General features: G+C 44.4%; 1 protein-coding gene across 8 annotated transcripts; it reads left to right on the top strand.

Moving 5' to 3' along the window:
* Positions 1 to 12,020: 12,020 nt before the first annotated feature.
* LOC147632436 (FAD-binding protein) lies at positions 12,021 to 59,413 on the top strand. Of its 8 annotated transcripts, none has more exons than XM_086807263.1 (9): positions 12,021 to 12,089; positions 12,632 to 12,793; positions 26,767 to 26,827; positions 26,915 to 26,982; positions 50,971 to 51,111; positions 51,267 to 51,308; positions 51,396 to 51,532; positions 58,830 to 58,934; positions 59,073 to 59,413. In XM_086807263.1, the coding sequence occupies exons 2-9, from the start codon at positions 12,682 to 12,684 to the stop codon at positions 59,202 to 59,204; spliced, it is 798 nt and encodes a 265-aa protein (XP_086663389.1). In that variant the 5' UTR covers positions 12,021 to 12,089; positions 12,632 to 12,681; the 3' UTR covers positions 59,205 to 59,413. The 8 variants fall into 8 exon arrangements, with proteins under 8 accessions (XP_086663389.1, XP_086663392.1, XP_086663391.1 ...); XM_086807266.1 differs by lacking the exons at positions 12,021 to 12,089; positions 59,073 to 59,413 and adding exons at positions 12,124 to 12,405; positions 58,622 to 58,677 and having other exon boundaries at positions 58,830 to 58,939; XM_086807259.1 differs by lacking the exon at positions 12,021 to 12,089 and adding an exon at positions 12,144 to 12,405.
* Positions 59,414 to 72,089: the final 12,676 nt, after the last annotated feature.

The following is a 72,089-nucleotide window of genomic DNA, read 5'->3' as shown; positions in this document are numbered from 1 at the left end:
CAGGCGCAGCAAACTTGCAAAATTCAGATGACCAAAACGTGCATGCCACAGTTTTGCATTTGAAATAGCCTGCGTATCCATAATAGCACATGCTGAATCCTCTACACATTTGCCATCCATATTGAACTTATACAGCCCTCGACATAGTGAGCCAGATGCTACAATGATGTCACCACAAGAGAGATCATGAACAGTACATCTGTCATCCACAAATTTTACAACCAAACCTGTTTTGGCAAATGCGGAGACTGACAGCAGATTCTTTTTGATCCCTGGCACATACAATGCATCAAAAAGTGTAAAGGTGTTGCAATTTGCAACATTCAGCACAATCTGTCCAACTCCTTTAACGGGATAAGAGGAGTTATTGGCACAAGTGACAGTATTCCCTGTGGGAGCAGACTCAAGGAAAGTGAATAAACTGCGCTGCGAGGTGATATGCTTAGTGGCACCACTGTCAAAGTACCATACATCTGAATCTACTGCAGACATACATGTGTCATGCAAAGATGGGTCATAACTGCACTGCGCATTGAATGCCCATTCTGTATCTTGAACAACATTAGCAGATTCATTGTTAGAAGGAGAGGCATCTGCAACAGCCATACCAGCCTCTTTCTTCTTAGCCTCTTTCGCAGCCAGCTTAGGACACGCTTTGATGACATGATCATTTCCCTTACAGTACTTGCAAAATGTCTTCTGTTTGTCACCCTTCTTCTCATCTTTGTCTTCCTTCTTTGGTTGCGCAGTATTTGCAGATTTCTGCTTACTAGAAGAAAAGCCAGCTTTACCTTTCCCGCTTCTCTGACTAGCAACGAAAGCTTGATCTGCGACACGCATAATATTCCTGTTTTGCCTTGACTGGTCTTCTTGCAGCAAAACAGAAACTAACTCCTCAAATGATAAGGCATTGGGATTGCCTTTCATCATCAAGCGAAGAGTGGAAGCAAAACCCTGATAAGAATCTGGTAGACCATTCAAAACAGTCTGCACAAGTGAACTGTCTGACAGGATTTCATCTGCAGAAATGAGCTGCTCTTTGAAATCCTTGATCTTTGTCAAAAAGCTATCCATAGAATCACCTTCGTTCATATGCTCACTCTCCAACTGTTTTCGGAGGTAAGCAACACGAGCCTCATTTCTTGCCTGATACAATGTGGCAAGTACATCCCAAGCATCCTTAGAAGTCCTGCAGGAGCGAATATGTGGGATAATGGTACGTTTGACAGACAGCGCAATCAAGGCATGAGCCTGCGCATCTCTACCATCCCAACGAATCTGCTCTGCTGAAAGTGGTGGTTCTCGAACAGCTGCTACAGCACTTGTGCCTGCACCATCATCAACAGTACCTGTTTCTGATGTGTTTGCAGCATTCCCAGCCACAATAGGACGTGCATCAATACCCTGCACAATGTTCCATAACCCCTTTGCTACCAATACATGTCGCATCATATATGCCCACAATGGATAGTTGGTGCCATCCAACTTATCCTCAGCAGCCAACATGCGGAATACATCATTGTTGTCAGCCATGGCCACTGACTGTACTACTAGATGTAAATGCTGTCTGTAAGAGGTAAACCTGTATAAAATCGACCTGTGCTATGTAGCACAGCCCAAAACAGACGAATGGGCACCTGTCCTGCAGATTTTAATCTTGACAGAAAATCTGCACAGTAGGACGATTTTGCCTGCGCAGTACTTGGAATGCAAAAACGGAGGGCGAAATGACTTCAGATCAAAATTCTGAAACGAACAAGCCCTACGGGCTCTCCCACGGCATATACTAACCTGCAGACGCTCGTGAAACCTCGTCGCAATCGGAGGAGATGAAGCGGCAGGTGCCGGTGATGCTGCCCGGGAGGAGGAAGCTTGCTCTGATACCAATTGTTGGAATTAGGGTTGCAGGAATGCACACACAACTTCAAGAAGATGAGGAAGCTTGAGCACAACACCGTAGTGTATTATGAGTGCCAAAAATGAAAGATAACAAGCCCTAGAAGATAATGGGCGTATATGCAATGCACGGGGGAAAAAACCTCCTAGTGAGGGAAAAAGTGCCCCGGCGGTCCTAAGTGTGTTCACACACATCACTACTATAATATGGTAACAGGCTCCTCTGTCCCCTCGTGTCCCAATATAATCAGAGATCTCATCAATGTATAGTCCAAATAGAGTCGGAGAGAGCAGGCAGCCTTGTTTTACCCCTATACTAGAGTGTACTGGCTGGGAGAGACCCTTTGAAGTCCGCACTTGCCCAACTACTGTCTCATAAAGTGCCATAATACCCCAAATGAGCTCACATGGAACCCCCAAGTCTTGCAACCTACGCATCAGTCTAGCTCTGGGCACTATGTCAAAGGCCTTGCGGAAATCCACAAAGCCACAGTAGATCCTCCTCCCATGTGCTCTGCCCTCCTCAACGATAGCCCTGAGGGTAAAGATATGATCCAAAGTAGAGAATCTCCTCCTGAAACTGGCATGTCCCGCTTAGACCCCTTGTCTCTCTACCCATCTGCTCAACTCCTGCTCTAGAATAGAGGCATATAGCTTGGCCAGCGAGTGACCAATCATAATGGTGTGGTAGTTAGTCGGCAGGCTTGGATCTCCAGACTTGAGTACTGGCACAATCATGGAAGTACTCCAAGTCCCAGGAAACCCCTCACACATGGCTCTATTAAACATGAGAGCTAGCAAATCTGCAATCATATCTCTAGCATGTATGAAATGCTCGGCTACAATGCCCTCATGATCCTGTGCCCTCCCTGTATGCAATCTGTTGATGGCCCTCCTCACCATCTCTGCTGTGAAGAAGATAGAAGTGGGTGGACAGGTTTCTGGAGGGTTCAATAGTGGTGGGTGCTATGGTACTGTGTAGAGGGAGGCTGCATACTCGCCCCATGTATCTGGAGAGGTAATGGCCGGAGGTGGGGGGTGCTCTCTAAGCAATCTCCACGCCTCCCCAGAATCCTGACTCAAAAAATAGCTGATACATGTCTCTCTCCAGCCGAGCTAAGAATGCTCTCTTCTTTTGCCGAATGAGGCATCAAAACATGATGCGTGACTGTCTATATGTAGTAACACCTGTGGCCACCTCTCTCTGTAGCCAGGCTCTGAGCTCCCTATAGTCATCATCATACCAACTATTCTGGGGCATGCTCCCAAGACGTGATCATATTGTGGGCTATGTGTGTGGGAAGGCCATTACTGCAGCTGTATGTAAAGCCTCTGTCAGGATCTGTGTGAGCTCTGCTAATGGCCTCTGTGGATCCTTTGCACTCAACAAGCTGTAGATCTCTGTAGTGTATACTCCATCAGTCTCTAGTGTACTGCCCAACCTGGTGGGGGTACTGCAGTGGAAATCCACCATAAATGGGAGAGAAGTACATGATCCACCATAACTCCGGGCCTGGTGCCAATCGCAAAATCCTGGATACTCTCGGGATGAAGGCTGGCGAGGCTAAAACATAATCCACTGTGCTGGCCCCATGTCTGTGTGGAAAGCAAGTAAAGCCAGTGGATACCTCTCTAGGCCATTTAAAATGGCCAGCCCATGTGCAGTCCCCATCTCCAAGAGGTATCTCCCATACTCAGTACACTCCACCTCATCCTGTGATCTCCGGGTCAAACACATCTCCTCCACATCTCTCTCTCTCTCAACATCTCCAAAGTGTCAAAGAAGGAGGTCTGGTAGTACTGAGCCGTTCAAGCATTAAAGTCCCCAAGTACGATAACATCTCCCTCCTTGGAGAACTCCCATATGTCCTCATCTAGAATCATTATGGAGATTGCCCCTTGGGTGCTGCATAATGAGATGTGCTAGGTGGAAATTAACATATAGCAATGTATAGGGGTCTACCCTCATCTGCCCTCACTCTGACCCACATGTACCTCGCGCTCTCATCACGGTGCATAACATGGATGAGTGGCTGAAGCTCCTCTCTAAAAAGAACTGCAACTCCTCCAGATCCGCGACCACCATGCTTCGAACGCGGGCCTCCTGTCTATATGCTGTCTCCCATCTATATCCCACCACTCTCAGTAATGTGCTGCCTAGGGCCGAGTAGAAGATAATGTCCTTGTCTCTGAAGCTATCCTCAAAGGCCCCCACATCCAATCTCAATGCTCCGTTACAGTTCCATACTGCAAGTCTCAGACTGCTCCCATAGGTCTCGCACTGTCAAGTGGTGCGTCTCTCTAGTATCACCACTTTGCCCCCTCCCGCACCCCCAAGTGGAAAGCTTGCCAATTAGGGGCTGGGAGGGCTTGCCATTTAGGGGTGCGGGAGGAGAATTCTCTCTCTCTCTCTATCGCCTCGCCCCACCCTGCCGCCCTGACTCTCTCTCTCTCTCTCTCTCTCTCTCTCTCCCCTCCCCTCCCCTCCACCTCCACCTCCCCTCCCCTCCACCTCTCTCTCTCTCTCTCTCTCTCTCTCTCTCTCTCTCTCTCTTTGTTTTTCATAATAGAAGATATATTACCAAAAATTACTTTACAAATGGCCACATGGCTACCATGTGATGTACTAGCTTTCCCACAATAATTACTTCGAACCACATGTGTAGCTCAGAGTACCCTCATCCAATATATAGATGTGTCATTCTCCACCAAATGAGCTGATCGTCTCGCAAACGAAGAGACTTACCACAATAGTAGCCCTTTTATACAACCTATGTGAGCTGTAATAGTCTTCTTGCATTCCAGTGCTTAATATCAAATTGTAGAGCATGCAATCAACACTAAATGTTGGCCTCTGTTGTTCACTTTCTTAATGAGAGAGAGAGAGAGAGAGAGAGAGAGAGAGAGAGAGAGAGAGAGAGAGAGAGAGAGAGAGAGAGAGAGAGATAAGGATATGTATGCACTATGGCTTCTTAGGTTGTTCAGGTGTATGACAAGAAACTAGAGCCAATTTACCTCATTGACACAAAGATGAAAGGTATCTTAGATATCCCTCCCCGAAGGGAAAGAGTTATTGTCTCACTGAAGAGACAAAGGTCAATCATTCGCACGACACACGGCTCAACACAGAAAGGACCAATAATGAAGCCATAAATTGGGAGAGTATTGAAAGGGTGAGGAAAGAAGTTCTATGTCTAGAATTGCATAATGCTAATGTTGAATCTTTGAGGTATTTGCCCCCCTCCTTTGTGTGAGGCTTCCGATGCAAAACACTCCTCAGTACTTCCCTTTCGACGTGGAGGAGATTGATGTCTTATCCAGGATGCACAAGGAGGTTAACATAGTGTCTCTCTTCCTTCGTGTCATCATCAAGGAGGGTAGAGCACAAGATTACAGAATTTATTGCTACTTTATGGATTTTTGCAAAGCTTTTGATAATGTACCCTAAGCCCTCCTCCTACACCATCTATAAGAGATAGAAGTCCCATCTAAAATGGTTTGGAGCTTCATCGCCCTCTACGAGTTTGTTTCACTGGACAAGTGAGAGCGCCAGGAGGTACATCACATGAGATTTCCAGCACTTGCCCTCTCTAATCACCCTCTGGTCCCACACTGGAAGGCATATTAATCCCCATACTACTTTATGTAGATGACATCGTCCTCCTCTCAGATTCAACGGGCTTTAAAGACAGTTGGATGCCTTACAAGACTTATACACTTAGCAAAACCTCTCTGTTAACCTTGGTAAATTCAAGGTAATGGTCTTCAATACTTCTTGCCCCTTCACATCCAGATTGAGCTTCACAGGATCCTGTGGAGATTGTCTCATCCTATGTCTACCTTGGTATCACTTTCAATGGCCCACACTTCACCATGCTTCCCACATCACATGTGCCAGAGTAACACGGGGATATGTAGCCTTGAGCTTACTTGAGTAGCACTGCTTCCATGCACATTTTGAGGAGGCTAGGATGAAGGGTTAGCTTGGCCCTCAATTGCTAGTTGTCTTCTAGGTTAAGGATTCAAGTACCTATGAGGATCTATGTGAATGATGCGATGGAGGTATGTGGCTATCTGGAAGAGTGCATCCACTACCATCGGGTTGCATCAAGCTCTGCCTAGATAATCTAGTATGAGACAGATGGTCTACTACAGATCGTATGTGAGAACATCATGACTTGGGGCCTCTCAACTCACTACCAATCCTCATTGGATAAATCTGACCCCAGAAGGCTACTCCATTCACCAAGGCTAGTGTGATGAGGGTGTCAAAAAGCCGACCTTTCATCATGGGCTCCTAGAAATGTCCCTGGAAGCACTGTCGCTCAAGGCTGCATATCCCCGTGTCACTCTGGCATGTGCTATGGGAAGCATGGTGAAGCATGGGCCACTGAAAGCTACACCAAGGTAGACATAAGATGAGATAATCTCCACAAGATCCCCTCTGTAAGTGAAGCTCAATCTGGATGTGAAGTGGCGGGAAGTATTGAAGACCATTACCTTGGTTTTACCAAGGTTAGCAAAGAGGTCCTACTGAGTGCAGAAGTCATGTAAGGCATCCAACTGTCTCTAAATCCCCTTGTCATAAGCATAAAGTAGTATGGGGATCAATATGGTTGCCACTGTGGGACCAGCCCTACCTAATCCGTTAATGAAGCTCGAGATCTCATCAATGTAGAGGCCAAAAAGAGTGGGTGATAGAGGGCAACCCTGTTTCAACCCAATAGTGTTGGAAATCTCCTACGATGTACCTCCTAGGGCTCTCACTCATCCGGTTACCTTGGTTTTACCAAGGTTAGCAAAGAGGTCCTACTGAGTGTAGAAGTCATGCAAGGCATCCAACTGTCTCTAAATCCCCTTGGTTGGAGGACGATGTCATAAGCATAAAGTAGTATGGGGATTAATATGCTTGCCACTGTGGGACCAGCCCTACCTAATCCGTTAATGAAGCTCGAGATCTCATCAATGTAGAAGCCAAAAAGAGTGGGTGATAGAGGGCAACCCTGTTTCAACCCAATAGTGTTGGAAATCTCCTACGATGTACCTCCTAGGGATCTCACTCATCCGATGATGGAATCATAGAGGGCGATGATGCTCCAAACCATGTTAGATGGGACTCCTATCTTCTGTTGACGGTGTAGGAGGTGGGCTCGGGGTACAATATCAAAAGCGTTGCAAAAATCCATAAAGTAGTAGTAAATCCTTTGATGTCATGCTCTACTGTCCTCAATGACGACATGGAGGGTGAAGATGTGGTCAAGGGTAGAATAGCTCCTCTTAAAGCCTGCTTGTGGTGAGGCTCTGCATCCATATCTTTCTACAAATGAATTGAGCTCCACCTCTAGCACCAATCCATAGAGTTTGGCCAATGTATGGCTCATCATGATCATCTTGTAATTATTTGGATCAAGTCGATCTCTGGCTTTGAGGATGGGGGTGATGGTGTTGGTAGACCAAGAGGGTGGAAATCCTTCACAGAACGCTCTGTTGAACATGTAGGCTAATAGGAGTGCCTGGGTATCATTGGCATGCAAGATGTACTCGATAGTGAGTCCCTCATGATCCTAGCCTTGCCTATTACGTAGTCTACAAATGGCCTTGAGAAGACCATGCCCTTTGTAAAGAAGGTGGTGTGGTGGGGTAGGGATTTGGTGGTGGGGGTAGGGGTGGCTGATTGGGGATACGATAGAGGAAGCATGCATAGGAGTGCCATGTGTTCGAGAGCAGGTGATAGGTGTGGGGGGCCAATGTTCTCAGAGTTCCCTCCAAGCCTCTTTGCAGTTCGGCCCTAGGAAAAGTCAATATAGCTCATCCTCTTTCCAAGCGTAGAACCCCCATTTCTTGCATTGGGTGAGCTATTGAGAAATTCTTTGCGCATGATGGCACTTCGTGATTTGCCCAATCCGTACCTCATGCTTAAGACAGGAGTGTGTGGCTCGGCAATCATCATACCAACAAGGTGGCTTGGTGGTAGAGCGTCGCGTGCATATGAAAGAAGTGGTGGTGGATGTGTGGAGTATGGTGGTGAGTTGTGATGTGAGGGTGGGTAGGGGGACAATAGGTTCCACATCCTAGAGTTGGGGGTGGTAGATGTGATTGGAATAAACAAGGTCAAGCTCATGATCAAAATGGATCTGGGTGTAGTGTGAGATGGGGGGTGGTGGGGGCAGAGGGACGGGTGGTGTGTAGGTAAGAGTGAAAGAGAGGTAGGCATGGTCAGCTTCAAAGGGGAGTGGCAGGAGTAGAAGTCAGGGAGAAGGTGTGCCAAAGCCAGAGATCCCATAAGGTAGTCCATGGTGCTAGTACCTCATGGAAGGAAGTGAGGGCATCGAAGGAGGGACATCGGGCCATCCCATTATAGATAACAAGACCATGAGTAGCTCCCAAGTCTAAGAAATATCTCCTGCGTGAGGGAAGGAGGTGAGGGCGTCAGAGGAGGGCCATTGGGACATCGTATGGATAACAAGACCATGTGTAGCTCCCAGCTCTTAAAGAAATATCTCCCATACACGGAGACCTCCTCATGGTCCTATGATGATCTTTGCAACCCCATGTTAGTGATGTCCAACTTGTGTTGTCTAATAGGGTCATACGAATCGAGTAGTGGGACTTGTTGACTCCCTATCCTAGCTTGGAGTCCCTGAGTAGGAGGACTTCCCCTAGTTGTGAGAGCTCCATAATATCCCCATATAATGGTAAGTACAGTGATTGGTCCATGTTGTGCAGCGTAAGGGAAGTGGTGCGGCGTAAGGGAAGTGGTGCGGTGCAAAATAACGTGCAGCGATGTGGATGACTCTGTCACTGCTAAGTTGTAGCCACACCCAAAGATATTGTGCATCCTCATCCTTCCCTACCTATGAGAATCTCACTCAAACCTCTTGGATTCGACCACAAGGTGCCATTGCAATTCCATACTGCTAACCTCAAGTGTTCTCATAGACCCCGTGTCCTTATTTGGGATGACACACTTAGTAATAATGACCCTACCATCTCTGTAGATAGCCCACTTACGTGCTCTATGGGCCTCATGAACTGTCACCATCGCCTCACGTCGATGTGCCACCTGTGCTAGGGTGAGATCATCTCCCATGTACACTTGTGTACCCTTGAGGGTAGGCTATTTGTGTAAGAAGGCTTGTCTACTAGTGGCATCAGGGAATCTAATAACGAGGGGACACTCTCGTGTCATATCCTTGCTTGCCCTCCATGTATCTACAAAGGGGGGGGATCCCATTCACTCTTATCATCTGGCAAAGCGTCATGACACTATGGAATTTTCTAAGAGGATATATAAAGTCCACAATACACTATGGACGTTTCTATGAGGCTGGAGTATATGTACAGGTATATGGATATACAGATGCGAATTGGGCTATTAGGTATATGGATTTACAGATGTAGATTGGGCTGGTAGTATCTGAGTTAAAAGATTTACTATTGGCTTTATGTTTTCTTTTAGGAGTGTTACTGTTGGTTGAAATAGTAAGAAGCAACCAACGGTTTACTTTATCGAGTATAGAGGTTGAGTATTTATTGTGACAACATGAGCATTATATACAGTTAGCTAGTAACCTAGTGTATCCTTGTGCTAGGACAAAGCACATTGAGATGTATTATCACCTTATAAGGGAGAAAGCTATAGTAGGTGATGCAGATATGGTGTATATCAACATAAAGGATCAGATAGTTAACATTTTCACAAAGGCATTGGGCACATAGAAGGTCCACATGTTCAAGAGCTTACTTGGAGTGTAGTGTTTGGAGTTGAGCTCGAGGAGGAGTGCTGAGATATCAAGCTTAATTAGTGTGAATATGGGACACTAGGATGATAGCTCCACAATTATGTCACTAGCATCCACACGGTTGGTGAGATTATGGGTGATACACCCAATGGTTTATAAGCTATGTGATAAACCACCTTCTTATATTAAAGTTAAGGCATAGTTATAGTGCCATCTTATGTAGTTAGGTTTACACTATGGATTGACCATTTGTATGTTAGTAGGAGAGTACTTTCCCATATAGTATGTACTCTTATCTTTATGTTATGCGGAGAAGAGAAGAGAATAGAAGAAAATTCAGCCATCCATCTCTCTTGTGTGATTATTTACTCTTATATGTGTGTATGTGCGCTTGCAACAAGGAAGAAAATCCATCTCTCTTGTGTGATTATCTACTCTTGTGTGTATGTGCTATAGTAGGAGAGTACTTTCCCATATAGTATATACTCTGATCTTTATGTTATGTAGACAAGAGAAGAGAAAAGAGAAAAATTTAGCCTTCCATCTCTCTTGTGTGATTGTCTGCTCTTGTGCGTCAAGCTCACCTTGTCCCCTGTATTCTTCCCAGGTTGCACATATAATGTGTATGCTTTTTGCATTACACCATGTCGTTGGTTGATCTTCTACTTTTGATTTAGTTTGCTTGCTTTTATTATTGTTAGCCTTTTATCCTTCAAAGAGAGAACATAAACTTTGTTTAGAGAGAAAACCCACAAACTTCCTCCCACTCACAAAGTATCATAGAGGTAGTTAGCCCCTTTTTAATTGAGGTAGTTAGTCCCTTTTTAATTGATGTATTCAAGCACTATTTTACTCTTTAAACTCATACAAGTAGCACTAGTAGGTTGGGGTATGGGAGTTGGGAGACTTGCAAATTTCGAGGTTCTCGTGGACCCATGTGTTATTTTTAGGCTAGAAGGGTGGCTCTTCATATCTTTGTAATATTTGGCTTCCTAACTAGATCTCGCTCCTAGCTCCCCCTCCTTGTTTCCATTTCCATTTGCCTTCCTTGTCTTTGTTGGGGATGTGACCTCCCCCTCCATGAATTCATTTGCCAACTCTTGCCTATGATTAAGTTAATTTTATTGCTATTTAATTTCATTTTATTATATGTTTATAGCTAACTTAATAATTTATGAAAGAAGGATTTTATGGCCTTAATCACAATGTAGGCACCTAAGATAGCAAAATATTGGAATCCAAGTTGGTTAGGTTTGAACACAGCTAGGGAGGGGGTTGGGATGTCATTTTGGTAAGCTAGATAGATGGTCGAGAAACTAGTTAGGGAGCCTATGGGATGGTAGAAAAATAACATCCAAGCTGCCCAAGCTTGAACACAGCTAGTGAGCGGGTTGGGTAGGGCAATAGACAAGCCAAGTAGGGATAGTGCAATAGACAAGCCAAGGAGGGGTAGTGGGTTCGTAGTGTAGGAGGTCATCGATTGTTGGTGTAGTAAACTTGGCCGTGGGCTTGTCGATCCTTTTACAATAATTGATCATCAAAAGGGGCCCCATAAATAGAACCCCATGTCCCCTAGTTCATTCACGAAGGTATCTACGTCCCAATGCCCCCAATGACTCTTTAGCAATTAGGGCTATAAGCAAATGGAAGAGCAAATCTAGCAATCAACGTTTGTATTAAGACAACAAAGATAATTGTAACTTGGGCTTAGAGCTAGCAAAGATTGATCACTCTTGTACTTTGAACAAACATTTGAATATATGTTTATATATAATACAAGGATACAACTAGGATTTCTCTATTAGAATGTCCCAAATTGCACATCTCTCTCATCAGTACTCTCACATCACTTCTAGTCTTATATGGGAAGCCTCTCATTCTGATAGATCACTTCTAGTCTTATATGGGAAGCCTCTCATTCTGATAGATCACTCTTGTACTTTGAACAAACATTTGAATATATGTTTATATATAATACAAGGATACAACTAGGATTGCTCTATTAGAATGTCCCAAATTGCACATCTCTCATCAGTACTCTCACATCACTACTAGTCTTATATGGGAAGCCTCTCATTCTGATAGAAAGAGTAGTAAAGATTGGTGATTAGATGTTTTTTATGCATAAGAGTTTCATGTGTTATATGGCCAAAATATTGATTGAGTCTTTTCTAATAATATGATATGTTTCCACTAAAAATATTGATTGAGTCTTTTCTAATAATATGATATGTTTCCACTAAAAATATGAAGCATTTTATATTAATATATGGCATTCCATTTGAATGATATGATTTCCAAAATTTATGTTTAAAAAAATGCATGTCACTTAGGAGCTTGTCACATTTTGGGTCTGGCATGTTGTAATTTCAACACCCTCCTTAAAAAAGGACCTTTAATAAAGGTGACCCGCCTGTTGTTGCTGGGGCAAGGCCAAGCGTGAACCCAAGTGTAAAAAATTATACCTTCATTTCAAATTTCAGAAATCCAAAAATCCTCGTTTCTTCCTCTGTTTTTCTCCCTCTTAGAGAGAGAATAAGTTGTGTTTAATAAAGAGTAGATAAAGTGTGTTTTAAAGAGTATAGATAGAGACATGATAGATAGATAGATGGATGCATGTCAAACATCTAATCATGTAATCGAAATGTTCTACTCGACGGCGCGCGTGAGCTACACAAAAACTCTTGCATGAATCTTCTGCACAAATTTTTGCCCAACGAATCTTCTTTCGCACCATGCCAAAACCCTAATCTCTGTAAAATTTTAGGTTTTCTTTATGCTACTCCCATAAATTTATAATGGTGAGATTAGACTATTATTGTGAGATTTATTGCTAAATCTAGTTTGCCCTAATGGACATTCTTATGCTCTTATTGTGTGGTTTTCTGTGAGGATTTGTGGCATAATCTCTAGGCTTAGAATCTGCATGAAGCATATCATATATTCAAGTGCAATTTGATGTACAATTGACATTATGCTTTGGTCTTTTGCAGCAGCGGAGGCTGCCATTGATTACACTGAGGGTAACCAAGAAGAGCAAATTATGGTTGGTTCTCAACAAGAGGCGGATGAAGTTGGGCCCTTTGATGATGATGAGCCGGTGGCAATGATCGAGGAATCACCCCACCCAACTGCAATGCTCTCGAGTCCAGCTGGTACTTACACATGCTGATTTATGTTGCCAATAATGAATATTTGATAAATTGTATTTAGTTGAGCCTTTTGTGGTTCTTCCATATGTCGTTCCCTTGTGTCCCATTTTTAAAATTTTTTTTTTTGGAACCAGCTAGGCCATTGTGAGAATAGCACTTTGACTATTTGTGAGAATAGATACGGCTTCCAACAATCTCCTCAACCATATGTATTCTATCGTGTCTATGAAAACTGCTCTATACTTGGCTTCACATGAGGATGTAGAGAGAGAGAGAGAGAGAGAGAGAGAGAGAGAGAGAGAGAGAGAGAGAGAGAGATGTTAGCATAATCTCCTGTCTCTACCATATTACTCAGTAGGGAGTGAGGGCTTCTGTTGTGGGTGTGCCCGCCCGAGTTAGAGGAGTAGTCTCCATTTTTCGTCATTTTTCCATTGTTTTCCCAGTTTTTGCTAGTCGTGGGGGTAATTCCTGTGCTGGCCGACTACTGTGATGCTGGCTGACTTGATCATGATCTGGCCAACTGCTTTTTCTGCTGGCTGACTTGATCATGATCTGGCCGACTGCTTTTTCTGCTGGCTGACTGATGATTTCCAGGCGTGGACATCTCTGTAGCCTGTCGGCTGTTTTTGGGCTGGCCTACTAGAGCAGCATCCTTGCCCCCACCTGTATTTTGTACCGGATCTTGTTGTATATAGCAGAGTTTATACAACTTCTCTCTCTCTCTATACTTCTGCATTTTCTTTCTCACATCAGTTGTCTCATTTTCCGTTGTGCATTCCGACATGGTATGAGAGCCCCAGGTGGCTTGAAGCTTGGAGACAGTGAGAGCTTGAGGGATTGCTGTTTTTTGGTGCTGATTGGAGATTTCTTGGGCCGTTCGGGACTTGGAGAATGGGTAGAAGGCGGCCATCACTATTGGATAGCCACCTTGCATAGTGTTTGCAGCCTCTTCTTCATTTTTTTTCCCACCCACCCTCCCTTTACAAGACTTTGTGAACTCTTGAGATGGCAGATTTGCTTGAGATGGCTGAGAAGCATGTGAAGATCCCCACTCTCCCCACATTCCCGGTGGATCGACAGTTGGAACTATGGTGGAAACAAACAAGTGCTAGGTGGTTGAGTAAACTAGCAATGAATGTAAGCCTTAAATAAAGCGGTTCCAATGTGTGTGAACAACCTCTAGTTTGTATAAGTCTCTTGTGTAGGAGCAACATCTTAAAAGGCATATGTGGTGGCATCATACTTAGAATATTTGGTGGAATCATATTTAGCATATGTGGTGGCATCAAATCAAGCATATGCTTAGAATATGTAATGAGGTCTCTCCTATAAAACGGACCTACTTGTATAATGAACTCATGCTTTCCACTACGTCTTGTACTCCCATGATCCCTTTAGTGTTGATTTGATCATCTTGTTAATTTTCATCTCTCCTTCTCTCCAGTTTTGTGTGGCTGCTCTCTTGACATTAGTCATCATTTGGTATTAGAGCTAGGTTCTAATGTAGCCAGACGAGCTCCACGCGCGATTTCCGCCGTCGTCTCAGAGCAAGCGCTGCCCATCTTTGCCGCCCTAGAGCCAGCTACCACCCATCGCCGCTGCCCCATAGCCGACTGCCACCGTTCAGAGCCGTGCGCCTCCGGTTCAAAGCTTGTCGCTGTCGGCCAAACTGGCGACGCTAGTGCCTAGCCACCTCCGCCGGCCACCTGGACTGAGCGACTGCAGCCAACCCCACCTCCGCTTGCTATTGCCACCTCGGCTAGCTCCCTCCGCCACCGCCCTAGCTGGTGGTGCGCCTAGTCCTGCCGCCTCTCCCGCCGTCGCCTCCTTGTTTGCCAATTGTGCGCGCCGCCTTGCTTAGCTCTGCGACTTGCCTAGCCCACTGTTCGACACACTTCCTCGCCCCCATTTCTCCAGCTTCGTGGGTGTCTAAGAAAGGGAAAGAGGGGAGAAGCAACTCAACTCACTAGCATCTTCTTTGAAGAGGTATAAGCCTCTTTTGGGGCTTTCATTTTCATACATAAATCCAAGGCCTCTCTGTTGCATATTTAGGGATTCTTGTTGATAAGGGGAAATTTCCTAAGGTGGAAGCATCCATAGGCACTCTTGTTCTTGTGCACTACTCTCGGAGTCTTGTGTTAGCTCATTCAAGTATACACCCTGTTCTTGGTATACTTTTGCGATCGCACCTTCAATCTTGTCATATCCTGGTGCCTTGTCTGCACACTCTTGTACCTCTCTTTTTCTCGTATTTTTCCAAGAGGTCACATCAAGGGGGGGCTTCCTGTTCCTAGTTCTCTCTCGAGCTTTGGAAAATCTCGTATTACTGTGAGGATGTCGCAAAGAGCCACTTCCAATGAGCTTTCTGGATTCGGTGCCTTCATGACAACCGAAGATCGACTTGATGGTCCCAACTACTCGTTATGGAGTTTCATGCTCAAGAATCTCTTAATTGCCAAGGGGCTATGGGAGATTGTCATGAGGCAAGAGCCTCGTCCTGGTGTACCAAACAACTCTTGGTGTCTCGACATCAAGGGCGAGGCATTACAGCACTGCCCCCTGGACCCAGTGAAGACAAAAGATGGTGGGATGCTTGTGATGCTCAAGCAATGGCCATGATCGCTCTCAATCAAGCGCTCGATTGTGCTTCACATCCTATCCTGCAGCTCTGCAAGGGTTGCTTGGGTGGTCCTCGAGACCATGTTCCAGTCCCATAATTAAGCACGAGTCATGTACTTGATGCGGGAATTGGATGACCTGACCATGGACGAAGGTGATTCCATTTTCGCCCAAGCAAACGTTTGTAAACGTATGTTAAATATAAGTATGTTATACATGAAACATACGTGACCTTTTTTGGGGGAGATGGCCGAGAGGCATGTGAAGATCCCGACACTCCCCACGTTCTCGGTGGACCGTCAGTTGGACGGGAACAACTACGGCATATGGAAGGTTATGATGGAATCTGTTCTGGAGTCTTACGACCTCGTTGATTTCGTCGTTGTTGGGGTTCCACGGCGGAAGTAGAGGAAGGGGAGTTACCGTCGATCCGAAAGGACCGGGAGGCTCAGACATAGATGTGGGATCATGTCAACGCCAGGGTCCGTTCGTTTATCTTTCTCAACTGCACACCGCAGGTAATCAATCATGTAAAGCATATGGCACTGGCCAGAGGTATATGGCAGCATTTGGCCTCTCTTTACAACAGGGTATCGTCCATGAAGAGGATTTCCTTGGAAGTACAGATGCGGTTTATGAGCCCTGCAAAGTCGTCGACGATGCGGGAGCATATTAACAAGCTGCAGGTTCTTCAGCAAGAAGTTCTTCAGGCTGGGAAGGAGATATCGTCAGAGGACATGGCCATAACGTTGCTGTCGCACTTGCCCTCTCAGTACTCAGCATTTTACTCGTCTTTGATTACCAGTGGTGGCAGGCTCAGCACCATCACGTGGGAGGAGCTTGTGCTCATGGTCCTGGACCAGGAGGAACGATTCACGAACCCTCCTCAGGGTGGAGGTTTGGAGGCCTTAACTGGCCAACGGTCGAAAGGCCGTAACATGGGCAAAGGGAAGGCTTCGTCGGAGAAGTCTTCTGAGAAGAAGTCCGTTACTGACCGCGAGAAACTAAAGGCAGAGAGGACCTGTAATGATTGTGGTGAGAAAGGCCACTATTGGAGGCAGTGTCCCAAGCGGAAGACCGAGAAGGGTGAAGATTCCTCAGCAGCAATCATGAAGACTCCGGCTTTTGTGCACCTGGAGGTGGTGGACACCGATGTTTGCTTTTCTTCAGGCAGGGAGGAGATTGAAGGACTCTCCGCAACGGATACTTGGGAGTGGATTCTAGATAGTGGTGCTTCCAGGCACATGACTCCTTCCCGTTCCGGTTTACAGGATCTCTGCAGGCTTTCTGGTCACATACTTACTGGGGATACATCCACTATCCCAGTTCACAGTGAGGGCAGGATGGAGATAGTTCCCGATGGCAGAGGGGGGAAGAATATCTCCCAGGTGTTGTATGTTGCGTCACTTGGTTGTCATCTCTTGTCAGTGCATCAGGTTTGCAAGACTGGCATACGGGTGGAGTTTGATGAGCATTTTGTTGCTCTCCGGGACAAAGCAACAGGCCAGGTGGTTTGGGAAGGCGGAGTGGAGAATGGAGTTTACAAGCTTTCAGCACTCTCTCTCCTAGGTCCTCAGGTTTGTGATGAGTGGCAGTCTGGTAATGGCCACTTAAGTGTGGATACGCTGCAGGTACAGGCTTCCGCGACCAGATGGTGGATAGCTTGCTAGTAGATGGCAGCAGTTGGCAGGAACTCTCCAGTACTGATGTTGGTAGTTGTTGTGTTCGTCAGTCAGATGAAACTGAACAGGTAACTTATGCTCTGATGTCTCGTAGTATTCGGGACAAAGAACCTCCAGTAGGTGAGGATGTTCTTTCCACGGGGACCTTTCGGAAAGCCAGGCAGGTGGCAGTTGATTACTTGCAGAAGGAGGTGCATACTCCAGGCTTTGTGGTTCCGGATTCAGAGGGGGTGGTTGACAAGTTTCAGAAGGCCTTGCGTGCTCTTCATCAGGTTTCCGAGACTTGGTTTTGCATCGTAACAGGTGTTGATCCTTGTGAGCAGTGTGATGCCTCTTTGACTCAGAATGGTTCATTGATCTGGTTGATGGACACCAGATTGGACGGGAGCTTCCTGATGAGGCAGTTGAGCTCATGGTTGCAGATGACTCTTTGGGAGGCAATTTGTGTGTGTGTGTGTAAAAAGCTATGTTCTATTGCTTCACTGTACAAAGAAAGAAATCCTCAAAAAAGAGGGAAACTTCTTAAAGAGCAGTCACATAAGTTAAAAGCAATGAAAAAACAAAGCCAACTGGCCATCATCAATCTGATCCAGGTGTTTCTCTCTCTCTCTCTCTCTCTGACACACACACACACATTCTATTTGAAGACTTGAATTGCAGACAACTCCACCAAACCACGACCTTGTGACCTTTTGTTGCCTGTGACCAATGCATGACTTCTTCTCATGGAGGGCATAAAAGCAACAATGCTCATGCTAAGTCAGCTCTCTCTTTTCTCAAACTTCCAAACAAAGTTCTCTCTCTCTCTCTCTCTCTCTCTCTCTCTCTCTCTCTCTCTCTCTCTAACGGGATGCTACAGTGGCCGGGATCAGGAGGGCTGACATGCTTCCCACATGGGGGTCATACATGGACTGGAGGCACGGTGGTAGACTACATTATGGGGTCTTTGGAGGCATCACAGCTTGTCACCTCATTCTCCTTTCCACCTCGTCCTATTGGGGCAGATCATACATACTTGGCATTTTCACTAGCCGGATCACCAGTATCACCAGTCCCCCACATACCGACGCCACACACTACCATCTACTTCACACATGACATGGCAGATATATACACTGGCAGAGTAGAGGATGGGCTCCTACTCATGGATCCCCTGGCACCTATGGATACCATTACAGCCCAGCTGGCATCACTCCTACACACGGCTGCATTACAGAGCTTCCCACATCGTGTACACTCAGGAGAGCCTGCGAGACCTGGGACTATGCCCCAGAACAGATGGTATGATGACGAGTGCAGAGCCCTATACTCACGGCTCCGCATACAGAGAGCCTTGGGAGCCATCACAGAGCAGGAGTCGAGGAGAGAGATGAGGAGACTTACTCGCCGCAAAAGGCGGGCCTTCGCAGAGATACAGGAGCTAGAGATCTTTCATTTCTTCATGAGTAGAGATAGCCCTGTCTCATGGCGGCACTTCAGAGAGCCCCGGACCCCGACACCTATTGCAGACCCACAGACATGGCACACATATGCAGAGGGCCTATACCATGCCCCACAGCAGCCACCTATACCTCAGCCACCACAGGAGCCTCGACCTACCACAGCTAGCTTCTTTACCCACTCGATGGTACAGGAAGCTATCCACCGCCTACAGCATGGACGGGCTGCCGACCATATGGGCCTGCAGGGTGAGCATCTCATATATACAGTAGATTCTTTAGCTCCTTTTCTTGCACACCTGTTTAACAGGGCACTAGCAGAGGGTTTGCCTGCGGAGTGGACGATGCACACCATTGTGCCGATTCACAAAACAGGGGATATGCTCGATCCGAGCAACTACAGGACGGTTATGGTTGGCCACATGCTGGCCAAACTCTATGGTGCAGTGCTGGAGCAAGAGCTTAGCTTATATGCTGAGCGAGCAGGTTTACGCTCATCAGGGCAGGCAGGCTTCAGGAGAGCTTTCTCTACCACTGACCATGTATTCACTTTGAGATGTATGATTGATCAGGCCAGAGTGAGGAAGAGAAAGCTCTATTGCTGCTTTGTGGATTTCCGCAAGGCATTTGACACAGTACCACGAGAGAGGCTCTTTCAGCGCCTGCAGTCTCTTGGCATACCAGCAGATATGACATGGGGCATCTATGCATTATATGAGCAGTTTTTTGGGCGAGTCAGATGTCCAGGAGGTATGTCCGAGACTATTGCTAGCACCATTGGTGTGAAGCAGGGATGCCCACTTTCCCCCACGCTATTTGGGTTATACATTGATGAGGTGGCTGACTTCATTACACGGGGAGGCGGAGATGGAGTTGATTTAGCAGGTACCTCAGTACATATTATGCTCTATGCTGATGATATTGTATTAGTGTCTGAGTCCCCAGGTGGTCTACAGCAGCATCTACATGCACTCGATGATTTCTGCACACAGAGGGGTCTTACTGTGAACCTTGGGAAAACCAAGGTTATGGTCTTTCATACATCGAGACAGGGCAGGAGTCAGCTGACATTCACTCTCGCAGGATGCCAGGTGGAGGTGGTGACATCATACGTGTACCTAGGGGTTACCTTCTCTGCAGCAGCCACACGCTTCACCATGGGTTCAGCAGCCAGAGCTAGATTGACACGGGGATATGCAGCATTGGCTATGCTAGAGAGACAGTGCCACCAGGCGCATTTTCAGGAGCCCCGGACGAAGGGGTGGCTATTTGACACATTAGTCACACCGGCATTGATGTATGGAGCAGCGGTATGGGCGCCAGGCCTTGCTACCCATTGGTGGACACAGATAGAGAGACCACAGGCCCTCATGATGGCACGCATGGTACGCAGCAAACCGTCAGTACCTCATGACATTATCCGAGCAGAGTTTGCTGCGCCTCCTATGATGGTAGAGGCCATATTTCAGACTATATGCCTGACAGACAGATTCAGAGAGATGCCACAGGACAGATTGTCATACAGAGCTTTTGAGGCATCTAGACAGCTGGTTGAGGCAGGAGACAGAGGATCATGGTATGCACAGGTCACACATTGGTTCTCACAACATGGCCTAGACATGGATCATCTACCACCATTCCAGTATGACAGGGATGCACCACATATCCGTCTCTCTCATAGTGAGAGGAACAGAGTATTGAGACAGGATCTATGGCAGCTCTATACACGAGAGACATGGATATCGCCTACACAGCCTCTTCCACCAAAGATGCTATACTACAGAGATCACTTCATGAGGATCATTGATGATGGATTTATAGAGAGGCCTAGATACATGGAGGGCTTTTTACCACACGGCTCCCGAGTGGCTATTGGTCAACTCAGAGTTCATCACACCGATTGGAGATTGAGACTGGCAGAGCAGCACGGATCCCCCGAGAGGAGAGGGTATGCATTTTGTGCAGAGAGGAGGTGGAGAGTGAGGAGCATTATGTATGCAGATGCAGAGCATATACAGCCATCAGAGAGAGATATCCCATTCTATTCAGAGAGCCACGTTCCCTACGCCAGATCTTTGAGGTAGCAGACCAGCGCATACTGGGGAGACATTCTAGACATACAGCGACACAGAGAGACATTATTACAGGCTCAGACAGCTCCAGAGGGGGGGCGACAGACACAGATTACTGCATTTTTTCAGAGATCCATCCCCCTCCCAGCCCCTACACGGCAGGGAATTACTATCCAGAGAGCAGAGACACTTAGAGCCCGCAGGAGACAGAGGACACCTGGCTTTCGGACACCACGACTATACCAGAGAGAGATGACAGAGATCAGAGCTCAGTTTCACAGAGAGGGTGCGGAGCGACTGGCTCGCTTCAGAGCACACCCAGGCATGTTCTTTAGGGAGCTGTGGACACCCCCTTCACTGATGTATACCATTTTATACCCCCAGTATGGTACAGGATGGAGCTAGCTAGGTTGCATATCATGATTGTATACTCCATGCATATAGCTTTGCATTTCTCCTAGTAGTAGAGCTCCATCCCCTGCACACCCAGATTCAGTTTTTTTTTTTTTGTTCAATACTTTTTCATTTTGTTGGGATGACAGAGGATACCCCATACAGGTACTCCGATTTGTCTCATAGGCCGAGTTCGGTCTTTCGGAAGACGTTAGTAAAATCTTTCTTTCTTTCTTTCTTTCTCTCTCTCTCTCTCATGAAGATGCTAATGGAAACACTCATGTTCAAGGTTTCTTTTCCGTCATCTTATCACACTCACTCTCTTTTCCATCATCTCACGAAGATGCTAATGGAAACACTCATGTTCAAGCTTTCTTTTCCGTCATCTTATCACACTCACTTTCTTCAACTCGAAGTACTATGTCTACATAAGCCTCCTGCATAACCACCTAGGCCCGACATGTCCTCACGTAGACAAGACGACGATGTGCCCACACAATTTCTGTCACGTGCACACCAGTCAGGTGTACAGTGACATGGCATCATCATTAGCATCATCAGGAGTCATCAGGTATTTTATTGGCATTTATGCAATTTTATAGGCATTTTACAGGCATTTATGGGGCAGCCGACAGCAGTTGTGGACATGGCATCTGGCCGATAGCACTTATGCTGGCCGACCAGCAGCATTCATGCATATATATACAGGCGCCTCTCCATTCAGCAATTCAAGCTCATCATAGCAGCATTCAGCCCAGTGTGCTCCAACGCATCTCCTCCAGGAAGCTTTGGGAGCAGCATATCCAGCCAACGTATCAGCATTCAGTAAACGCATCATCAACAGCATCATCTTCAGCAAACCTATCAAGCATTCAGTTCAGTTCAGCCCATCAGATCTGCAAACGCATGGAGCATCCACCTTCCCGTGTTGGAGAGCATCTGCGTTTCATCATCAGGTCAGCATAGCATCTGTTCCAAAGCATCCCTTCAGCGTTTCCTTCCCAGGAGACAAGGGAAAGATAGTGGACAGCAGTTCATTCAGCATATTCAGCATATTCAGCATATAGGCAGCATATTCAGCAGTATAGATCCATTTGGATCTCATTGTAACCGCATTCATCATCTAATATAGCTGCATTGCAGTGACACATATTTGTCTATCTCTTAAACATCATTAAGTGCAGTTTAGTTAGACTAAGGTTGTGATTACTACGGTCTTAACCTCGCTGCATATCACATTGGTATCAGTGCGTTACAGGGTAACCAGCCTTAGAACATGTTCAGTTCATCAGTCATTCAGTCAGACATCATTTTTATCGCTTCCGCACAGTTAAACCCAGTTCTCAAAATCTTGCAGGCCACCCTTAGGGATTTTCCCTTAGGTATGCATTAGTAACCCATCCATCTGCATTCTTGCACAGCATATAGGGTTGCACATGGCTTGCATAATAGTCATCTTAGCAGTCTTGCATACATGTTGCCCATGAACTCTCAGGGAAGAATGACATCCATCATCAAAGGAGGACATAAGTTTTGGGCTTCAAATGGCAGTAGCAAGGGGTTTCTCTTCCACAGAAGACGGAAGTTTGCTCCAACATCGCCTCAGGAGGTTCAGAGCTTCAGGAACGACGGAGATGGCGATGTGCCCACACAATTTCATAAGGGCTCATAATAGTCGTTGCTGCCTCCACGTAGGGTTGACCACGACATTACCCTCCTTTGCCTAGCCAAAAATAAAAAAACATAATTTTTGTGTTTTTAAATATATTTTTTTGTTTAACCTTAATACCTACAATGTTGGGTGTTGGACTCACACACTCACACACACAAACCTGCACATTAGGGTTAGGTGCAGGGTAGAGAAGCTCACACACAGAAATGAGAGAGAGAGAGAGAGAGCCAAAAGTGTGGTATCCACAAAATGCAAGTCAACTCTTGCATGTGTGCCACATCCATATAATATAGAAGTACAAAATATTATATGTTAGAGTGTCCTTTCACACTTGATGTCCAAGGGGAAAAACCACATGGGAAAAGTGCCCTTGGTTAAGCCCTGTTCACACATAGCACTACCATAAGTGAGCATATGCCTACAAATCCCCCCTGTAGTGGAAGTGTGAACCTGTACAAGGTAGCAGATCACTCTCTGCATGAGAGTAAGCCCAAAGCTTTGCGGAAAGCTTCAAACTTTTCTCGAGGTAAAGCCTTTGTGAATAGATCTGCAACATTATCCTGTGTAGGGTAGTAAGATAAACTAATCTCCCCTGCATGTAGCCTCTCTCTGACATAGTGATAATGAATCTCTATGTGCTTGGTACGTGCATGAAATACTGGATTTCGTGCCACGGCCATAGCACTCTGGCTATCAGTGAGAATGGTGGTGGGTGTCTGCTGACACTCACGAAGATCAGCCAATAGTCCCCTCAACCATACACAATCTACTGTAGTTGTAAAGACTGCCCTGTACTCAGCCTCACAAGTAGATGTAGCAACAGTGGGTTGCTTTTTACTCAACCAAGATATGCATGAACTACCAAGAAAAAAACAATTCCCACTGGTTGATTGCCTGGTATCATAATCACTAGCCCAATCTGAATCACTGTATGCATAAAGCTGCAAGCTGCCCCCCCTGGGATAGAACAAACCAAGATCCAGGGTACCCTTAAGATAACGAAAAATGCGTTTGACTGCTTGCCAATGCTTTGTGCCTGGGCTGTGCATGAATTTGCTCAACAAAGACACTCCAAAAGATATGTCTGGCCTCGTGTTACACAAGTAAATGAGGCATCCCACTGCCTGGCTGTAAATGCCGGCCTCAAAAAGCTCTCCAATATCATGCATAGTAAGCCGTACACCTGGTTCTACCAGAGTAGAAATGGGCTTACATTCATCCATGTGAAACCTTTTTAGCAAACTTTTTATGTACTTAGTTTGCTGCATAACAATGCCATCATCTGTATGCATAAACTGTATGCCGAGATAGTAGTGTAAAGGCCCCAAATCTGACATATCAAATTCAGCTTTCAAATCAGCTTTGAAATCTGAAATTTGTGCTTTGCTTGTACCTGTAATGAGCATGTCATCTACATACAAGATGACTGAGAATATCGGCATCGGTTTTCTTCACATACAATGTGCTTTCAGCTGGACTATTCTCATAACCTTGGCTGGTTAGATGAGCATGTATCTTATCATACCAAGCTCTTGGAGCTTGCTTTAACCCATACAATGCTTTGTGCAACCTGCATACTTTATGTTCCTCACCAGGAACTACAAAACCAATGGGCTGATTTACATATACTTCCTCCTGTAAATCCCCATTTAAGAATGCAGTTTTGATGTCCAATTGATGCACTTTCCATCCTTTATGGGCAGCCAATGCAATCACTGATCTTATTGTGGCCATTCTCGAAGTAGGAGCAAAAGTCTCTTCATAATCTATTCCCTTTTTCTGGGAGTAGCCTTTAGCCACAAGTCTTGCTTTGTACCTGTCAATAGTACCATCAGACTTTCTTTTGACTTTGTACACCCACTTTGTTCCAATTACATGCTTGCCTTTAGGCAATTCCACAAGATCCCATGTATTGTTCTTCATGATAGAAGAAATTTCAGCTTGCATAGCTTGCAACCAATGCTCATTCTCATGTGCTTCTTCATAAGAAGAAGGTTCTTCTGAATCAAAGAGACCACCCATTGCGAATGCAGACTCCCCACTATGTACATTCAAAGCATGGCTGGAACTAGCCCTTGTTCTACCTGTGAGTGGAGCTGCAAGTTTGCTTTCTTGCAAAGTTTTCAGCAACCATCTTGGCACTGACTTGGCTGTGTCTATGGCTGTTTGCTCTTCCCTGACAAGATCTTCCACTTCTTCCATAGAAGGGGGCTGAATGGCTGGCTGTTCCACATGTTCTACATGAGGATTTTCTTGTGTAGGGGCTGGCTGATCTGAATCCCCCCTAATTGCAATGGGTAAAAGTCCATCAACCATGTCCTGTATGCCTGTATCATTGCTTTTATACAAGCTGTACATGGGATGTTCTGAATTTTCAGCAAATACCACATCTCTATTGACAAAAATCCTTCGTGTAGTTGGATTATAAAGACGGTATCCTTTGCTCTCATTGCTGTAGCCCACAAAAATGCATTTAATTGCTTTGTCATCTAGCTTTGTTCGGAGTTGTTCTGGCACATGTGCATATGCCAAACACCCAAATGTACGCATATAATCCACTGTTGGCTTTCGGCTATACCAAGCCTCAAATGGTGTTATGGTTTTCAAAGCTTTTGTTGGACACCTGTTCAACACATGAGTTGCACACATTATAGCTTCCATCCAAAATTTGTGAGGCAACTTTTGTGCTTTCACCATGCATCTTGCCATCTCCATGAGAGATCTATTTTTCCTTTCAGCTACACCATTCTGCTGCGGTGTATAAGGCACAGTACATTGGTGTTTGATGCCCTTATGAAGCATATAATCATTGAATGCATTTGACATGTATTCTCCACCTCTATCTGAGCGGAGTGTTTGGACTTTCTCCACAGGCACTACTCCAGGGCCAGCTCCCAGCTCTGATACCAAATGTTGGGTGTTGGACTCACACACTTACACACACAAACCTGCACATTAGGGTTAGGTGCAGGGTAGAGAAGCTCACACAGAAATGAGAGAGAGAGAGAGCCAAAAGTGTGGTATCCACAAAATGCAAGTCAACTCTTGCATGTGTGTCACATCCATATAATATAGAAGTACAAAATATTATATGTTAGAGTGTCCTTTCACACTTGATGTCCAAGGGGAAAAACCACATGGGAAAAAGTGCCCTTGGTTAAGCCCTGTTCACACATAGCACTACCATAAGTGAGCATATGCCTACATACAATATTAGCACCCTCCCCTTAGCCCCCCTTCACACACAATCAACACACAAACAAACCCACCCACATAATTGAATAATGCACACGACACATATAACCATCACACAAACACAAGAGAAAAAACACCCACCCACATAAATTTGTGTGTGTGTGTGTGTGTGTTACACTTATATATACATCTATATATAAATAAATAAATTTATATACATATATATGCATATATATGTATACATACATATATGTATGCATATATATACATATATATTTGATAAAGTAAGTAGCATTAGCCGATAAGAGCTTCAGTCTCCAACTCCCGCCTGCCGCCTGCGCCTCCAGCTCGCTTCCGCCTGGCCGCTTCCACCCCCGGTTGCACCGCCCCCACCGTTTGGCCCTGCAACTACCGCCGCGTGCTCGCCCATTAGCCACAACCCGTCGCTGTCCCCCCATGCCTCCTTTCCTTGGCGACCTTTCTTGGCTTCTTGTTTGAAGTACAGCGTATCACGGGTGAGTAATTTTGTAGGAAAGAATTTTAATTATAATATGAATCGAGACCGGCTAATTACTGCACAATTTTTTTAAGAATAAGAGAGAATTGAACTCCAGATTGTTTATATATAAGTTATATAAGCTTTGTTTTTGTTCAGAGTGTATGAGGGTCACACAAAAACCTATTTAACACCAGCTTACCAGTTCTTTGTGATCACTTTCAGCTTGAGTTTTTCAGCTTGTATTGTAGGATGAATACATACTCCTGGTCATTCAATACATTCTTTAAAATAAAAATAAAAAATCAATAATGGTGTTTCCTGGCATAGCCTTACAGCATGTATGAGTGCTTATATATGACAAGTTTTAATGTGCTAATAGAGACGAGGCATGGTCTTTCTATGCAGTACCTCATGACATGCTGAATGTCAAAGAAGCTGCTTGCTTATTTGAGGTCTTCATTAACAGGTTTTAATACGCTTGTCCTCTTCTTTTTAGATCTTTGATTTATTTTCCACGAGAAGAATCGTGATTTTATTTTGCTTTTCTCTCCAGAGTTTTGCACTTAGAAAAGATGCATAGTTCGACTTCTAAGCTACTGTCAGGATATCAACAAGAACTGGGTAGGTGCTGAAATTGAAGAATATGAATGCTAAATCGAAGGAAAACAAGCGATAAATGTGCATGCTTGTGTATCCAAGTGCACACACAATATTGGTGGGCACGAAGAATGTACTGCAAAAAATATGGGTGTTGGCATGGAGAGAGAGAGAGAGAGAGAGAGAGAGAGAGAGAGAGTTTGTATTAATGTTTTAAAAGACCCCAAGGGTCTATGAGACCAAAAAATAGCATACTGAGTCCATGAGAATACTGAATCACGGAAAAAAACTGAAACTAGCAACAGTTCTTTGAGAGCGAGATGGCTGATACAATATGTCACACTGTGGGATGAACGGGAGATTGTGTAGCAAGACTAAGCTAATGATGCCATCCTCCTCCAGCACAGATTGAAGGGCTGTAATAATATCTGTCGTTTGAGATGAGAGCTCTTTATCTTGTTGAGGAATGTTGTTGAGTAGAAGGTTAGGATACCGGAGGTTGGGGACGTTTGGCCCTCAGAATGTTCAATGGATCTAGCCCTCTCTATGGTGACCTCCCCGGGTGCATGGGGCCAAAGCTCATCCCACTCATTCCACATTGTGGAGACCACTGTTTGGCGAAGGGAGGATTTCACATCGTGGAGGCGCTCCAAGAGGAGCCACATGTAGGCGAAGCATGTAGATGAAGGCTTCTTCAATTCCAACTTGCTATGTTCGTGGAACATGGCAAGCACCTTCACCTTTGTGGTGAAGAAGGTGACAATAGAGATAGCTTCGGTATTACTTCCTTCATCCATACTAACTTGCCCATATCCTCCATGAGCAAGTCAATGCAATGGGAGGCACAAGGCATCCATACTATGGAGGGATAGTCTTCCTCGAGCAATGTCATGTGCACACCCATCAGTGTATAAGTGGCATGGCATCATCAAGCATTAATCAGGATATTTATTCAGGCATATATCAGTAGAGCATGTATATGGGGGTGTTTCATCACCAACATCAGCACTTTAGTCATCATGAGCATATAAGGCATTAATGTGCATCAGGTCGGGGCTGTTACCATCAACTCATAGCATATTTCCACCAGCCGACAGCCTTTATGACCAGCCGACCAGCATTTATGGCATTATTGCTAGTCGTGAGCATTCAGCAAGGCTGGCCGACCAGCACCATGCACATATAAATAGAGGCGCATCCATTCAGTCCATAGATCCTCAGCGTTTTCAGAATATCTCATCTCAGTTCAGCGCATCTCATCCAGTTCAGTTCAATCCATCAGTTCAGCAAACGCATCCATCTCCTCAGCGTTTCCCTCCCAGGCAACAAGGAGAGCATCTGCGTTTCAGCATCAGTTAAGCATCGCATCCATCTCCTCAGCGTTTCCCTCCCAGGCAACAAGGAGAGCATCTGCGTTTCAGCATCAGTTAAGCATCGCATCAGCTCCAAAGCCATCCCTTCAGCGTTTCCTTCCCAGGAGACAAGGGAAAGTCAGTGGGACAGCAGTTCATTCAGCATATTCAGCATATAGGCAGCATATTTAGCATATAAGTCATCATTCCTATCTCCTACATAGAGGGAAGCCGGCATCGAAGTAGCATCATAGATCTATTTAGATCTCATTGTAACCCATTCATCTAATATAGCTGCATTGCATTGCATTGACACTATCTGTCTTTTCTTAAGCATCATTAAGTGCAGTTTAGCTAGCCTAACGTTGTGTTTACGACGGTCAAATCCCTCGCATGTCACAAGCAATTTTCCCATTCGACGGCAATTTGAAGAGTTGTCGGTGATGACTTGCACCACGTTCTCCGATCCGACCTACATGTCACAATGCACATGAATGGATGCAATGAGCGTATGCGGTATGAGACTTGAGTCATGACATAGCCACATATCACAAATACTAAAGCCTAAACTTTAAACTTTAAAGACTTGAGTGCAATTTGAAACTTACCTCCGTGATGGCTTGCTTAATATGGCGATATATGAATGCACCCGATGTTTTCCTCCCCGCCTTTCCGGAATCCATGCCCTGCACAAAGTATATGCCAAGAGGGCAAGAGACAAGTATGTTGATGATGCCTCTCTTCTTCCGATCACTCCATCCGTCGAAGAACACCCGTACTTGGACCATGCCGCCCGCACCGGATTGAGAGATCTATCGATTCTCTCCCTCTGATCCACAAGCCTCTTCGTGCGCATGTCAAGATAGGAGACGCCGGTCCATCCTTCACATGGGCCCACATTTGCAATGGCTTTCACCATTGACTTCCATTGATCTACCTTGAGCACATGGAATTAGAGATTGCACTCAATAATGGTGCGTGCAATCTCTATATCCGCTAACTGTTGCCGTTCTCGGAGATGTGATAGAGAAGAAGAGAACCCCCCGGTGGCTTGGGCTAGAGTGGCTTGCCTCATGGGAGACTCAAGCCTTTGTCTCTTTGAGGAGGCGGAGGCGGCACCGGCGGAGGCGGCGGGGGAGGATGTATCACAAGGTGGGGAAATGACCTCATCATCCGCCCTTGAGCTTCTACCACTATCACGGTGAGCACCCAATCAACCCTTGATCTTGTTGAAGATCTCATCGGATATAGCAAGGGGGACTTCCTTGCATGGCGCAACTTGCCCCCCCACCTTTCCGAGATGTTGGAGAAGCCTAGTAACTCCACTTGTGTATTGTTTGCCACAATACTTACAAGTCCACCTATATGACTTGGACTTTCCATTGGCTTTCTCTACATGGATAGCATGCACATTGAAGGCTTCATGAGAGAGAGAGAGAGAGAGAGAGAGAGAGAGAGAGAGGCTTGAGAAAATGAGAGAGTGAGGCTTGAGTCTTGACTCTTGAGAGAGAGAGAGGCTTGAGAGATGGCCCACGGGGGAGAGTGGCTTGAAAGTTGAGAGTTGAAAGAGAAATGAAATGAAATGATATATTAACGTCTTCAAAAGGCCAAAATGACCTATGAGACCAAAAAGGTTACAACAATTGGTGGATATGATACAATGTCTGTGTAAGAAAAGCTAAAACAACTAAACAACTAACTGAAACTGAAACAACAACTAGGAGCTCCTAATGGATAACATCTGGGAAGGAAAACTCCAGTAACAAAGGTAAGTTTCTCATCGGTCGATGGCGGATATCCTCAATGTCCTCCATGGTGAGTACTATGACCATGGAGAGAGAGAGGGGGGGGCTTGATAGTCACTTGAGCAATGAGAGCCTTGAGGGAAGCTTAGGGGGTGGGCATTTTATAGGAATGGGCCATGGCCCATGGCAATGGGCATAGCAAATGCCAAAACACATGTCACAAGGGCCACAAGGCAAGCCAAAAATGGCCAGAAAACGGCCCATAAAACGGCTAGAAAACAGCGCAGGAAACGGTAGCAAACGGGCAGCTCCAACGGCTAGAAACGGCCATTTCGTACGATATCGTACCAGTCAGTTGTAGAGGTTGAGCCCGAGGCTGGAGATGAGTCCCAGCAACAGTAGGAGGCTCCGCATTTTGTTCGAGTACCAAAAGTGGTTGTTAGGCACCCTTCGGGAGTGAGGTGTTACGGAGCTTCCCTTCGAGTGGACCACAGAGGATGACCCTCGAAGATCGCATAGAGTTCGTGACAAAAGTCATTCAGTGGAGTTGTTACAGGTAAACTATGCTTTGATGTCTCGTATCATTCGTGACAAAGAGTCCACTTCCGTGAAGGAAGCTCTTTCTCCGTAGGCTTGGAGGAAAGCCATGAAAGTGGAACTGGATGCCATAGAGAAGAATAAAACTTGGGAGTTGGTTCCGAGACCGCCAAAACGGTCAGTCATTGGTGTCAAGTGGGTCTTTAAGACCAAGTATACATTTGATGGGTCGGTGGATAAGCACAAAGCCAAACTTGTGGCTAAGGGTTATGCTCAGCGGCCTGGCATTGACTATGAGGATGCCTTTGCATTGACAGTGAGGATGACCACGATTCGGACCGTTCTTGCCCTTGCCTATTCTCAGCGGTGGCCCGTATAAAGATGGATGTAAAATCCCCATCCCTAATGGTGACTTGCAGGAGGAGGTGAATGTCGAGGTTCCAGGCAAAGGGGATGGTTTACAGGTTGCGGAAGGCCTTGTATGGTCTTAACTAGGCTCCCAAGGCTCAGAATCAGAAGATTGATTCCTTCTTTTTACGGACAGGATTTCAGAGATCAGTTGTAGATCCTAACTTGTATCTCTTTCAGGAACGCGGTTTGGTCACGTTGATTATCCTTTATGTGGATGATCTCATTCTCACTGGCGGTCATGTGGAGCACATAGCAATGACGAAGGCTGCCTTGTTAAAGGAGTTTGAGATGACCGACTTAGGCTTACTCCATTTCTTCTTGGGATTGGAGATTTGGCAGACCCAGAGGGGGTTCTTTGTCTCTCAGCAGCGGTATATTCATGAGTTGCTTGAGTCCTTTGGGATGGAGAACTGCAAGCCTATTACTTCACTGATGGACCGAACACGAAGCTTACAGTGAATGATCCTTGTGAGCAGGTTGATGCCTCTCTGTATCGGAAGCCCGTTGGTTCATTGATTTGGTTGCTGAACACTAGATTGGATTTGAGATTTCCCGTGGGACTGTTGAGCTCATTCATGTAGACGCCTTTGAAGACTCATTGGGACGCAGAATTGTGGATCTTGCGGTATCTGCAGGGTACGAAGGATCTTGGACTCTTCTATGACACTAGAGGGGGAATGACGGATGGAGTCAGACTCCAAGGTTGGAGTGACTTAGATTGTGGAGTAGATCCAGACACGAGGAGATCTACATTAGGTTACGGATTTACCCTTGGCTCAGGAGCTATTTCATGGAGCAGCAAGAGGCAGCCAACTATTGCCTAGTAGTCTACAGAGGCACAGTACCGGGCTGCTTGTGGTGCTGCTTGCGAGGTTGTGGGGCTGTGGAGGTTGCTTGGCGAGATTGGGTTTCCACAGAAGGAACCCACGGTCATCCAGTGTGATAACCAGAGCTGTATAGCTATTTCTCGGAACCCGGTCTTCCATGCCCGGACCAAGCACATAGAGATACAATATTACTTTGTTCGTGAGAAGATTTTGGCTGGTGATATCTTGCTTGTTTATTGTTCGACGGAGGACCATGCGGCGGACCTCTTCACGAAGTCTCTACCTCAGGCTATGCTCCAGCAGCACTCCAGCTCACTGGGGTTGGTTCCACATCTAGGAGCCGAGAGGGGGTGTTAGCAGTCATCTCCTATTTGTACGTTACACACCAGGGCCATTGTTGTGGGTGTGCCTGCCCATTTAGGTGTTTCTCCATTTTTTTCCTATTTTTCCATGTATTTTTCCTATTTTTACTGGTCGTGGGGCTGTTATTTGCTGGCCGACTTATGCCTAGTACTTGGCCGATTGCACTTTTGTCGGCTGACTGCCTGTTTGTAGTTGTGGGCATGTCCAGCAACGTGTCGGTTGCCTTTTTCCTGGCCGACCAGCATATGTGGGTGGTATAAGTACCACCCATGGTCCCCCACACTTTTTTGTACCGGATCTTGTGTATAGAGTAGAGTTTATACAGCTTCTCTCTCCTCTCTCTTCTGCGTTTTGTTCTCCGTAGTAGTTGTCTCTTACTTCCGTTGTGCATTCTGACATAATCCCCCACTCCCAAAGTTTGTAGTTTCCAAATATTTAGACGTTTTGGAGTCCACCAGACCCCTTTCATATGGAAAAATGTCGAGGCTGGTGATAGATAGCCTATCCTATGGAATCCCCACATCAAAAACGCTTTTGGGCACATGATTGGTGAGCGATCTTACATCTCTTGGGCTCGCTGGGATGTCGGTCCTGCTCGCTCTATGTAGACTTGGAGGTTTGCATTCAGTGACATATCCGACCCTGATCCTTCCTAGCATGTTGGAGGAGGTCTCACTTCCATGCATAGTCACAAGAAACGTTTTGAGGTTTTTGGGGTTTTGTTTCGAAAGGTTTCGTCCCTCGGATAAGAAACCACGAGGTATTGAAAAATCAATAATTTCATAAAGTATAAATACTTAAAGAACTTATAGTAGCCATCTAAAAACATACTGTAATGATGAAAAAATGATCTCTTCTCACCCATCTGGGAGAACCGTCCTTATTTTGGTGAGGAATTATGGCAATTTTGCTTGATTAGATGCCACAAGTGGTTCAATCAAGGATGTTGGGTTTTATGCTGTGTATGCACCTAGGGGAGTGCTAGTGATCATCAGTAGGTTACTGGGCCACTTTTTACTTCAGTTAGTAGAGGTTTTTTCCCCAGTTTTAGCTTAGTTTCACTTATAAAGGTTTATAAGTGATTTGGTCCACCTGGCACTATTTATGGCCGGACCATGTGAACACACTATTAGGTCACATCCTTTTATGTGGCTATTGTACTTCATTTTATAACAATCAATACATGAGCAGTCGTGTTCCTCTCTCTCACTCTCACGCCTCCTGTTGAAGTACCTTCCAAACCCTAACCCTAACAGCTCAAACCCTACATTTGGTATCAGAGCAGGTTAGCCTAGCTGTCCGTACAGGCCATAGCCATCAGTTCGCCTGCTTTCAGTTCAGCCAACCACTCAGTCACTCGCCATCGGTGCCCGTACAGTTCCACGCTATCAGCTGCCTTCGCCTGTCCTGCCCGTACAGCTGCAACTGCCCGTACTGGTTTGCCATCAGCTGCCCTGTACGTACAGGCTCTTCGCCTGTTCCGTTCCGTACCCTACAGCTCCGTACACAGTCACCTAGTACCTGCAGCTCCGTACAGTACCTGCAGGCGACTAGCAGCACCTGCTGCGTATACCTGCAGCAAACCAACATGTGTCTGTCCATACAGGCGACAACTGTTTCCGTACAGTACCCGCCGACTGTTTCCGTACAGCAGTCGATCAGTACCTGCAGCCTCGTACAATCGCTTCTCCTCCGTACAGTACTCTACTCTGGACAGTCTGCTCCGTACAGTCGCCCAGTACACTACTACTGTTTTGTACAGCCTACAGCCGAGTGTACCTGCAAAATCACATTTTTGGTAAGCTTTATATGTTTTGAAATTTGGGCATTTTCTCTGTGAAAGTTTTCTGGCAGATACAGGGAGGTTTTCTTGCAAAGAAATCTCTACAGGTTTTTTGCAAGGCTTTGGGTGCAGAAATTTTGGGGCAATTTTTTTGGGCATTTTGGCACTGTGTGAGCCATTTTTGTTGCTCTACTCAGTCAGTGGTGCATTGTGTTGCACATTCAGAGGATTGAGAGTGCAGGCATATTTGGGTCAGTTGTACTCAGTGGAGTACAGTTGCTTTCAGGGTTGTTGCTTTTGGGTTTTTTGATACACAGGTACAACATTGTGCACTGGCATAATGGCAAATCAACAGCAGAGTGATGTGTTCACGTACTTGTCTAAGGAAGACAAGTTGGATGGCATGAATTCATAGTCACCAGGGAACGGGAACGGATATGGGAACGAGGGGCCAATCCGGAACGGGAACGGGACCCCTTGCAATCCGGAACGGGATCCGGAACGACACGTTATCATATTTCAATACACATGAGTAGACAAATATACAATTAAAAGCAGGTAAAAAGAGACAAATATACAATTGAAAGTAGACAAAAAAAGACAAGAATTTGATAGCAAACTCAATGACCTTGTTCATATTTAGAAAACCAGAAGTACAATAGCTTGTACAATGTACAGCCACATAGTGAAAGCTAGATAGCTAAGAACAAAGAAACCTTAAGTCCTAGGTGATATCAAATAGGTGCAAAGATGTCAGCTAGATCATCCATAGATGCATCATGCATCGATGCAGGTGGAGGTGGAGGTGGAGGTGGAGGGTCGTCATCATCCGACTCAGACTGTGGCTCCATATCTATGAAGCTCTCATGGTCAAAGTCACCACTAGCAACCTGGGCTAATAGTCGCAAGTTGGCTGACACATACACAAGGTCATTTGTTCTGGTAGTGAGTAGCCGATTTCTCTTCTTCGAGGCAACATGGCTAAAAACACTCCATAGTTGCTCAATTGGAGAAGAACTTGCATTCTGACTGAGAATGCGCATTGCAAGCCGTTGTAGCTCTGGAGTACCCGATCCGTAGTTCTCCCACCAAAGAGCGCCTCCCATAAGTGTCCTATCTTGCTGGGCATATGCTGAACCAAAATTACCTGTCTTTGCTCTGTACTTTCCCAAATCAATTCTAATCTTGCTTCTCATCGTAGCATCAGGCACCAATCTGGCAAGGATTTTGTCCCAGCCATTTGTGACTTCTTCATCCGATTCCTGGCCTTTGCCTTGAAACTCTGGATCAATCACAAATGCAGCTGCATGCATTGGTGAGTGATATCGGTCCCACCTTGCTTGACACAAACTTTGAAGTTCTGCCTTCTTTGTTGTGTCGGGCTCCAAAGAAAGGATACGCTCCACCATCTTGTCCATGCCCTCATAAACTTTGCCAATGCAAGGTTTTTTCCCATCCACCATACGCAGCATGTAGATAATGGGCTTCGTAATGTTGACAACATGCTCAATCTTCACCCACAAAGGAGCATCCATGATGTGGGTGTAACAAGTTGTTCCTTGTGTGCTACGGGCAGTGGGCCACGTGCTCCACTCATCACTCACTACAAGCTGCTTGAGAATGTTATGGAGTGCAACTAGCCTCTCTAGCATAATAAAATTATATGCAAAACGAGTTTCCGAATATTTTTTAAGATCCAAGTTTGGGGATCTTTTCCTAAACTCGGAGAGGCTAAATGTGTGCCGAGTGATGAATGAAACTATGTCTTTTCCCTTTGCTATGCATGGTGCTACCCATGAAAGACCATCAATGTCTTTCAGAAGATTATTCAAGCCATGTGCAATGCATGGAGTGAATGTGATGTGTGGATACCTTGCCAAAAGAAGGTCGCCTGCTGCAGCTCGATTTGAGGCCTCCCCATCACCAATGACCTGGATCACATCTTGAGGACCCACTTGCTCAATTGCCTCTGCCCATTCCTCCACGATGACGTCGGCATACTTGCCCGTTGGAGAGGCATCATGGGAAGACACAAAAAATGTGTTCCCTCGAGAGTATGCGATGATGCCATGGATGGAGCGAGATTGGCTATCACTCCATCCATCACTAATGATGGAGACACCGTTGCGTTGCCACCCTTCCTTGACGTTTTGCATGGCTTGCTCAACAGCTTCCTTTTCCTTTGCCAAAAGCGTGGTTCGATGGCTCTCCGAAGAAGGGGGAGTGTAGGTTGGTCCAAATTCAGCAATGAGACGAACCATTTCCCGAAAATAAGGGGACCTTGCCACATTGAAAGCGATGTGGTCATGGTAGAAGAACCTTGCAATAGCTGCATCCACGGCTTCTCGTTTGCGTGGATTCCAAGAACCCGCAAGAGTTCTTTGCGTGCCTTTGGGGGGTGGTGGTTGATGCACGGAAGAAGAGCCTACGGATGTGGAGAAGTTGCTTGGAGGAGTTGTAAAGAATGATGGGTTCGCAGCCATAGCTCTTGGAGGAGGAGCACAAAAAATCACTTCATTACGCCTAGCTTCTAGCTCTCTCTTTTTCTCAGCTGAGATTGACAAGCATGGTTGGATTTCTTGTCCCGGCTCATGGATTAGGTGACCTCGAACTCGGTTGACTCCCCCATGTTTGGTGCTGCCACAATAGCGACATTTCCACTTCCTAGCTCCTCCGCCTTGATTGGCCTCAAGAATATCCACCTCATCCCACCATGACCATGCTTCGTTCTTCTTGGCTCTCTTGGTTCCCTTAGGAGGCATTATATGAGAGAGAGAGAGAGAGAGAGAGAGAGAGAGAGAGAGAGAGAGAGATTGTACTTGGCTTTGAGAGAGAGATTGTACTTGGCTATGAGAGAGAGAAAGCTGTCTTGGACCTTGGTTCCCTTATGAGAGAGAGATTGTACAATGTACTTGGCTATGAATAATGAGAGAGAGAGATTGTACTTGGCTATGCACACTGTACTTGCAGCTGCAGTGTGCACTCTGTAGGTTTTTATAAGTTCTTAGAGAGGTACGTTTTTTTTAAAACGTTGATATTGACGTTTTTTTTTGAACGTTGCAGGGCAGCCTGGCAGGTCTTCTTTCAACGTTTAAAAAAAACGTTGCATAATCTTTTTTTTTTCCCATGTTTTTTTTTTAGGGGTCGGCGGCGGCGCTACTTGCAGGTATCCGTTTTTTTAAAAAAAAATACAAAGGGTGCCCAAAACGTTTTGGGCACCCGTAACCCTTCTATTCAAAAAAAAAGAAAGAAGGATGCGCTATTACGCTGCCGGCGGCCAGAACGTGGAAAAAAAAAACGTAAGGGGTGCCGCTTTGCGAATCATGGAAAAAAAAATTAAAAAAGCGTTCCTCCACGTTCCGCCGTTCCCATGTTCCATTACTCCACGTTCCCCCGTTCCACACTAATGGAACGGCGTTCCCATGTGACTATGCATGAATTACTCCTTGTGGAGTTTTATGCTGAGAAATGTGCTCGTGGCAAAAGGTCTTTGGGATTCTGTTAGTGGTGATGAACCACGTCTAGGTCCATTAGCTCCAGAGACTCCTCCCCAAGGGGGTGCTCGTGGAAGAGGATAATAGGCACAGGCACCAGGTCAGCCACTGCCTGTTCAAAGAACAAATGCTCAGAAGACATGGGATGCCAAAGATGCACAAGCCTTATCACTTATTGCATTGTCAGTACAGAGGTCTATTATACCTCATATTCGTTCAGCTGGCTCTTCACGGAATGCATGGGTGACTTTGGAGCAAATGTATGCTGCTCGTAATGAGGCACGGATCTCATTTTTGAAAAGAGAGCTGGAAAATCAGAAGATGCATGAAGGAGATGATATGTCTAGCCACTTGAACAAGCTGCAGGATTTGAGAGAGCAACTCATCAATGTGGATGAGATTATTCCTGAGACACAGCTTGTATCCACCATCTTAAACTCTTTGCCAAGATCCTACTTGGCTTTTCATACCTCTTTGAACCTTAGCATGAGGAATGCTGTTGAGCCCCTAAAGTATCAAGAACTTGTTGCTCTCTTGTTACAGGAAGAGCAAATCAGGAAGAACATGAACATGAACACAAGTGTTGAACAAGCATTTGTGACAGGTCAAAAAGGGAAAGGCAAGTTTCAGCCAAAGAGTTCAAATCAAAATTCAGGTGATGGTGGTTCATCTCAGGATACCAAGAAAGGTGATGGACAGCCCAAGAAGAAGGGCAAATGCCATTACTGTAAGAAGCCAGGTCACTACATCACAGAGTGTAGGAAGAGGATTGCCAAAGAGAAGGCAAAGGAATCTGGGATGTCTGTAAACGATGCCTCTAAAGCTCCTCCGGAGACTGCTTCTTTTGTTGAAGACAAGGATTACTGTTTCTACACATGCAGTTATGATGCCTCTTGGTCTTCACAGGCACTCAGTGTGACTGAGCATGCATGTACATGGTATTTTGATAGTGGTGCTTCAAAGCATATCACATCTCGCAGGGATTTGTTTTGTAATGTATGCCCTGCCCCTGTTGGCAAAATTGTTCAGTGTGCCGATAATGCTTCATATCCAGTTCGTGGCATTGGGGAGATTCAGCTCACAGCCATTGATGGCTCTATTCTTCGCCTTACAGATGCCTTATATGTACCAGGGATAAAGAAGAATCTGTTGTCCATTTCTTCTTTAGCACAGTGTGGTATGCAAGTCAACTTTGATGATGACAAATGCATGGTCACAGACAAAGCTAATGCCTTGACCTTGATGCTTACTGGTACATTATGTCATGGACTCTATTAGTTGGATGCATTTCAGCCAGTGGATCAGTCCGCTTATCATGCATTCACTCTTACTCCAGCTATGGTTGATGCGGAATTATGGCATGCTCGCATGGGGCATGTAAATTTTGGTAGTCTTATGCTTATGCAGCGACATAACATGTTGACAGACCTATCTCTTATGGAGAAGCCTCCAGATCACATATGTGAAGGATGTATTTTGGGAAAAATGCATCGGTTTTCCTTTCCACGTGATCAGGCGCTACGAGCAACTGCAAAGTTGCAGCTTATACACAGTGATCTTTGTGGTCCCATGCAGACGAAGTCATTAGGAGGTTGCTTCTACTTTGCTACATTTATTGATGACTTCTCTCGTATATGCAGGGTCTATCCGTTGACACAGAAATCACAGGTATATGATACATTTTTGGCCTTTGTAGCACCATGGAGATGGCCAGATGTATGTTAAAGGCAAAGAAGCTACCACATATCTTTTGGGTGGAAGCTGTTATGTGTGCTTGTCATATTTTGAATCGATGTCCCACAAAGGCATTGGTTTCCATTACTCCTTTTGAGGCTTGGCATGGCCGCAAGCCTTCGGTATCACATTTTCGTACTTTTGGGTGTCTAGCATATGCACACATACCCAAAGAGTTGAGGAGGAAGTTGGATGATAAAGCCACTAAATGTATTTTTGTTGGGTATAGCCGTGAGAGCAAGGGCTACCGGTTATATGACCCACTGTCCAAGAAGATATTCACTAGTCGGGATGTGATTTTTGATGAAAAATCAGAAATATCCATGGCTGGTTATGATGCAAATCAGGCTGAAAATGATGTGTTTGAAGGTCTACTACCTATGGAGTTTCATTCCACAGTTGGTGATCCAACCCATGAGGGTGCGAGACATCAAGCAAATCATGAAGGTGGTGCAGAAATTCAGCAGGAGATTGAGCCAGAAGTTGAGCCAAATATGGGGCAACAGGCTCCACAGGTCAGACATATACCTAGATGGTATTTGAGGAAATTACAGGACAGCCATCTAGAGACTCCTCTTGCTGGCCGTACTCGTAGGGAGACACGGACCAATGAGCATGCACACATCATGGATTTAAATATGGTTATGGCAGCCAGTTTACAGGATGATAATGAGCCTGATTCATTTGAGGATGCACAAGACAATGTGCATTGGAACAAAGCCATGCAGGATGAACTTGATTCTATTAAAAAGAATCAAACATGGGATTTGGTTCATCTGCCCCAAGGCAAGAAAGCCATTGGTACTAAATGGGTCTATAAGTTGAAAAGACATGCAGATGGATCCATTGACAGGTACAAAGCCCGTCTAGTTGCAAAGGGCTATGCAAAGAAGACGGGCATTGATTATGAGGAGACATTTGCTCCTACATCCCGTATGTTGACACTTAGGAGTGTCATTGCATTGGCTGCACATCGTGGTTGGGTTGTTCATCAGTTGGACATCAAGATTGCTTTCCTACATGGGGACCTCGAGGAGGAAGTTTTTGTACATCAGCCCATAGGTTTTGCAGAACATGGTCATGAAGGGAAAGTATGCAGGCTGAAAAAGGCTTTGTATGGTTTGAAACAAGCTCCACGAGCTTGGTATGCAAAGATAGATGCTTTCCTGCTCACTCAAGGCTTTGTGAACAGTCCATCAGAAGCCACTTTGTATGTAAAGAAAGAAGAGAAAGATCTGCTGGTTATCAGTCTTTATGTAGATGATCTTTTGCTCATGGGATCAAATGATGACAAAATTGCAGCTTTTAAAGAGATACTGCAACAGACATTTGACATGTCTGATTTGGGGCTCGTACACTACTATTTGGGCATACAGTTTGTGCAAGATAACAGAGGCATTGGGTTGTTGCAATCTCGGTATGTTGCTAAACTTCCGGAGAAGTTTAAATTTCAGGATTGCAAGCCTATCAGCACTCCTATGGAGCCTGGAATGAAACTGTCACTACAGGATGACAGTATTTTATTTGATGCCACTAGGTGCCTTATTTACTTGTGTACTACACGGCCAGATATTCAGTATGCCGTATCTCAGTTGAGCAGATTCATGCACAGCCCGCGATTGTCACATTGGCAAGCTGTGAAGCGTGTATTTCGGTATTTGCTGGATACCTTGTCTCTTGGATTGCTTTATCCTGAGGGGGGTGACATGCAGCTATATGCTTACAGCGATTCAGATTGGGCTGGTGATTTTGATACCAGACATTCCACTAGTGGAAATTGTTTCTTTCTTGGCTCTTCATGTATTTCTTGGCTAAGCAAGAAACAGACCACAGTGGCCACTTCGTCATGTGAGACAGAGTACAGAGCAGTCTACACTACTACCGTTGAGTGTGTCTGGCTGTGTCGTCTTATGACTGATATGGATATTTCAGTGGAGGAGCCTACACCTATCTGTTGGGGTAAAGGCGTTATGCCCACCCTTATAGTGTGTACAAGCCCATAAGTTATAGTACATAGTACACTTAGTACTTTTAATGTACTAAGTGCACTATGTGTACTAGTGCAATATACATGTGTGATAGGGGAGTCACACACTCATGCTTCATGAGTTGACTTATCCCCACAACTCTCTCTCTCTCTCCCTTGCTTCTCTGTGTATGTCTCCCATGAATGAACTCTAAACCCTAATTGCTGTTTCTCCCCATCAACTGGTATCAGAGCGTTGGTCTCTCCAGATTCTTCTTGAGTGCTGATTTCTGTCATTCCTTGCCCAGCCAGTAGGCGTGGGCTGGCTCAGCTGTTGCCCAGCCAGCAGCGTGGACTGCCCCAGCTGCCCAGCAGCCAAGCGATGACTGCCCAGCAGCCAGGCGGGCTGCACAGCAGCCACGAGCGAGGAGGTCAGCACACGGCGCAGGCAAACGGCGTAGGCGAGTGAAGCGAAAAGGCGTTAAACAAGTAGCGTCGGCTGGTCCAAAAAAGTAGGCGAAGGCAGCGTGAAGCGTGTGCTGCAGGCGTGTGCTGTCTGGCTGCGTGTTGCACGCTAGACGCCTGGCCAACTGGCGTAGAATGCGAATCCAGGCGGACATCCACCCAACTCGTCGACTGCAAGTATAGGCGCCTGGTCGTATGTAGCGCTGCTACTCGGTGAAGATGCCAGAAGCGACCTGATCCGCCTTCTCTGCACAACCAGCAACCAGCAACGAGTCAGCAAGAAGAGCCCCCCCCTTTCACCTGCAAGTATCAGAAATCAACACACAAGTCAGGATCAATCAAAATCGACTCCTGCAAACCTCAAATTCAGCCCGAAAATCAGAAAATCAGAGGTATTTTGCTTCAATTTTGGGAATTTCTCATCAATTCAATTAATTGAGCAGGTACAGGTGCTTAATTGCTCAATTTTTGAGCAAAATTGGCAAAATTGGGTGACATTGGTCACATCCCACGTCAATTGGCAGGAAATCGGTGACATTGGTCACATTTGCAGTCAATTGGCAGTAAATTGGGCATTGAAATTTGGGGCTTTTGATGTAAATGTGCAATTAAGCACTCATACATGCTGTATGATGTGAAAAATCGCACATTTGGGCAAAATTGCAGCAAATTGCAGCAAATTGCAGTGCAAATCAAGGGGCTTTTGTGCCGATTTGGTTGATTTGCATGCAGGCAATTGCATTTGATGCTGTGGATAATGTGCTGATGCCTTACAAGCACTCAATGTGCCTGTAAATCAAGGGGCTTTCATGTATTTGATGTATATGTGGCCAGGGGGAAGCATCGTGAACACTCTGGATGCCTTCATGTGCGCCAATGTACCATGCATGATCAGAAATTGATCTCAAATCAAGGGGCTTTTCAAGTTTGTATGCTTGTTGAGCTTGGCAAAGCAGCAGGCAAGACATTTATGCCTTGAATCCTCAGAAATCAGCTTGCAGTCAAGGGGCTTTTGCCCAATTTCTGTTCGGGACTGTTTTATGCAGTGTTCGTGACTGTAAAAATCTGATTTTCACTCATTTGGACAGCCAGGAGAGCATTTATTGCTATTGTACCTGCTGGTACAGATTTGGCACAGCTTTGTGCATGTTTTGACATGGCTGTACACTGTTTTGAGTGATCAAAAGGTTCAAATTCAGCTGCTGAAATTGCCGGTACAGGTTTGGTACATCATTGGTGAGCGCTTAGTACTGCTGTACAGTACTTTGGAAGGGCAAAAGAGCACATTCAAGGTGCTGTCCAAAATCTGCAGCAACCAGATTTTGGTGTTTTCATCACATAAAGTGGGAGAAAAGTTGCATTCTTGCTTCCGCAGTGGGAGATAAAGCTTGGGAGAACATTTGTGAGCACTTTGTGTGCTTAGGGTGCAGTGTTTGCACATCTTGGGTGCAGTGTTTGCACATTTGCAGGGAGTCAGGCATTGACAGGTTGCATTTTGCTATGGCAACCACAGGTGAGAGCTCTTCATTGCTTCACATCAAGAAGCTTGAAGGCTCGCATAACTATGATATTTGGCAAACCCAGTGCTACAATGTGTTGCTTCAGAAAAAGCAGCACAAGCCTATCAAAGAAAGGGGTGTGATGCCCGCTTCTCTTACAGCTGAAGAGTGGGAAGATATGGATGAACTGGCAAGATCTACTATCATGTTGTCTGTGTCAGATTCATTACTTTTCAGCATTCGTGAAGAGAAGACAGCTTGGGGAATGTGGCAGAGATTGCAGGACTTGTATGCACAACAAAGTGCCTCAAGCAAAGTGTATTGGTTGAAGAAACTCATAGGTCTTCAGATGAAGGAAGGGGCGTCTATGACAGCCCATCTCAATGAGTTTAATGGTATTGTCAGCCAGGTCATCAATCAAAAGTTGGCGATGGACGATGAGTTCAAAGCCACCTTTTTGTTATGCACTTTGCCAGAGAGTTGGGACACATTTAGGACAGCCACTAGCAATTCGAATGCTATGCTGTCATATGCAGATGTTGAGGGTGCTCTTCTTCAAGAAGAGATGAACAGGAAAAACAACTCTGTTGGAAAGTCCAATGCAATGAATGCACGTGGGAGATCCCAACAAAGGGGAAAAAGCCAAGAAAGGGGAAGGAGCAAGTCTCGCTCCAAAAAGGATTTGGAATGCCATTATTGTGGCAAAAAGGGACACATTAAAAAACAATGCTACAAATGGAAAAATGATCAAAAGGAAAAGGGAAAAGGCAAAGACAAAGAGAAAGACGAAGCCAAAGATGTAAAGCCGAAGGGCAAAAGTGGAGTCAAGATTGAAGAAATCAATGTGTCACATGCAGGTGGCAGTGAGGATGAGGTTCTCTTTACGTCTTCACTTGATGCCCATTCACTTCTTACAGGTGGTCATGGTATGCACTCATGGATCATTGATTCAGGTGCCTCCTTTCATGTCACAGGTTGCAGAGACATGTTTGTCAGGTATACTGCTGGCAATGAAGGAGTGGTTTATTTGGGTGATAACCATGCATGCAAAATTCTTGGCAGAGGTGATGTGAGGCTTGTATTTTCAGATGGCTCACAGCTTATGCTCCATGATGTCAGGCATGTGCCTGAGATCAAGAAGAATCTGCTTTCTACTGGACAGCTTGATGATGCTGATTATGTTACCACATTTGGTAGTGGAAAGTGGAAGATTAGTAAGGGCTCACTGGTTGTTGCCAGAGGCTCTAAGGTGGACACTCTTTACTTTATGCATGCAGGTGTTTGTCACCATGCTAATGTAAATGCAACCGAGCTGCCGGAAATCTCTATGTGGCATAGCCGGTTGGGACACATGAGTGTCAAGGGAATGGAGCAATTGTCTCGTTTGGGTTACTTGCCTTCTCTAAAGTTTTCAAGTTTTCAGTTTTGTGAGCATTGTATATATGGTAGGCAACTACAGTGCCCCCACAAGAAAGCTCTTGGACAGAAAGATGCTCAGTTAGAGCTTGTGCATACAGATGTATGTGAGATGCCTCAGCTTTCTTTGGGAGGGGCAAAATATTTTGTGTCTTTTATTGATGATGCCACACGCAAGGTGTGGGTTTATCCTCTTCGTTTGAAGAGTGATACATTCTCAGTGTTTCAGAAGTTTGTTGCTCTAGTTGAGAATCAAACTGGCAAAACACTGAAGGCTTTGCGTTCCGACAATGGTGGAGAGTATATGTCCAAACAGTTTCAGGACTTTTGTGATGCTAAAGGCATCAAGAGGGAGCTCTCTACTCCTTATGATCCTCCACAAAACGGGACAGCAGAGAGGATGAACAGGACCATACAGGAGAAGGTCCGTTCTATGTTGTCACATGCTGCATTACCTCATGGTTTTTGGGCTGAAGCTGTTATGACAGCCGTTCACCTTATAAACAGGTCACCTAACACGAGGCTTGGTGGGAAAGTGCCAGAAGAAGTATGGACAGGGAAGCCTCCGTCATACAAGCACTTGAGAGTGTTTGGTTGCGTTGCGTACGTGCACATACGCAGGGAAATGCGCACCAAACTTGATCCTAAGTCTCACAAATGCATATTCCTAGGATATGGTGACAGAGGTGAAATGGGGTATAGACTTTGGGATCCCATGAATAGAAAGATCATACGCAGCAATGATGTCATTTTTGATGAAACATGCATGTATAAGGAGCCTGCAAGGCAACAGGAGCCTGGCAGAGTCATCTTTGATGATGATGGACATCATGGACAACAACAAAGGGCTGTAAATCAGCCATTACAGCAGGAAAACCAGCCCTTAAATGGTGCTGAAAATGGTCCAAATGGACAGCCAGATATGGCAGAAGATATCCCTATGGATATACCACAGTTAGAGGAGATACCGGGCATGATTTTTCAGCCTTATGGCATGGAACAGGAGCCACCAATGGGTGATATGCAGGCTGGACAGCAACCTGCAAATGATGGTCATTGGGTACGGAGGTCCACTAGACCCTCCAGAGCCCCTGACAGGTTTGTTCCAGGGGTTGACTACTTGATGCTCACTGACTGTGGGGAGCCCTCATTTTATAAAGAGGCTTTACAGAGGGCAGACAAAGCTCTATGGGAGCGTGCCATGAAGTCAGAGATGGATTCTCTGCATAAAAATGAAACATGGAAGTTGGTGCATTTGCCTGCAGGCAAGAAGGTTTTGCCATGCAAGTGGGTATACAGGCTCAAAGTTGCACCAGATGCAAAGCCAAGATACAAAGCCAGGTTAGTGGCTAAGGGCTTTAAGCAGGAATATGGTGTGGACTTTGATGAGATCTTCTCTCCAGTGGTCAAAATGACCACACTTAGAGCTGTGTTGGCTTTGGTTGCACATGATAATCTGGACTTGATTCAGATGGATGTGAAGACTGCTTTTCTTCACGGTGATCTCCATGAGGAGATATATATGCAGCAGCCAGAGGGTTATGCAGTAAGTGGAAAGGAGAAGCTTGTATGCAAGCTGAAAAAGAGTCTTTATGGGCTTAAACAGGCACCAAGAGAATGGTATCATAAATTTGATACATTCATGAAATCTCAGAAATTCAGGAGAAGTGACATAGATCACTGCTTGTACACCAAAAAAGCTTTGGATGGCAGTCTCTTGATTCTCATTTTGTATGTTGATGATATGTTGATTGCCGGGAAATCTCGTAAAGAGATGGATGCCTTGAAGCAGAGGCTGCATCAAACCTTTGGGTGATGCAAATCACATCTTGGGTATGCGGATACTTCGGGACAGAAATCAGCATGTGTTGTATTTGTCTCAGAAGGAATACATTGGCAAAGTCTTGCAGAGGTTCAATATGGACGGGGGGAAGAAAGCTAGTACTCCTTTGCCTCCATATGTGAAACTCAGTGCTATGGACAGCCCACAGTCAGATAGAGACAGGGCTGATATGGCCAAGATTCCGTATGCTTCAGCTTGTGGCAGTCTCATGTATGCCATGGTTGCTACTAGGCCGGACATTGCATTTGCAGTGGGAGTGGTTTCTAGATACATGGCCAACCCTGGCAAGAAGCATTGGGAAGCAGTGAAAGGTGTCATGAGATACCTGAAGGGCACACAGGATTTGTGCATTTGCTTTGGCAAACAGGATGCATTAGTGCATGGTTACACGGATTCGGATTATGCCGGTCATCCAGATAACCGGAAGTCTACTACCGGTTATGTGTTTACATTCACAGGAGGTGCTGTGTCATGGATATCCAGGATGCAGAAGTGCACAGCCTTATCTACTACAGAGGCCGAGTATATTGCAGCCACAGAGGCTTGCAAGGAGGCATTATGGCTATCTCGGTTAGTGGTTGATTTGGGCTATACAGGGGACATTCCATTGTTGCATTGTGACAGTCAGAGTGCCATTCAGTTGGCAAAGAACCCTGTTTTTCATGCAAAGACGAAGCATGTGGATGTGAAGTATCACTTCATCAGAGAGGTGATAGAGAACAAGCAAATTCAGCTTGTTAAGATTCATACGGATGACAACCCGGCTGATCTGTTGACGAAGAGTTTGCCTCCGGAGCGGTTTGCTCATTGCAGACACTTGATGGGCATTGGATGAGGCCATTTTCAGCCTTGATATGGCCTTGTATATTATCATGTACATGCTGATTTTTTCTTTTCCTTTACTTAAGGGCACTTTGCCTTTAAGTGGGAGGTTGTTGGGGTAAAGGCGTTATGCCCACCCTTATAGTGTGTACAAGCCCATAAGTTATAGTACATAGTACACTTAGTACTTTTAATGTACTAAGTGCACTATGTGTACTAGTGCAATATACATGTGTGATAGGGGAGTCACACACTCATGCTTCATGAGTTGACTTATCCCCACAACTCTCTCTCTCTCTCCCTTGCTTCTCTGTGTATGTCTCCCATGAATGAACTCTAAACCCTAATTGCTGTTTCTCCCCATCACTATCTATACTGATAGTCAGAGTGCCATTGCCGTGGCCAGGAATCCTGTGTTTCATGCTCGCACGAAACACATTGAGATTCAGTATCACTTTGTTCGGGAGAGACTCCAGGCAAGTGATATCAGTCTGATTTACTGCCCTACAGATCAGAATGTGGCAGACATCTTCACCAAGGCATTACCACGTCCGAAATTCGAAGCATTCCGCACTGCTTTGAATTTGTTTCCTTTTGGTGGATGATGTACAGTGATCACATATCACTCCAAGGGGGTTTGTTGGGTTTTATGCTGTGTATGCACCCAGGGGAGTGCTAGCGATCATCAGTAGGTTACTGGGGCACTTTTTACTTTAGTTAGTGGAGGTTTTTTCCCCCAGTTTTAGCTTAGTTTCACTTATAAAGGTTTATAAGTGATTTGGTCCGCCTGGCACTATTTATGGTCGGACCATGTGAACACACTATTAGGTCACATCCTTTTATGTGGCTATTGTACTTCATTTTATAACAATCAATACATGAGCAGTCGTGTTCCTCTCTCTCACTCTCACATCTCCTGTTGAAGTACCTTCCAAACCCTAACCCTAACAGCTCAAACTCTACAAAGGACTCTTAAGATTGAAGAAGAGAAGGTAGAAATTGGGAAAGATTTAAGACATTGAAGGAAGAAAAAGGGGAAAGAAGAGGGGAGAAGAAGAGCAAGGGAGAAGAAGAGGAGAGACGAAGAGAAAGGAATAAGAAAAGGAGAGAGGAAGAGAATGAAGGAAGCAAGAGTAGAGGTGAAAGAAGTAGCAGAAGATGGAAAAGGGAAGGAGGGAGGTAGGAGAAGAAGAGGAAAGAAAGGTGATGAGGAGGCTATGGAAAAAAACAAAATTAAAAAAGTCCTAGAAAAATCAAGGGGAAAAAAAAACAAAACCTGAAATTTGGACGAAACTGCCGTACTAGAGATGTTTCGAGGTTTTTAAAAACCGTTTTGAAGTTTCGAGGTTTCGAAAGCTAGAAACAGTTTTTTTTTGTTCCTATGCTTCCGTGCATGCTAGACAGATCGAGATTGATGAGGCTATTCGTTTACAGTGGCTGTTCAGATTGGATCATCGCTTTGAGGGGGATTCCAAGCCCTTTTGGTAGGCCCAGTTCTCATCGATAGGAGTTCCTCTCATGGTTACCAGAGTTGTTGTTGGTTATGGCACCTATTACTTCCAGGTGGGTGATTGTCACATGCACTCTGCACTGTAGTGCATGCATAGTTGCAAAAAAACGCGGACCAAATTTCAGATTTGAAATTTGGGCATTTCTTGCCAGGTTGCCCAAATTTCTTCATTCATTCATCATGCCTCGGGCTAAGGATGCCATGTGGAACCACGTAACTCCTGTGAGCAGATATGGGGGTTCAGGCACAGAAAGGTGGAAATGCAATTTTTGTGCCAAAGTGTCAGGTGGGTCTATTATTAGGGTAAAGGCCCATTTTACAGGAGTAAGAGGGGAAGGCATTGGCCCTTGCAGTCAAGTACCAAGAGAGGTTGTAGCGTCTCTTCAGCAATGGAAGAGAGAACATGAAGCAGCAAAGGGAATTCAGCCTATTGATGATGATGTACAGGATACAGATTCTGTAGGTGATGTGTCCAAAAGAGCTAGGACAGAGGATGATTTGCAGAGTCAAGCAGATGATGTATCATGATTCATGTATATGAAAGTTGAATGTAGATTTTAGCATTAAACTGTACCAAACATAAATTTATGGACACCCCCCTAAAAAAAACCTGGAAAAAACACCTGAAAAAAAATTTGAAAAAAACTTTTAAAAAACTTTTGGAAATTTGTTTGAAACGTTTTTGAAACGTTTCAAACACGTTTCAAAAACGCGTTTCAAAAAACGTGTGGCAACTATGAGTGCATGGTGACAAGATGGCTCATCATCAGGGCAACACTGTACAACAGTAGAACCCTGTAGGATTTGATATTTGTTGTACGCGCCGTGACCCCATTGTAATCCTTAGTCTAGGATATTGGATACTCCTTGTCATTGTCTTTGGTCTTGCCAGTCCTCTCAAATGGTGTGGATAGGTGTTTCTCAGCTTCTCTGACAGATTTCTCCGGACCTTGGTTACAGTACTTGGGGTGCATTTTGCTGGTTGTAGCCAAATTTGATAGGCCGGCATGCAGAAACGGCGGCGCTGCCGATGGGCTGGGCTAAGGTGGTGCGCCCTGCACTAGCACTGCCTGGAAACGGCGGTGATGATAGCGGCAGCGGCAGATAGATGGCTGTGAGTGTGGCTCTGATACCACTTGTGGGTAGGTTAGGGTCAGCAGAGGAGCAGCTATTTGCATGGTGATGAGTGTAGTAAAGAGAGAGTGAGAGATGTGACAAACTGAAAGAGAGAGGCACTATTTGCACGACTCAATGATCCTTTGATTGATGTGTTAAAAGCTTCAAAGAGTACAATGCTTTTATAGGCTTTAGAGCCTTATCTTTTGACACAACACACACTGGGGCAATGACACATGGCAAGTGCCCATGACCTCATTGCTTATCACATACACACATAAGTGGCTACAAGAGGATAAGTGAGTGTTCACACACACATACACGGGTTTTTTCACACACGAGACTCTGAATACAGAACAGGGGTGCTATTGCTTGGCTCACTCGATTTGGTTCACAAACATTTTTTGAGGGCAGGGATCTGCATATAATGATATGCAGACGTGTAGCCCAACGTTGCATGCTACATGATATCCTCATACACATTATAGACCACCTCTGCAGAGGATTGATACTATTTGGGAGCTCATTGCCACTATCACAGCTCGGTAGATTTGGAGGGCCAGATGCACAAAGACTATTGAGGACACGCATATATACGACACTCAGTGCATTTGTACTATGTAGGGAGATATTATTCACTCTTATGGCCACATGGGCTCGCATACAGGGACCATCCAGATCTGTGCATCCAAAGCACCCTGTTTTCATGAGGGAGTGGGATCAAGGGATCTTTTTCTCAACGACCCCCACAGGACTTTCTTGGCACCTTTGTGCCCCATATTGGTTGAGATCACCCTACATTTTAAGATGAGGTCTTGCGTGATTTTGTATGGTCTTTTCATACTTAATAGAAGTCTCCTTTCTGCAAAAAAAAACAAACCTCTCTGAGGCTCTTATATCTGCATATTTGATTTCAATAGTATCTCTATTTGGTGCCGTAACTATGTGGATTACTAATACATACTGGATATTAATTAAACCAATTAATTAAAGCAATAAGTGCATGCCCTACGTATCCGGTTTTTCTTTTTTCTGTTACGAGGAGGAAAGGCAACGTCTTTTCTCTCTTAATGCTGTACCAGGATAATCTACAGCACAGTTCACCATTAAAGTGTTCCTTTTGTCCCAGAAAAATTTAGGAGGTTGCCTTTACACGAGTCTTCGATAGTGGTTGCTGATTTACTCAAAAACAATCCAAGCTCAAGGGTTGCGAAATACGTAGAAGCAGGCTGTCGTCATGTGCATTCAGATCAGCAGACTGTTGTTAAACGTAAGCAATAGAATTGCTGCCGTGCAGATTATTTTACAGTTGAACTGTTTTTTTTTGAAGCTTATTGGTCAGTCTAGCTACTCTTCGCTTTAAAGCTGATGACTGTTATTAGATCTAACATACGTTATTGTTTCATGAAACTGTTGATAAAGCAGTGAATGGATTTATCAAGGGTCTAAATGAGCATATTCCACAAGGTAATGCTGTTTTGTTTGGTGTCTCATTCACCATCATACATTGTAGTAAGAAGAAGCTGATCTAAGCCATATATGCGTGAACAACAGCACAGGCTTTAGTGGAACAGCTCGAAGAGCTGGTTGAGAAAGTGATTGGCCTGATGGATGCTGATTTGGATCTGATGTTAGAAAAAGACTTGGTGGTGACTGCAGTCATGGACGAGAAGAAAGGTGATATGAAGCAGGTGTGCATATTCTTATCAAAGTGGTAACTTATCATAGAAGAAGTGCAAACTGGAGCTTGCCTGATGCTTCCTTTCATTTTGTAGACCTAACCTTGAGCTGATTCTTAAGGCATACTTTTCATGGGAGAAAACACAACACCCAGCATTTATGCTAAGAATCAAGATGTGGAAGGGTACGAACACAATTACAGGATTATAACTTCAAACTTGTACACAAGTGATGGGGAGCAACAAACAAATGCTCAAATCAAACTTACAAACTACTCCAGGCTACATGTTTCCCTTTTGAGTTCAACTGACAAGAGACTGGAGGGTAGAAGAGTGAGGAGATGTGGAGGAGTAGTGCAAGATGCTAGTAGCAACATGGGCTGGATGCGCAGAAAAAATGCTGCAAATAAGGGCCAGCCAGAGAATCCAAAAAGGGCACTAGCAAAAAATAGTGGCCAAGAAAGGATGTGTATCAACGATCAGCTGTGTTTGGCTGCTGATGTAGATGGACAAGTTTGACCAACTAGGCAACCAGTCATCTTGGCTGGTTAACTCCCCTACAAAATTTCTTCCCCGTTCTACAGACAACATAACACATTAAAAACCCAACCCCACAACCTGCCCCATTTCCCCCCCTCCCCCTCCCCCCCGCCCCCAAGCAGCAATCCCTCGTGTGTGGCTCTCTTCCTCCCCCCCCCAAGCAGCAATCCCTCACGTGTGGCTCTCTTCCTCCATCAACATCTTCCATTCTCCACTGAAGACCTAAACAGGGTTAGGGTTAGGGTTTACAGAAAGAAAACAAGCATAGAAAACCAGCAGGGAGTGAACACGACTGCTGTAGATATCTCAATAATAGATAAATGTGAAGTACAAGCCACATGATAGTGACCCCTAAAGGATAAGTGTTCACATGACCGGCCATAAATGTGCCGGGTGGACCAAAACACTTATAAACTGCATATAAGTGAAAATGAACTAAACTGGGGGAAAAAACCTCCACTAACTGAAGTAAAAAGTGCCCCAGTAACCTACTGATGATCACTAGCACTCCTCTGGGTGCATACACAGCATAAAACCCAACAAACCCCCCTGGAGTGATATGTGATCACTGTACATCATCCACCAAAAGGAAACAAATTCAAAGCATTGCGGAATGCTTCAAATTTCGGACGTGGTAATGCTTTGGTGAAGATGTCTGCCACATTCTGATCTGTAGGACAGTAGATCAGACTGATATCTCCTGCCTGGAGTCTCTCCCGAACAAAATGATAGTGAATCTCAATGTGTTTCGTGCGAGCATGAAACACAGGATTCCTGGCCACAGCAATGGCACTCTGACTATCAGTATAGATAGGTGTAGGCTCCTCCACTGAAATATCCATATCAGTCATAAGGCGACGCAGCCAAACACACTCAACAGTAGTAGTGTAGGCTGCTCTGTACTCTGCCTCACAAGATGAAGTGGCCACTGTGGTCTGTTTCTTGCTTAGCCAAGAAATGCATGAAGCGCCAAGAAAGAAACAATTCCCACTAGTGGAATGTCTGGTATCAAAATCACCAGCCCAATCTGAATCACTGTAAGCATGTAGCTGCATGTCACCCCCCTCAGGATAAAGCAACCCAAGAGACAAGGTACCCTGCAAATAACGGAATACACGCTTCACAGCTTGCCAATGTGACAACCGTGGGCTGTGCATGAATCTGCTCAACTGAGAGACTGCATACTGAATATCTGGCCTTGTATTACACAAGTATATGAGGCACCCAACAGCCTGAGCATATGTAGTGGCATCAAAGGAAACACTGTCATCTTGTAGTGACAGTTTCATCCCAGGCTCCATAGGAGTACTAATAGGCTTGCAATCCTGAAATTTAAACTTCTCCAGAAGTTTAGCAACATAACGTGATTGCAACAACCCAATGCCTCTGTTATCCTGCACAAACTGTATGCCCAAATAGTAATGTACAAGGCCCAAGTCAGACATGTCAAATGTCTGTTGCAGTATCTCTTTAAATGCTGCAATTTTGTCATCATTTGATCCCATGAGCAAGAGATCATCCACATAAAGACTGATGACCAGCAGATCTGTCTCTTCTTTCTTCACATACAAAGTGGTCTCTGATGGACTGTTCACAAATCCCTGAGTGAGTAGAAAAGCATCTATTTTTGCATACCAAGCTCGTGGAGCTTGTTTCAAACCATACAAGGCCTTTTTCAGCCTGCATACTTTCCCCTCATGACCATGTTCTGCAAATCCCATGGGCTGAAAAACATAAACTTCCTCCTCGAGGTCCCCATGTAGGAATGCAGTCTTTATGTCCAACTGGTGAACAACCCAACCACGATGTGCAGCCAATGCAATGACACACCTAAGTGTCGACATACGGGATGTAGGAGCAAATGTCTCCTCATAATCAATGCCCTTCTTCTGTGCATAGCCCTTTGCAACTAGACGGGCTTTGTACCTGTCAATGGATCCATCTGCATGTCTTTTCAACTTGTAGACCCATTTAGTACCAATGGCTTTCTTGCCTTTGGGCAGATCAACCAAATCCCATGTTTGATTCTTTTTAATAGAATCAATCTCATCCTGCATGGCTTTGTTCCAATGCACATTATCTCGTGCATCCACAAATGAATCAGGCTCATCATCATCCTGTAAACTGGCTGCCATAACCAGATTCAAATCTATGATGTGTGCATGCTCATTGGTCCTTGTCTCCCTACGAGTACGACCAGCAAGAGGACCCTCTAAATGGCTGTCCTGTAGTGTCCTCAAATACCATCTAGGTATATGTCTGACCTGTGGTGCCTGCTGTCCCATATTTGGTTCAGTTTCTGGCTCATTTGGCTGCTGAATTTCTGCACCACCTACATCATTTGCTGGCTGTCCATTACCCTCATGAGTTGGATCACCAACTGTGGAATGAAACTCCATGGGTAGAAGACCTTCAAATACATCATTTTCAGCCTGATTTGCCTCATAACCAGCCATGGATAATTCTGATTTTTCATCAAAAATCACATCCCGGCTGATAAATATCTTCCTGGATAGTGGGTCATATAACCTGTAGCCCTTGCTCTCACGGCTATACCCAACAAAAATGCATTTTGTGGCTTTATCATCAAGCTTCCTCCTCAACTCTTTGGGTATGTGTGCATATGCAAGGCACCCAAAGATACGAAAATGCGATACAGAAGGCTTGCGGCCATGCCAAGCCTCAAAAGGAGTAATAGAAACCAATGCCTTTGTGGGACATCGATTCAAAATATGACAAGCACACATTACTGCTTCCACCCAAAAGATATGTGGTAGTCTTTTTGCCTTTAGCATACATCTGGCCATCTCCATGAGTGACCGATTTTTCCTTTCTGCAACCCCATTCTGCTGTGGAGTGTAAGGAGTAGTATACTGATGTTTTATACCTCTACTCCCAAGAAAAGAATTCAGCACATGTGACATATATTCCCCCCCTCGGTCAGAACGGAGAGTGTTCACCTTGCATCCAGACTCTGTCTCAGCAAGTGCTATAAAGGCCAAAAATGCATCATATACCTGTGATTTCTGTGTCAAAGGATAGACCCAGCATATACGAGAGAAGTCATCAATAAATGTTGCAAAATAAAAGCAACCACCTAATGAGTTTGTCTGCATGGGACCACAAAGATCACTGTGTATAAGTTGCAACTTTGCAGTTGCTCTTAGAGCCTGATCACGTGGGAAGGAAAACCTGTGCATTTTTCCTAAAATACATCCTTCACAAATGTGATCTGGAGGCTTCTCCATGAGAGGTAGATCTGTAAACATATTATGTCGCTGCATAATCATAAGACTACCAAAATTTACATGCCCCATGCGAGCATGCCATAACTCCGCATCAACCATAGCTGGAGTAAGAGTGAATGCATGATAAGCAGACTGATCCACTGGCTGAAATGCATCCAACTCATAAAGTCCATGACATAATGTACCAGTAAGCATCAAGGTCAAGGCATTTGCTTTGTCTCTGACCATGCATTTATCATCATCAAAGTGGACTTGCATTCCACAATGTGCTAAAGAAGAAATGGACAACAAATTCTTCTTTATCCCTGGTACATATAAGGCATCTGTAAGGCGGAGAATGGAGCCATCAATGGCTGTAAGCTGAATCTCCCCAATGCCACACACTGGATATGAAGCATTGTTGGCACACTGAACAGTTTTGCCAACAGGGGCAGGGCCAACATGACTAAACAAATCCCTGCGAGATGTGATATGCTTTGAGGCACCACTATCAAAATACCAAGTACATGCATGCTCTGTCATACTGAGTGCCTGTGAAGACCAAGAGGCATCATAGCTGCATGTATAGAAACAGTAATCCCTGTCCTCAACAAAAGAAGCAGTCTCGGGAGGAGCTTTAGGAGCATCATTAACAGACATCCCAGCTTCTTTTGCCTTCTCTTTGGCAATCCTCTTCCTACATTCCGTGATGTAGTGACCTGGCTTCTTACAGTAATGACATTTGCCCTTCTTCTTGGGCTGTCCATTACTTTTCTTGGTATCCTGTGAAGAACCACCATCACCTGAATTTTGATTTGCACTCTTTGGCTGAAATTTCCCTTTGCCCTTTTGACCTGTAGTAAATGCTTGTTCAGCATTTGTGTTCATATTCATATTCTTCCTCATTTGCTCCTCTTGTAGTAAGAGAGCAACAAGTTCCTGATATTTGAGGGGTTCAACAGCATTCCTCATGCTGAGGTTCAAAGAGGTATGGAAAGCCAAGTAAGATCTTGGCAAAGAGTGCAAAATGGTGGACACAAGCTGTGTCTCAGGAATAATCTCATCCACATTGATGAGTTGCTCTCTCAAATCCTGCAGCTTGTTTAAGTGGCTCGACATATCATCTCCTTCATTCATTTTCTGATTTTCCAGCTCTCTTTTCAAAAATGAGATCCTAGCCTCATTACGAGCAGCATACATCTGCTCCAAAGTCACCCATGCATTCTGTGAAGAGCCAGCTGACCGAATATGAGGTATAATGGACCTTTGAACTGACAATGCAATGAGTGACAATGCTTGTGCATCCCTGGCATCCCATGTCTTTTGAGCATTTGTTCTCTGAACAGGCAATGGCTGTCCTGGAGCCTGTACCTGTTGTCCTCGTCCACGAGCACCCCCTTGAGGAGGAGTCTCTGGAGCCAATGGACCTGGACGTGGTTCATCACCACTAACAAAATCCCAAAGACCTTTTGCCACAAGCACATTTTTCAGCATAAAACTCCACAAGGAGTAGTTCGTGCCATCCAATTTGTCTTCCTTAGACAAATATGTGAATACATCACTTTGCTGTTGATTTGCCATTATGCTTTACGCACAATGTTGTACCTGTTTACCAAAAAAAAACCCAAAAGCAAAAACCCTGATAACAACTGTACTCCACTGAATACAGTTTACCTAAATCTGCCTGCACTCTCAATCCTCTGAATGTGCAGCTTAATGCACCAATGACTGAGTAGGGCAGCAAATGGCGTACACAATGCCAAAATGCCCCAAAAATGCCCAAATTTGCTGCACCCAAACTGTGCTAAAATCTGTATATTTTCTTGCTAGAAAATCTGCCTTTTGTGCCTGTATTTTTCTTGATAGAAAAACTGCTTGTTGTGCCTGTGTATTTTTCACAGAGAAAAATAAGAATGCCCAGTATTCAAAATATGTAATGCTTACCACTTCTGAGATATGAGTTGATTGTTGTACTCATGCAGGTACAGTTCACCAAAGAGCAGGTACTGTTGACTGGTACAGAACAAGTACGGAACACCAGATGCTGCTGGTCGCTTGTACTGTCAGTTGTACGGCTGTCTGCGCAGGTGTGTACAGAAGACTGTACGGAGCAGCAGGTACACGTCAGCTGCAGTCGAGCTGTATGCAGGTACAAGCGTACGTAGCAGGTACAACAGCACTAAATGACAGGGATGCGCTCGACTGGCTGCAGGTGTCGACTTGCAGACGAATACCAGCAGGCGGCGATTGTAGTGTCGACTTGCACAATAGGTGGCGCACAGGTGTCGACGTGCAGGCGAATACCAGCAGTCGGCGACTTGGTGGCGGCGCTTACTGTTCGAAGCTTGTACACGTACGCATACAGTACGGGGCTGGTACACGTACGTAACTGCAGGCGACTTGGTGTAGTACCTGATTGAAGGCGACTGGATGTACGGGCATAAGGCGCACAGCTGAAGCTGAAGGCGGCGCACTATGGGTGTACGGGCAGCAGGCGCATGTGTGACTGAAGGCGGCGCTTATGTACAGGTAGAGCTGAGCGCAAGCAGTGTACAGCAATGGGCAAGGGCCAAACTTCAATTGCTCTGATACCAATTGAAGACCTAAACAGGGTTAGGGTTAGGGTTTACAGAAAGAAAACAAGCATAGAAAACCAGCAGGGAGTGAACACGACTGCTGTAGATATCTCAATAATAGATAAATGTGAAGTACAAGCCACATGATAGTGACCCCTAAAGGATAAGTGTTCACATGACCGGCCATAAATGTGCCGGGTGGACCAAAACACTTATAAACTGCATATAAGTGAAAATGAACTAAACTGGGGGAAAAAACCTCCACTAACTGAAGTAAAAAGTGCCCCAGTAACCTACTGATGATCACTAGCACTCCTCTGGGTGCATACACAGCATAAAACCCAACATCCACCATGTTTAAAAAGAAAATTTGTTTGTCCTCTGCAGCACAGCACCTTGCAATCTCCTCCATGCTATATCACAGTTCCTGAAGTTAGTTCATTATCACACAGCCAGGTGTTTTCTTCCTGTGTCCAGCTTTTGGACATTAGATGCAAGCTAAACCCTTTGAAAGTTCAAGCTGAAGAGTTTCTTGACATCTTGGACGCTTGGGTGGATTACAAGTGGGGTGGTTGCATAACCATCCACATTGATGGAAGAACAAAGTGCCCCATTGCTTATAAACACCGTGCAAGTAGATTGTTTGCTAATTGCTGTCTGGTTGATTGTTTGCCGTGGCTTGTTAAATGGTACCTTCTACATTTTTATTTCTCAGCTGTTTGCTGGTTGCTTGTTAAATGGGAACCTGTTGATTTCAGCACTTTTTAAAACTGTGGCAGCTGTGCTAGCTAAGACTCGCATCTAGTATTTTAAGGTAGCTCCCGATGTTCCTTATATATCAAGATGCGTAGGTCCAGATGTAGACTGTTTTCTAGGTTTAAGCTTATAAGAAATATGGGTAGCTAAAGGTTGCAATCACTGAACCTCTTCATGTTCATCTCACATTTTACCCTATGCAACATTCAGGAATCGTGTTCTGAAGAACCTATCCTGGCTCAACGGCAGACTTCAGATTATGCCATAATCATGTCTGGCATCTTGAGTATGTTGGAGAAAGATCTTCAAATGCAGGTGGCAAGTTCTATCATAGTTGAAGGTTTTACTTTTCTTTCAAGGTCATGTAGATTTAGTCTTGAAATTGGAGCAAATGTTTTTTGCTTCAATCTGCTCTGCAGGAAGCATTTGACAAGTTGTTATTTGCATTGTTAGGAACTGGTGGTAACAGATTTGAGGCTTGATGTAAACTCTGAACGCTTGCAAACATACAGTCAGATGTGGTCTCTTCGTCCCTTTATCGACGAGGCATTGATTCATCAAGCTTTAAGCTGGGCTGGTACATGAGTTACTGCCAGTACAGCTTACAATTTTATGTTTGAAAGACATGGATGGGCTCATGCTTTCAGAGGCTTGAAATGCAATCTAAAAACCATAAATGCAATCTCCCAAACCATAATAACTGATGATGCAATCTAAAAACCATAAATTTTACATGGATGGGCCCATGCTTTGAGAGGCGTGAAATGCAATCTAAAAACATAAATTTTAGGATGTTTTGATGATGTTATGATTGATGCTATAGTAACTAATGATGTAATAATAAAATAGTTCTTGCTGTCCTCTCCAAGAAACAGAGTTTGATTTTTTTGCATGCGTAACATGCTGCAGTTTTACATTTATGTTTACTTCATAGCCTTATTGGTAGACAAAAGGAAAGAAAATTTTACGGTTTTTCTACACGTTAATTGCGAGTTGCATGTGATTGGTCAACCGTGGCTCTTTTTTGAGAAAGGAAGAGATTTTATTAACCTCTACAAAAGACCATGGGTCTATGATACCAAGTATGTGTCCAAATGATTCCATGTGTTAACTCTGAACTTGGAAACAAAAAGTTCCGAAAATGAAATGAAAAGAAGACCCGGGCCTCACATGTACATGTGGAACTGAAAATCCCAGTGCAAGATGGCCAAAGATCGAGGAGCCTTGAGATTAGGAGAAGGAAGCCTTGAGATTAGGAGGAGGATGATACAGGTGGCTAAGGTTCGTTATTAATAAATCCATGTATACCGGCTAAGATTGTTAACCTTTTTTTTTTCTGGGAAGAAGATCGTGTGCCAAGCATATAGCTCGCATATGGATTGGTTTTCTAACCTTGCAGTCCCATTGATAGATTTGCTCAAGGGAGTGAAAAGAAGAAGACAAAATGTTTCAGTAATAAGTGGAAAGGCTTTAGGGGCGTTCTTTGCTTTGCAAAAGGCAGCTTTTGAAGCACCAATCCTTAAACTTGTATCATGGGATGATCCCTTTGAGGTGATCACTGATTAATCTCGCCATTGGAGGAGTTTTGTATCGAGAAAGAAGACCCGTGGTGTATTACAGCAGGAATATGCAGATAAAAAATGTTTTGCATATGACTCAGAGTTGCTAGGGATTATCACAACCTTGAAACAATGGAAACCTTTTCTTTATGGAACTATGAAGATAGACCACCAAGCCTTGAAGTGGTTGCAAACTATGCCAAGTGCCGAGTGGAGTGATAGACAGCACCGGTGGAGTCGGTTGTTCCAACAATTTCGCGGATTGATTGAGTGTCAAGGCAGTTTCAAACGTACGAAATGATACGAGTTTAGTACGTGGTATAGAACGTTGTCGATTGATAAAGTACGTAAAAAAATGTGTACTTTTTAATGTTAAAATCATATGTGTGTGTGATTGGTCAAGAAAGCTCAAAGTTTATATCTAATATCCTTTTCTAGACAAGTGATGTATAACACATATCACATTCTGCGCTAGGGGAGAGAGAGAGAGAGAGAGAGAGAGAGAGAGAGAGAGAGAGAGAGAGAATCTGAAGGAGGGAGAGAGAAAATTGATTTCTCATTTAATGCTATTAATATGGCAGGTTAGCCAACATTACATCTATTTAAAAAATATATAAATTTATATTCATAAGATCAAAAGAACCTAGATTATTGGCCCTATGGGTCATCATCCATGTGTTGTCACGTCATGACATGTTCCATAACGTGACATGAAAATAAGCTAAGTTTGAAGAACCAACACTTAGACCTCCCAATGGGTAGGCCAAAAAGGACACGGGGAAAAAACCTCTTCTAAAGAGAGTAATAAGTGTAAGTCTAAAATAATAATAAAAAACGGGTTTGAAACGTTTGCAAGTCCAAAACGTCCTAAATAATAAAAAACGGGTTTTAAATGCAACCTTGTTGAGTATGTACCGAGTAAGCATAACCATGTAGTAGCAGATGCTCTTAGTCGAAAAGATAATATTAAGACAGTGCAGGAGTCCATTGTGTTGGAGATACAAGGAAAGAACTTAGATAGTATAAAGACAAAGTATGTAGATTGTACAGAATTGGAACTCCTTATAGTATGGCCCTTTATTTAGAATTGGGTCATTATACCATTCAGGAAGGTTGGCTCTTTTACAAGGGTCGATCCTTTCTAATTGGCACTCCTCCATGATGCTCATGATTCATGTGTTGGTGGTTATCGTGAGATCAATAGTACTTTGGAGAAGTTAGAAAGATCGTTTTATTGGCCAAAGATGCACAAGGATGTATACAAGTATGTTTCCGCATGTTCCATATGTCAGAAAGTGAAGGTATCTCACACCAAACATGCAAGGTTGCTTCAGCCATTGCCCATTCCTGTCCGTTTCATGACATTTCGATGGATTTTGCTGGACCACTTCTTGCATCTATTGGATCTCGGAATACTCAGCATATGGCGATAGTTGACAGACTTAGTAAATTTTGTATGCTTATACCATGCAAACAGACGGCCACATCAGAAGATATAGTCCTGCTCTTTCTCTGACTGTAAGCCTACCGGGGCATGCCGTGACAGATTCCACCACGCTTCGGCTTAGTCTCCTCTTGCCAGTGGTGCCCCCTAGCTCATGGTCAACTCAGTTTGACTTTTTGCCAAAACTGGTGCTTTTTCTTGAGCAAACCTTATGGTCCGTGTTCCCATGCCTTCTTCTACCTGTCTGGTGTTCGAGCAAGGGTTCCATCATGTGAAATAGAGCTAGGAGGGCCAAATAGTTACACCGTGATTGGTATCCAGTTTGTGGTTTGCCACAGACCATTATTTCAGATGGAGATCTGAAGTTTACACCTCACCTCTAGCAAGCTTTGTTCGACAACTTTGGTATCAAATTGCAATTGTCCAGTGCATTCCATCCCCAAACCGATGGCCAAACGGAGATTTACAATCAATTGGCTTTTGATGTGCTTAAAGCATACTGCCATGATCAACAGTCGAAATGGGAGCTTCACCTCCAGTTGTGCAAGCAATTCTCAATGACACACACTCATCAAGTGTTGGCAGAACTCCTTATGAGGCAGTCTTTGGTTGAAGATTTTCATCCCTTCTCATGTGGATGATATCTCCTTCCTTGGAAGTCAACAAGACATCGGAAACCTTTTTAGTTATCATTGATTCAATCAAAGAACGTCTTACCAAAGCTCACGAGGCTTACACTAGATACGCAAACAAGTCACGGAGAGATGTTAACTTCAAAGAGCAAGATTGGGTATACTTAAGGATCATGAAGCAAAGACTTAAGCAAGTGAGCAAGTGCTGTCTAAAGTTGTCATTTAGGAGTTTTGATCCTTTTTCCATCATCAAGAAGTTAAGTGATGTCGCCATGCAATTCGGATTGCCAGACAATTGGACGATGCATGTCTTCCACTTCTCTTGGTTAAAGCCTTATATTGGACCTACATTGCAGAATGCATAGTCACCAGGACCGAGAAACGGCGGAACGAGGGCTAGGTAGAGGAAACGAGACCGGGCCAATTAAAGGAAACGGAAAGAAACGACACGTGTACGACTTAATGCGCGAAAAACAAATACTTTAGTATGCCGTAGGACTCACATAATTAAACATACACAAAGTATTCAAAAAACATTAAAAGAAGTGGACATTTAGTTTCTCAATGAGATCGCATTATGTAGTACAGTGAAATACCTCAAGATCACGAGGCTCTACATAAGAGTACAACAAGACAAACTAGAGGGGGGTCTCAATGCCAAGGTCTAGATCTAGTAAATCATCTGAAGGAAAAGAGCTTGCACTGCTAGAACTAGCACCTATGTCCATGGGTACACTACACTACTCCTCTATATTTGAAGTACTCTCATCCTCCTCTGATCAATGTTTCCATTCTTGTGGGTTCTCTAAGTGTCCTAGAAGCTGCAAATTTGCACTAACAAAAACCAAATCATCGGTTTTTCCAGTGCCAAGATGGTTTTGCTTTTTTGAAGCAATGTGACTGAAAGAGCTCCAAAGCTTCTCTAGGCAAGAAGAACTCACAGCTTGGCTCAAGATCTTGATGGCCACCTCCTGTAACTCCGGAACGTCGGCCCCATAGTCCACACACAGGGATTGGTGGTCAACTGATCCGCCAATGCATTTGCTTTACCAAATCTTTTCTTGCAAGCTCTGTAATAAGCTAGTTGATTCTTGATCAATCTTTGCTTCACAACATCCGGTTGTAGTTTCTCCAAGGCAATGTCCCATCCATCCACATGACCTCATCATCTGAGAACTGGTTGCTTAGCTGAAAGTGAGGGTCAACAACAAAGGTTGCAGCACGTATAGGAGAGTGATAGCCATCCCATCTATCATGACATAAGGATCTCAACTCCTCATACTGTATTGGATTTGGCTCAATCTCCTTAAGTTTCTCCACCATCTTGTCCATGGACTCGTATATCTGGCCAATGCATGGCTGAAGTGCATCACACATCCTCATTAAGTGGATGATGGGCTTTCCCAAAGCCACTATGCGTCTCAACTGCTCCCACCAAAGAGGATCGCGGACGTAAGAGGCTGATGCCTTGCCTACAACTATGCCTGATAATGCATGCCTCTCATACTCGATGAACAACTGCTTCACAGCACGAGCACTTCCCGATGGACTCCAATATAAGAAAGTTTTAGGCAAATGGAGTGTCAGCGTACTTGCGCAAGTCCCTATGAGATTTCTTTCTAAAATGAGGTCCTTTGTGAAGCACCCACATACGAGCTAGGGTTGATTGTGACGCCGGGTCTCCTAGCCGATGCTTGTGTACAAGTCGTGTTGTCTTTCCGACAAAGCACCTCCCTTCGAGCCTCGCTGATGCCCAAGCAGAATGTTATCTCATGCCCTGAGATATGAAGCACATGTGCATGAATTTGAGTAGCGCTCCCAGTCTTACTACCATGGCAATATTTGCACTTCCAATGGCGACTACCCCCTGTACTATACCCACTTTCGGCCTGGACCTCATCCCACCAAGACAGCTCTGACTGTTTGGGCTTATTTGAGCTGGACCCTGCCTCAACAAATCCAAGATCAAACACGCAGACTTAGGAGCACATCAAGAATTTGCAAGCAACAGCTTCTTGTAATTTTTTCAATCCTCACCAACAAGTGGCTACTTCAACACAGAGCAGTTCAATAAGAGTCTATATGACTCAAATCTTGTACTTCATGAAAATCTGCTTCTAAGAGCACCTAAATATACATAAAAACTTAAAAAGCACATGGACAGAAGAAGACAGGATCAAGTCCCACACTCAACAACATAACAAATAAATCTTGGCAAAAATGATAAAGGTTAGCTCAAGCCCAGCTTAACGTTTAAGAAAAAAATATATAAAACCCACCTTCTCGGTACCTATTACTTACATAGAGTACAGTGCACACAAGTACAAGCTTGCATAGAGTACAATGCATACGAGTACAAGCCTGCATAGAGTACATTGCACATCTCTCTCTCTCTCTCTCTCTCTCTCTCTCTCTCTCTCTCTCTCTCTCTCTCTCACACACACACACACACACACACACACACACATTCTCTCTCTCTCTCTCTCTCTCTCTCTCTCTCTCTCTCTCTCTCTCACCCATTGGCGAAAGTGGGGGAGGCATTTTCGCATTGGTGTAAGCAGGGGAGGCATTAGTGCTTGTTGTGGCGGAAGCGGGGGAGGCACCTACATTTTTTTTCTCATGCATTTAGTTTAAAAATCAAATCCATTTGTCTAATTACAAGCTCTTGCTTAATTGCTTAAATATTTTGAAAAATAGTAACTCTATGGCTGAAATCTTTAATGACATCCCATGTCCATGTCATTCGTGCATCGTTGTAAGACAACACATTGAGACCGCTAATTGCCAATGTCCTTTGCCACTCAAAATATCATTGAGCTTACTAGATGCTAATCTTGTTCAAGAGGCTAAAAATTTAGAAAATGTGTTAATTGGGGTCTAAATTGATCATATGAGTAGTCGAAATTGGGGTTTTTGAGTGTTTTGAGAGCATCTAGATTTATCAAAACACCTAACCACATCAATTTTTTGATCAATTGGAGAAGTTTGACTCTACTTAATTTTGTCTTAAAGAGGAGACTATAATTAAGAGTCTAATTAATCTCCTAATTTAGATTAATTTGTACAATTGTTGATACACAAAGATTAGCTTTTCCTTGCTCTATCCAATGATGTGCTCAATTGTATGAATTAATTAGCGATTAATGGTTAATTAGAGTCTTTAATTAATATAAAAGAGGAAAAGATTAGTGAAAGGATTAATCCTTAATTACTTTTTTTTACATAACTCATTAAGGCTAATGAGCATTCAATGAGTAGATGCTCATGAGTTGTCAATTTGTCTATTTTCGAGGTCATTTATGAAAAGTGTAAGGGGTGTTATTAAAAGGTTGACTTTTTTGATTCCCACTTTTCTTTTTGGAAAAATGCCCATATCCCTTTCATTTTAAATTCAAAAAAATATTCTCCTCAAAAATGAAAATTCGTATTTCCCATTAGACTTAAAAAAAAAACAAATCCATCCCGTGAAACGGAAATTCGGCCATGAACAGAAAAATTTTGGTCGTGAACGAAAAAAAGTACATCTGTGAAACGAAAATCCGGCCGTGAACGGAAAAAAGTCTGTCCGTGAAACGGAAATGCGGCCGAGAACGGAAAAAAGTCCGTCCATGAAACGGAAATCCGGCCATGAATGGAAAAAATTCTATCCATAAAAGTGCAGAGACGGAAAAAAGTCCGTCCATGAAACGAAAATCCGACCGTGAACGAAAAAAATTCCGTCTGTGAAACTGCAGGCGATGAAAAAAATACCGTCCGTGAAAGTACAGGCGACGGAAAAAAATTATGTCCGTAAACAAGAATTTCGTTTGTGAAACGAAAATCCAGCCTGGACAGAAAAAAGTCCGTTCTGTGAAATGGAAATTCGACCGTGAACGGAAAAAAATTCTGTTCTCGTCGTGAAAGTGCAGGAACAGAAAAAAGTCCATCCATGTGAAACGGAAATCCGACTGTGAACGGAAAAAATTCTGTCCGATCGCCCGCGAAAAAAAATTCCATCCGTGAAAGTACAGGCGACGGGAAAAATTCTATCCGTGAACAAAAATTTCCGTTGTGAAAGAAATTCCAGCGAAAAATTCCGACCGGAAAGTGCAAGTCGTGAAACGGTCCGCCGTGAAAGTGTAGGCTGTGAAACGGTCCGCCGTGAAAAGATCTGGCCGTGAAAGTGCAGACCATGAAATTGTTCGCTGTGAAAGTGCAGGCCGTGAAAAGGTTCGACCGTGAAAGTGTAGGCCGTGAAATGGTCACCGTCTCGTAAAAAGGTCTGGCAGGGAAAGTGTACCCCTATTTGGAGGCCCGTATCTACTAAACCGTATATCCAATGAAGGCGCTCTAGGGCTCATCGGAAAGCTGACATCGAGCTCTTTGACTTTGGACTTGGTCGTCCGAAGTCAAAATCGACCATTTTGGCCTCCGACCAATAGCCTCAAAATTCGGCCCAGATTTCCAGGCAAAACATCCTAAAAACCACGAAAAATTGTTAAAAAAAACATGAAAATGGCGATGTGCCATATTCGGGCTACTTTTTGAGGGTCTAGACGACAAAATCACGAACAACTCAAGGAAACAAAGTTATAGTACTCCAAAAATACTACAACTCCTACATATATAGTTTTTCAAAATTCCTTTTGGAACACCCTAAAAAACGTGTTGCCAAATAGGGAAAACATTCTCGAGAAATTTTTTCGTCTCGAGACAATGATGGAAAATAGGTTTTAGGACCTCCTCTTCCATTGGGAAGTTCCTAGTATACACTTTTTTCGAAAAAATATCTTAGGTCGTTCACGTGCGTATAGCACCTAAGTTAATTAGGATAAACAGACACCCATTTGATCCAACGAAGAGTACGCCAAGCCTCTGGAGGTTGTAAACAAACTGTGATTGCTCATTAAGAAGCATTTAGGCACTCTAACATGGCCACGATAGAGGGATTGCTAGGGATTACACAAGAACTGAACCCAAGCTGACATCTTCGAGCCATTAAGATCTATGCCGCAATGGGTGTCATTGGGACAACCTAAACTCATCCCTACAAGCAATAGTCCTGCAAAAGGAACCAATGAACAAAACATTGAAGTTCTAGGTTCCTTTAGATACACTACTCAAACAATCGATGGGTCGATATGAAATTTACATTCCATGTTACCCTAGAATCCCTTGAGTAGTCTTTGGTGGACCTTGGATAAGTGAATCATTTTATTCACTAGATGAATCTATGCAAACAGTCACCTTGAACACTCCTGCTCTGCAGACAATGTACAATTGCTATTACGAGAGGAAGAAACCTTGGAGGAGCTAGAACTTCCAATATATCTTACTGAAAAGATCCCTAGGATTTTGGTTGGATTGGAAATTGCAAATAAAATCACCATAGCTCAAGCACAGCTTTGTCCACCAACACGAGAACACAATCTCATGACCCTCGAGCTATGGGATTTGTTAGGTCAACCAACACTCACGGCACATCCTGAAAAGGATTACCTTTACACATAAGACTTAAACATGCCATGTCTGGGGTACTTTGAACATACAATGTATATTGAAACTAACCCCCTCACTCGCAAGTTTTTTGTGGTTGAGTATGTGTTGGAAGCAGATATGATCTTGGGGCATAAATGGACTGTTACTGCCCAAGCACCACCGTGCTTTGCTAGCGATAGAGTGATCATGATGGTCAATGACAAAAAGTTGACGATACCATACTGCCAGCAGGAAGAGGATCCAACTTTAATGGATATCTATGATGCTGAATGCAAAAGCATACAATCCTCTTCCACAAAAGCCCCTCTACACAAGGACCTACCATCTGCATCAACAACCAACTCCGATAAAGCCTCTACTCCTTCAATCCCATCCTCACCTACAAAGTTCAATGCCAGAACCTCGCAATCTGCATCTATACCTAAAAAAGTTTCCACAACCAAACCATCTATCTCTAGTAGGAAACTCAAAGGAAAGTTTCCACAACCAAACCATCTATCTCTCAAAGGAAAGGCCTCGGATCCTATGCATCTTCATCGACAAACCTCACCAAAGGAGACAACCACATGCTCAAAGGCCTCGTTCATCGACATCCACTCCCCAAGAGACTCTAGCTTCATCATCCATCAACAATGCCCATGAGTCTCAAACCCACAGCCTCAGCACCAGCTAAAGTCAAGGAGGGCCTCAAACCTTCCAAATCAACCCTAAAGAAAACTCCTCCAAGACTCCCACACTCACAATATCTTAATAGTATCAAAATGTGGGTGGAGAAGCAGCTGCTTGTAGCTCAAGGCTACTATCATTACGAGAAATTAGTCAAATTCAAGGGTTTTTGATGGTTTTAAGAAATTTTTTGAAAGATTAAGCTACCCTTAATGCTTGCTAACACTCTAATCCAAACAATTTCAACAACAAACACAATATTAAACTCAAATTAATGATCTTAGATCTATGCTTAAACTAAAGAGAGCTAACATTCACTTAGAAATGCATTCTTTGATGCAATGGATGCAAACTAAGCCTAATACAAACTGTGTAAGCCCTAAGAACATGAAAAACCACAAAAACAACAAATTAATCTAAAAATTAAGCAAAAAGCATTCTTTTCAAAAACAAAAAAGAGAGCTATTCTACACCAAATCTCACACAAATCACCATCAAATCCACATCTTTTTGATGGGGAACCATTAATCAAGATAATGGTCAATGGGCTATGTGTAGATTAGAGGCAAAACGATGGAAAAAGCCAAGGGATGGCTCCCCAAGAGCGGCACCAAAAATGTTATGGCTCACCTTAACCCTCCTTGAAACACATCCAAAAAGAGATTACCTGGTGAACCACAACTGTCATGTGAGGATCTTTCCAATGGCTGAGCTCGTAACCCTTGAGGTCTCCAAGTCTACAACTCCTTGAGAAGCAATTCCACCGCGTCTCCTACAAGCGTTGTCACACCGCCGCGTTGCACTACGGGTCCTCGTCCCTCCTCTCACCACTTCACTCACACACACTCACTAGCATGCATTAGGGAGAGAGATTAGCAAGAGGATTAGCAAGAGCAAGACTCAATTGCACAATGGGAGAGTATGTTGTATTATGAGAGGAATTCACTTATATACATGGCCATAAGTGTTTACACTCACTTAAACTGTGGCCGACCAGGCACTTTAGGCTCATAAGAGGCCTAATGCTATTACAATGACTACTCTCATAATATATCCATGAAGTACATCACTTAGAACTTTATCCTAACTTGCTACCTCATGCTCTTGAAGCGAAAATCGCCATAAATGCTCCGTCATACCATTATGGGCGCCTGTCCAAGTTGTAGCTTTGGACACTATTGCTTCATATCTTGAATGTATGTCTTTTTGGTGTATCTATCGTGAATCCTTAATGTAAGATAATGATGGTAGCACTTATTAATCCTAGAATTGGATTAACATCTACTGAAATGAACATTTTTTTGTTAACGAGCAATTTTCTTTTTGCTAATGGGCATAGAGATGCTAATGTTTTTTTTGCTAACGGGGGCATTTTTGCTAACATTTTTTTTTTTTTGCTTGGGCTTGGCCAATGCTTTTTTTTTTCCAGGTCACCATTTTTTTTTGTAGGTCGCCTAATTGCAAGTCGCCATTTTTTGCTTTATTATTTGTAGGTCCTGTTTTTATTATCTGCAGGCCAGCCACGTATTTTTGGGGACACGTCACTTTAAAAAAAAATAAAAGTTCACAGAAAACGACCGTTTTCCAAATATATAAAGAGAGAGAAAATGCCGTTTTGATGTCATGTGCCCCCGTACTCACGTTTCCTCCTGCTTCTGCACTTTCTCCATGTAGAAACTTGTTTCTACCTCTCGGTTCCATCATTTCCTATGACTACGGCAGAATGTTTTAGAAGAACAGCAACCAAAAATGGTTGATGAAGTAGAAGTGATAGGTCCCGAACAGATCCTTCTACATTGTTGGAAGCATGGTTTTGGACGACATTTTTGCCAATTTTATACAAAGTTTAAAGATCGAGGGACCCATGAAGCCATGAACCTGCCACCAACCTAAGCAGGAGGGAATGTCACGTGCACCCATGCACAGTGGTACACCATGACAAACTAGCTCATCAACGGTGCAAGAACATGTACATAAGTAGTACCTTTTTTTAAAGGATATTTTGTTGTATGCCATGATCCCTTTGTGAGCCCCAGTCTGGGACACGTCAGGCACCAGCTACGTAGGTCAGTCTCCCATCCATAGAGGTCTTTCAAGTCAGTCCTCTTAACACACTTTGGGAATTCAGCAAGTCTTCATGTAGATGTCAACTTTAGGTTAGTTGCATTAGTTACACAGTAGATGTAGGGGCTAGCCCTAGGCCCAGCCCCAAGGAGGGGTAAACCTTATAAAGGGTACCTAATACCCCTAGCCACCCCCTATGCCCAATTGTCTTGGGTAACAGTTGGCCAGTCCCCCTAGACTGCAGTAAGCCCACACATTTTTCCAGCATTAAATGCTATAAAAAACCAGTCATGGCATATTTTATACAGACTGACAACCCTTCTAACAGCTCCCTAGAAGTAGAATTTTGCACCTCTCTTTGTAATGAATCGTGTGTACCATGGTATGTCTCCTTCGCAGTTTCGCTTCTTTATGCGTATGCGATTGAGGCAGTGATTTTGGGAGCCATGATGCTCTATGTATATATCGAAAACTTTTGATAATAAACGATGTTTTGCAAAAAAATTCCAAATTGTTTTCATGATTGTGAATATGGTTAATAAAATTATCAGAGTAAATCTTGTTTCATGAAGTATAGATGAAATAATTATATGTTTAAAGAATAAATCACAAAAATTAAATAATCATAAATCTCTTGTCAAAGTTAAGTTGACAAAAATCTCGTTTTGTCAGAATCATGAGGCGTGCGGCCCGTGCAAGGCAACCGGATCCTCTAACTGATGGACGAAGAGTTAGATCCGGATGTTCAAAAAGCCTTGCACCACAAATCCCAACCTGGACCCTTTCAAGGGTGAAGGGGAGCAGTTAGGTGAGTAGTGGAGAAGTGGATTGAGGCTATGGAAGAATACTTTGATGTAACTGGCTACAATGAGAGAAGCAAGATGGCTCTTGCCAGGTTAAAGATTGTGGAAACGGCCAGGGTCGCTTGGAGGAATCCCACTGCGAGACTAACCGTCTCGACCGGAATACCCAGACCTGGACCGATCTTAAAGCTTACCTCAGAAAGAGGTTTTGTCGTCTGGGCTTCCTTGAAACTAAAATGAATGAGTTCTTGGAACTAAAGTAGGATAGCTAGACAATTGAAGAGTACCATCAAGCTTTTTCCCTTCTCCTCAAATATTCCCCGCAATTGGATGAAGAGCGCAGCTGATGGGACCAGATTCATTCGAGGAATGAACGAGCCATTAGACACCTTAGTGAAGAATGCCAAACCTGTCTCAATGGTCGAAGCTGTAAGAATGGCAAAGGACTTTGCCAAAGCCTTTATTGTTAAGGTCCCACCAAAGCCTGCACCCTCTAACTTTAAAAGATTCCAAATCCCGAGAAGTACTTCAAACTTTCCTCCCCCAAAGAGGCAGCAAGGCCCAAATCAGAATCAAGATACTGGAAGATTCAGAAGTGAAGGAAGACCCTTCCCATAGAACACTTTCTCAGGAGTCCCACCTCTTTCAAGGATTAAGAGGGATGAGCTCAGAAGTGAGAACTGGTGTTTTGGATGTCAGGGTTGTGGTCACCAGCTGAAAGACTGCCTGACTCCTGCCATGTCAAGGGGACAGGGAAGTCAAGGACCGAGAGTGCAGAGACCAGCCCCTTCCTATTAGTCAACAAATCAGGGTCCATCTCGTCA

The sequence above is a fragment of the Cibotium barometz genome, chromosome 13 (genome assembly GCF_041138505.1).
Source record: "Cibotium barometz isolate CiBa-2024 chromosome 13, ASM4113850v1, whole genome shotgun sequence".
NCBI classification, from domain to species: domain Eukaryota; kingdom Viridiplantae; phylum Streptophyta; class Polypodiopsida; order Cyatheales; family Cibotiaceae; genus Cibotium; species Cibotium barometz.
Note: the sequence above shows the minus strand (reverse complement) of the source record. Positions and strands in the feature narration are given on the sequence as shown.

Bases quoted from the DNA above. Each gene is read 5' to 3' on its own strand.
- LOC147632436 (XM_086807259.1), top strand. From the start codon at position 12,327: ATGAATCTTCTGCACAAATTTTTGCCCAACGAATCTTCTTTCGCACCA. The intron at 26,983-50,970 runs GTAGGTGCTGAA...CTTTTGTCCCAG, and splicing joins AGGATATCAACAAGAACTGG to AAAAATTTAGGAGGTTGCCT. The intron at 58,935-59,072 runs GTGGCAAGTTCT...TTGCATTGTTAG, and splicing joins AGAAAGATCTTCAAATGCAG to GAACTGGTGGTAACAGATTT.